This window comes from Chiloscyllium plagiosum, unplaced genomic scaffold (genome assembly GCF_037043375.1).
Source record: "Chiloscyllium plagiosum isolate Xiang-an unplaced genomic scaffold, Cpla_swu_hap1 HiC_scaffold_4, whole genome shotgun sequence".
Taxonomy (NCBI): Eukaryota; Metazoa; Chordata; class Chondrichthyes; order Orectolobiformes; family Hemiscylliidae; genus Chiloscyllium; species Chiloscyllium plagiosum.
In genome coordinates, this window is record NW_028270142.1 from 53,604,780 (window position 1) to 53,672,861 (window position 68,082).

Here is a 68,082-nt window from a genome sequence, read left to right on the forward strand (position 1 = left end):
AATAATTTCAAATTGAATCCAATGATGCCATTTTTTTTTCTGACAGCAGCTGTTGACAATTATTCTGTTGCCAAAATTTAGACCTCCTTGAGACACATTGTTTGTTCCTTCATTTGTTTCATTATCTCCCTCTTTTACATTGCCCAATGATACAATTCTTCATTTAATTTCACCTATCATCTATCCTAACACAGATATTCCCTTGTTTTCCCGCATCTTCCTTCCTTTTTAGTATTTGTACTTCATAAAACCTTTTAGATTACTCCTCTTCAACACACCACTGTGTTACAATGGGTCTGCTGCAATGCTCCAATGAGGTTCAGCACAAGCTGGAAGAACAGCATCTCATTTATCATTTGGAAACCCTGTAGCCTTCAGGTATCAATATCAAGTTCAATTATTTTTAGGGCCTCAACACCTTCATCCAAGTCCTTTACCAACAATTATACCCCTGGCCCTGTTTTCACATGTCATCATATTTTCATCTACTAATGCTCCATAAAATCAGCTTTTCTTTCAGCCCAGCTCAATATTATCCATTCCTTTTTCTGACCATCTGCTATTGTCTCCCTTTGGGCTCCATTTCCACCTATCATTTACTTGCTTATTCTTTTAACACCGCACCATTCCACACCATTTTCAACATATAAACCACCATTTCCTAGCTAAAATCAGTTCTAAAGAAAGGTAATTGGATCTGAAACGTTAACTCTTTCTTTCCACAAATGTTGCCAGAACTGTTGAGTTTCTCCAGCTATTTCTGTTTTTGTTTTAGATTGTTACTTTTCCCAGTTCTGATGAAAGATCATTAACTTGTAATGAATTACAGAAGACATTATGCTCCCTACTCCACTCAGAAAAAAAACGTCAAGACAATTGACTTCTCAACTGACTTTAATATGCTGGAGGCAGGACTTCTGCCTTTAAGGAATAGGAGGTCTTGCCAAGAGGGTTGCCTGCCACCTAGAAGTCAGAAGTTCTCAATGTACCAGTGTAGAAGCAGTGGCCACCGCAGTTATTGCACTTAGAAAATGAGGACTCAACTTTAAAAGTATTTGGATGTCAGTGAGGAGGTGGTGGCTATGGATTCAGAGGCTGAGGCAGAGAAACCTGGGACATGCTGCACCATGGGAGCCCCCCCAATGTGTTCTGGAGACCAGTTAAGGAAACCTGCAGGGCAGGTCCTTTGATTGGCCTTCTCCCATCGTACGTTAAATAGCAGTGTTCATTGTTGTGGTTCTGTTCACCGAGCTGGGAATTTGTGTTACAGACGTTTCGTCCCCTGTCTAGGTGACATCCTCAGTGCTTGGGAGCCTCCTGTGAAGCGCTTCTGTGATCCTTCCTCCGGCATTTATACTGATTTGAATCTGCCGCTTCCGGTTGTCAGTTCCAGCTATTTGCTGCAGTGGCCGGTATATTGGGTCCAGGTCAATGTGCTTGTTTGAATCAGTGGATGAGTGCCATGCTTCTAGGAATTCCCTGGCTGTTCTCTTTTTGGCTTGTCCTATAATAGTAGTGTTGTCCCAGTCAAACTCTTCGCACAAGAGGTGTTCATTGCCCACTTAAGGCCTCAACTGGCCTATTGGAAGGCAGATTGCTTAAATCAACAACAATAGCAGTGTGTAGATAGGTGGCAGGAACTCTGCCTAATGGACAAGCCACACCACTTTCAAATCTACCAACACTGGATTGTTAATGTCAACCCATAAAGCACTGTTTTCTCTGTCTGACCATCTGACAATTTTCAAGATTTTCTACTTTTATATTAAGTTAACTCTGAGTTGTCACTGCAATTTTTTTTTCATTTATTCTTCACTTTTTTCTTCTAAAAAAACTTAGCTAATAACAATAAGAACATATTTACATTGCATTACTCAGATCATTAGAATATTTTCACCAAACGTTTTCACTAACGAATGATTCAGTTTTATTTGTCTTGATAATTACCATGAAGTGCTGCAAGATGCAAAGCAGTTCTCCGCTTGTAATCCAGAACATTAATATCCGCACCATTGCTTCGTAAGCACTGAAGAGAAGTTGTTGCATCATACTTAGCTGCATAATGGAATGGGGTCTGCCATTCTCCATTAGTCCGTGCCTCAATATTTGCTAGAAATAAACAAACAGATGCTGAGAATATGTAAAAAAGATTTGTTTTCTTTTCAACCAAAGTGGAGTTGATAAAATAATCCCACATCAATCAGGCTTTTAAAGTATTGATAGCAAAAGCTACAAGTCCTTGATTGCTTTTTATCTTGTATCATTAAGCATTATGGAATTGACAAAATAGATCTAACAGAATAAAAAGCTATCGATAAAGTAATTCATTTCCCTCTGTGTTTCAACAGACTAATGGATATCTCAATTCTCAGCCAAAACTCAGGATATCAACCAGTCCTGATGAAAAGTCAAGCCTAAAATGTCATTTGTCTAGCTGCTCAGATACTGCCTGACGTGCTCAGTTTTTTTCCAGCACCACACTTTATCGAATCTGACTTCTCCAGCATCTGCAGTCCTCACTATCTCTCAGGAGTCTAAATGATGCCTATCCCAATGATGAAGTGAAAGCTTGCCATACCCTTCTCCTGTGCTAACAAAAGTTGGAGGTGCTGGGAATGAGTGCAGGAATCCTAGAACTAGGTCCCATCTATTATTTTTACCTTGAAAATATCTAGCCAAGAACCTTGAGGTTTGTTCTGCTATGCGTCTAATGCAACCAGCTAATAACAGGAATACTGGGAGCCATGAGTCAAAATGTACATAAAAATTATTAAACCTCCATAAATATATATGATTAATTTTTATAATATGACTGTGCAATACTCCATAGGTTAAGCACCTACTTAATTACATTGTTCAAGAGTGGGAATTTGTTCAAGGCTCAAGTAGGTTCCCACCCTACCTCCTGCAAAAATGCCATCCCGTATTCCCAATTTCTCCACCTCCGCCGGATCTGCTCCCAAGAGGACCAGTTCCACCACAGAACACACCAGATGGCCTCCTTCTTTAGAGACTGCAATTTCCCTTCCCCCATGGTTAAAGATGCCCTCCAACGCATCTCATCCACATTCCGCACCTCCTCCCTCAGACCCCACCCCTCCAACCATAACAAGGACAGAACGCCCCTGGTGCTCACTTTCCACCCGACCAACCTTCGCATAAACCAAATCATCCGCCAACATTTCCGCCATTTCCAAACAGACCCCACTACCAGGGATATATTTCCCTCACCACCCCTTTCCGCCTTCCGCAAAGACCGTTCCCTCTGTGACTACCTGGTCAGGTCCACGCCCCCCTACAACCCACCCTCCCATCCCCTGCCACCGCAGCAATTGCAAAACCTGCACCCACACCTCCTCCCTCACTTCTATCCAAGGCCCTAAAGGAGCCTTCCACATCCATCAAAGTTTTACCTGCACATCCACCAATATCACTTATTGTATCCGTTGCTCCCAATGCGGTCTCTCTACATTGGCGAGACTGGACTCCTCCTAGCAGAGCATTTTAGGGAACATCTCTGGGACACCCGCACCAATCAACCACTCCACCCTGTAGCCCAACATTTCAACTCCCCCTCCCACTCTGCCGAGGACATGGAGGTCCTGGGCCTCTTTCACCACCACTCCCTCACCACCAGACGCCTGGAGGAAGAACGCCTCATCTTCCGCCTCGGAACACTTCAACCCCAGGGCATCAATGTGGACTTCAACAGTTTCCCCATTTCCCTTTCCCCCACCTCACCCCAGTTCCAAACTTCCAGCTCAGCACTGTCCCCATGACTTGTCCTACCTGCCTATCATCTTTTCTATCTATCCACTCCACCCTCCACCCCCGACCTATCAGCTTCATCCTCTCCCCCACTCACCTATTGTACTCTATGTTACTTTCTCCCCACCCCCACCTTCCTCTCACTTATCTCTCCACCCTTCAGGCTCTCTGCCTGTATTCCTGATGAAGGGCTTTTGCCCGAAACATCAATTTTACTGCTCCTCGGATGCTGCCTGACCTGCTGTGTTCTTCCAGCACCACTAATCCAGAATCTGGTTTCCAGCATCTGCAGTCATTGTTTTTACCTGTATGATTACCCTCAGACTATTAGCAATCTACCCAAAAGTGATTATTCACCTCATAAAGGTCCTCTGATATTAGTATTAAATACTACCTAGATGGTAAATTTTGTAACCTCAGTCACTTCCATGCCAGAACTAAAGTGGCCATCGTAGACTTTCATGATCTATTGTTTGAGGATGTCTTCAGTTATGTTGCCTACTCTGTCAGATTTTCAAGCCGCTATCGATCTCTTCAATACTGCATGCAAGGAACTAGTGCAAGTCTATGAATACTATCAAAAGAAAAACTCAAATATCAATCCTCATCTGGTCAGCCAAACATTCAATTTCTCATATATGTTAAAGGACAGACTCCGGAATACACTGAGTACCTCCCATATCTTGGCAACCACCGCACTCAAAAGGGACCAATGGTGAGGAGAATCATCACCAGATCAGATACGCCAACTCAATCTTCCATAAACTATGGCAGCAAGCATTTGACAACTAAGTCCTTCACAAATTAAATAAGAATATTTAAAAGATATTTGGTTATGTACATGAATTGGAAAGGTTTGGAGGGATATGGGCCAAACACAGACAAATGGGACAAGTTTAGTTTGGGAACACAGTCAGTGTGGACTAGTTGGATAAAATCCAAGGGTCTGTTTCCCTGCTGTATGACTCCATGATTCTATACGTTTTAGTGTTCAGAGCAATTGTCATCAACAGTCTCTGGTACGACAATGAGACCTGGACCACTAGTAAGAGTACCAGCCTATGAGTAAGAGAACTCATAGGCTGGTATCCAAGAGAGTACACATGCTGGAAAGTCCACCTGCATCTGGTTTGGAACAGTTAAATTATTTAGCAACATCCAAACCATAACCAATCAAAATAAACGTCTGATTAAATGGTCACCCAGTTTTAATGGAGGTCAATATCAGCACAGCCATTTCAGTGATGGCAAAACAAGTCTTTAACAAAATTCATTCTAGACTCCATCCCTTAAGTTTGCATAAGACCTCAGCTAGACTGAGAACCTATACTGGGAACCTTTACAGATTAAGTGTATAACTTTGGTTCTGATTTCTAATTAGAAGCAGTTGGTCCAGTTACTTCTGATTGTAGTAAAAGGTTAGGGCCCAAACTCCAAACTTGATGGGGCAAAACTGGTTGAAAAAGATTCACCCAGATTGGCTCAACAGCTTTAGTTTAGAAAATGAGTGAAGTCCTAATTAAAAACCCAGAGGTTTTTCAGCAAGGTCCAGGGACTATCAAAGGAGCCAAGGCCACCTTGCATGTTGACCAGGAAGCAATTCCATGAATCTGGAAGGCCCGTCCAGTGCCATTTGCCGTATGGGAAAAGGGAGAGGCAGAAATAAGAAGGCTGGAATGCGAAGGAATCATTTTGCAGAAAGGGCAGCATCGGATGTATGAACTGTGAAGCCTGACGGGTTTGCCTTTGTGGGCATTTTAAACAAACAGTAAACTGCTTTTCGCAGCTGGATAAATACCCAATCCCTTGCATAGAGGATGTATACACAAAGGTGGGAGGGGGCTGTCCATCACAAATCTGAACACGAGCCATGTATGCTTGCAACTGCAGTTTGATGAGGATTCCCAGAAGTACGCTTCAAATATTACCTTTGAGGATTCATATCAATATATGAGACTTCCATCTGGGGTATCATCAGCCCTTGCAATTTTTCAGACCATGATGGAGAACATTTTATAAGATTGCCATTTATCTAGATGAAGTGCAAATAACAGGGAAGACCAATAAGGAGCACTTGGAGAACTTGGACATAGTCCTGAGTTGTTTTTCCCAGGCAGCTGTATGCCACAGAAGGAAAAATGTGTGCCAAGCACCCCAAGTGACATAAATTTATAATAATGGATAAAAAGCCCCTTGCTAGATCTATTTAAAAAGGTCAAGGCAGTGCTGCCCCTAGCTTCAGGCCAAATTAGCAGTGGGCTCTAATATTAAGTGTGCATAATTACAAATTAGAACACCATCGCGGAGGCCAAGTAGTGAATGCAGATGCATTGTGCCACCTCCCGCTGGCAGATACTTGACCAATAGTACTGCTACTGGAACAGTCCTGAATGATTTTAAATTTTCTAGGTACACTTCCATTCACATGTCTGATAATATCAGAGTTTGGATGCAGAAAGATCCAAAATTGAATCCAAAGCTGGCAAAACTGAAACAGCTGGTGGCAAAGGGGAAATCAAAGGGCTGTCACAACCAGAACTGAAACCTTTTTAGACCCGGAGAGACCAGATCATAGAAGTGGATGGCATATTATTATGGGGAGCAAAAGTGACTGTCCCCAGCAAAGTTCACTACTAGATACTGGGTGAACTCTGTTAGGGTCATCCAGGGATGTCCAAATTAAAAATGTGAGCAAGAAGTTATATTTGGTAGCCAGGGTTGGATGCAAACATAGCTGTGTTGATGGGACAGTGCCCAGAGTGCCAACAAAGACAAAAATTATTACCAGCTCCTTCACATTTGTGGAAATGACCAGGTAAATGCTGGACTCAATTATATGTCAACTACGCAAGTCCTTACATGGGCTCAATGTTCTTAGCCATTGTGGATGCCCATTCGAAGACACTAGACATGCATAGAGTTGATTCATCAAACACGTAGACGACGATAGAAAACCTGCGCATATCTTTTGCAATATCCTTTCGGACACCAGAAAGTGTTGGTCACAGGTAACGGCCATTTTTTACCAGCAGGAAATTTGAGCATTTCCTAAAGTCAATTGGCATTTGATATACAAGGACAGCTCTATACCATCCACTTTTCAATAGTCTGGCAGAAAGAGCAGTTCAAACTTTGAACGCAGGCTAAAAGAAATAGCCGACAGATTCACTCGATAACAAACTGCCCTGGTTCCCATTCAATTACAGGACCACCCCTATGCAATTCCAGGGGTAGCTCCAGCACAGTTGTAATTAGGGAGAAGACACTTCACCAGGTTAAATTTGATCTTCCCGGGCCTGGGATGGGGGGGGGGGGGGGGGAGGGTGAAATAGAATCATGAACACAAATGCATGTCACAAGACCCCACTAAGTTTATTTCAGGTGACAAAGTTTGATGTAGGAACTATGAGAATGGCCCTGCATGGGTAAGAATCTTCAAAATGGAGCAGGTTGGTGATTCAATACGGCTGTTTGAAATTCTTCATTTCTTTTCAAAATTAATTTGATAATTCAGACTCCATGTTCAGCTTCTCCATTAAACTGAGGATATATTGACAGACTTGTGATACTTTGGAATCCAATAACTTCTGCAAAATACTTGAAGTATCAATTTGCAAAACATGGCCTGTTGTCAGGAACAACCACATGTTGAATTCCTTGAGTAGCAAAAATCTCTTTCAATGTTATCATGACTGTTTCTATAATCAAATTATACACTTTCTATAATCTACCTTGAAATATAGTTGTTAATCAAATATCACTTACCGTTGAATACAAACAGATCCATTCACATGACTTGTTTACAAATTTATTTGATATGTATAGTTGTCTATGTTCTGACCAGTATGATGTCTACATTTGGCTATTGGAAATAATTTCTTCAATATAATTGAAATTATATGAAATTATTTGATATTCTGGACCACCACATTGATGACATTGCCCTAGCTTACCATTTGGTAATGCCCATCAGACCTTGATAGTTTTCTGAGTGAAGTTGGAACAACTCATCTCTCATTATAGACTGATACATCACCAAAGGTGAAGTGTTTTCTATGTTAAAAATAAAGGTTCACAATTATACCATCAGATCATTGGTCTGGCCAAACCTGGATGCAATATTAATAATCTTTGATGCACCTTTTTTTTCCTGAATATATTCCTGTTTGAGTTTATTTTGACTTGCTGGCCATTGTGCCAAATAGTCTAGGTGTATGACTCAATTTGTTCAACCAAGTCATCTGCTCATTGTTTGAGACTATCAGCAGATACTCTGAAAGGTGCATCTACTGTTACATGCAATTTATCTTCAAAATAGGTAGTTTCATAAACTTAACCTCATAAATTTCAATCAAAATCTTTGCATTCTTGGAGGCATTGATGCAAGTTCTTTCTTATCAAGCATGTATATGAAGAGTTTGTGGTCTGTTGCAATAACTATTTTCAGATCAATGGTGTAGTCTGAGAATTGCTTGCAAGCCAACGTAGCTGGGATTGCTAAGTTTTCTATAACAGTGAATCTTATCTCTGTGTCTGTTGGTGCTCAGGATGCATAATAAGCTGGCCTTGGACACTATCTGGTTGTTCCTGAAAAAGTACTACACCAAAATCTGTAGCTAAAATGTCTGCTACTAATATCGTCAGTAACAAAAAAATTGTAATGTGTCAAAATTTCTATGGAAATCGGCATTTTTCTACTGTTCTAAAATGACTTGCCTTGATAAGCAGCAGATGCTTGTGCCTTCTTTAAGAATTTTCCCAAAGGTTCAATGATGATTGTAAAATTGAGGAAGGATTTTGCCACCTGATTGACCATTCCCAGAAATGTTTGAAGGCCCTGGACCGAATTGCGGTTTGGAATTTTGTAATGGTTTTTGCCTCTTCTGAGACTGCATAATGCATTTTTATTAGTGATAAGGTGACCCAAGAAAACAAATGGATACTTTGGAGAATTTACCTTCATTTTTAAGTATCAGGCCTTCTCCCTGAAAACAAGTTAAAACTACTTTCACATGATCTTTATCTGATTTTCCATTGATTAAAGTGTCACCCATGTGGCAGACAATTTCATTAAATCCATAAGTTATATTCAGCACTGCCATTTGGGAGTTCTCCGCTGTTGATACAATGTCAAATGAAAAGCAATTAAAACAAAATCTTACAATTAGTAGCACTGATTGTTCATCTAATGGAACCTGCTAAAAGTTGTTATTCCTAATAGGTTTTGTGAATATTTTGCTCTCGGAATAACTTTGCTAAATTTTCATCTGCTGTAGAAATACGATGTATCTTGCTACCGCCTTATTGAGTTGTGTTGATCAACACAAATATTAATAGTACCATTGCGTTTGGGCACAGGGACTATCCCAGACAAAACTGGAGTGCCGCATTCTGACAGATATTATCCCATTCAGACCCATATACATGAACAGTTGAGTAGTTTCATTCTTAACAGTTTGTTTGGTAGTAAACCTCATGTTCCTTGAAGGAAAAAGAAAGAAAATGTGCCTGTGTGTTGAAGAAAAATGGAATAATTTTAAAAAGTCTTCTGAACCTTTGCTATTGCCAGAATCTCTCAATCTTGAACTGGAATGATAGCTTGATTAGGTTAAATTGAGTTTTAAAGTCATGGAAAAGATTGTGAAAAAAGATCAATTTAGTCAGTTTGATTCATCTTAATTTACAATTAAATTTTTTTGCAATCTTTTTCTTGGCTCTGCCCACATCACTCTAAGACATTGAGGTAATTGTGTGAGGCATTCTATTTTAATCTTAAAAACTGTGCATATATGGGAGTCCAGTATTCCTGCAGACTATCAATGGTAACCCTAGCTTTAAAGAGTACAAACATAAACCTGATTTTGGAGAACATGAAATTGTACGACTTATACAGTTAATGATAAGGCCTTGGGAGTGTTTTCAAACAAAAAGACCTCTTTGTGCAGGCGCATAGTTCCTTAAAAGTAGAGTCACAGACAGGACAGTGAAGAAGGCGTTTGGCATGCTTGCCATCATTGGTCAAAACATTGAGTACAGGCGCTTGAATGTTATGTTGCAGCTGTACAGGGCTTTGATGAAGCCACTTTTAGGATACTGCGTGTAATTTTGGTCTCCCTTCTATAAGCAGGATGTTGTTAAACTTGAACAGGTGCAGAAAAGATTTACAAGGATGTTTCCAGGACTGGATGGTTTGAGTTATACGGAGAGGCTGGGGATTTTTTAGTTGGAGCACGGAGGCTGAGGGGTGACCTTATAGAGGTTTATAAAATCATGAGGGGACATGTATGGGATGAATAGCCAAGGCCTTTTTCCTAAGGTGGTTAAGTCCAAAACTAGGGCATAGGTTCAAGGTGAGAGGGGAAAGATTTAAAAAGGGATCATTTTTCCAACTGAGGGATGGTATGAATATGAAATAAGCTGCTAGAGGAAGTGGTGGAGACAGGTGTAATTACAACATTTAAAAGGCATCTGGATAGATAGATGAATAGGAAGTGTTCCGTGGGATATGGGTCAAAGGTTGGCAAATGGGACTAGGTCAGATTGGGATGTCTGGTTAGTACGAGTTTGACCGAAGGATCTGTTTCTGTGCAGTACAGTTGTGTGACTCTATTATAAGAGCTGGTTGCATATTGGTGGTTTCACTTGCTTGAGTTATTTTTATTCATTTGTGGGACATTAGCATCACTGACTGGCCAGCATTTATTGCCCCTTCTTAGTTGCCCTTGAGAAGGTGGTAATGAGCTGCCTTTTTAAATGGCTGCAGTCCATGTGCTGTAGTTTGACAATGGGAGAGTTAGGTTGACAATTAGGGAGGGAATTCCAGGAGTTTGACCATATAACAGTGAAGGAATGGCAATATATTTCCAAGTCAGTGTGGTGTGTGGCTTGGAGAAGCATTTGAATTTCAAAGATTGGATCTTCAGCAGTAGTGAAATTTGCAGAATTTGGTGAACAATTATTTTCACAAGTAGCTTTTTCATTGGGCACGGATTTTAGAGATTGAGAACAAGGAAGGAGAGAGGGAGAGTAAATTTTACAGGTTTTGTTTTTATGCATCCATATTCTTTCTTCTCCCTCTGCCCTGCCAAGCAAGCAATTGAAATATCATTCATTTGAATATTGCCAAACCTATCCTCATTATCTTTCCAAGCAGTATATTCAGGAAGAATCTTTCTAGTCTCAATATAGATATGAATTGCTTGACGCTGACTTAATTTCTGGCAATTTTTATGCAGATTGGGAAATTGCAAAACTCAATTTCTGATGCATTGATGGATTTTTGCATTCACTTGTAGCTCATGGTATCATTACTTGGGCCAGCATTTGTTGCCTGTCCCTAATTACCCTTAAGAAGGTAGTGGTGAACTGCCTTGTTGTCTGTCAAGTTCATTGGGTATCTGTTCTTTTTGAATACAGTGTATAGGTGATTTTCCCTTGCTCTGCGGAGTTCCTTGGTGCTGCAATGTGTGGTGGCTCGTTGGAATAGTGTTCTGATGCAGTTTCATTTGTGGATGTTGGGGTGATTGCTTCTGCAGTTCAATATTTAGTCCGTATGTGTTGTTTTGCTGTAGACGCTGGTTTGAAGTTCCCCATTGGATGTTCACTGTACTGTGACATCTAGGAATGGCAAACTGCCAAACTGGCAAACCACACACTGCAGAACAGAGGAACTACGCAGAGGAAAATCACCTATACAGTGTATTCAAAAAGAATGGGTAGCTAATGAACTCAATACGTAGATTTCTCAGCAACAAATCCAAATGAGCAGACAAAATACGTCCAGAAACCCTAGCCACTCTCCCAACATCAAAGACAACTCAGAAATGACTGCCAGACTATTCAGACTCATTGGCATCATGGTAGCCCACAAACCCACCAACACATTAAAACAGCAGCTAATGAACTTGAAAGAGCCTATACAGACAACAAACAAAACTAATATCATTTACAAAATACCGTGCAAGGACTTTAAAAACACTATATTGGATAAACAGGCAGAAAACTAGCCACCAGGATACGTGAACATCAACTAACCACAAAACAACATGACTCTCTCTCACTAATATCCTTACATACAAATGAAGAAGGACACCACTTCAACACATCCATCCTAGGACAAGCCAAACAGAGACACACATGAGAATTCCTACAAGCATGGCATTCCAACTGGAACTCTATCAACAAACCCATTGACTTGGACCTGATTTACCAGCTCCTGAGAAAAAGAACAGGAAATGACATCACCAACCCAAAGAAACCCAAACATATAAATAGAAAGCAGGAATCATCAGCATTGCTTCGTCCGGAGGCTCACTGAAGATGTTACCTAGTATGGTGATGAAACATCCGAACATAAACCTTCCAGCTCAGCGAGCAAACCCATATCCAAGACCTCAACATGAGCTACAACTCTTCTTAAAACTGGCTAACTATGTGGTCTCCTCTACATTGGGGAACGAAGGATAGACTAGGTGACTGTTTCGTAGAACACCTACATTCTGTCATAAAAAAGACCTTGAGTTTCCATTACTTGCCATTCAACACATCACTGTTCTCTGGCCAACATCCCTGTCTCAGGCTTGCCACGTGCTCCAATCAACCTTAGCTCAAACTGGAAGAACAGCACCTCATTTTCGCTTGGGAATGCTGCAACCTTCTGGACTTAGTATTGAGTTCGACAATTGTGTAGCTTGAGCACCTTTCTCCATGCTTTCCCTCACCCCACACACCAAGCGTTGTCATTCCTGGGGCTGCTATCACACACTACACATTGTCAGCCACTAATTGTCCCCATTAGCAGCTATTAATCCCCTCAGACTGACCTTTAACCACTCTTTTATCTGTCCAACCATTTTTTATTTCTCTTTGGGCTCCATCTCCACCTACTATTTCCTCTCCACCCTCCCTCCAACCCCATCCTCCCCCCAAACCCTCCTTTTCCTAACTACCATCAGTTCTGAGGCAGGGTCACATTAATTCTGATTTCTCTCCAAAGATACAGCCAGACCTGCTGAGACTTTCTAGCAACTTCTGTTTTTGTTTCAGATTTCCAGCATCTGCAGTTCAATTGGTTTTTGAGTTTTATTGAAGCTGAACTCATCCAGGCAAGTGGAGAGTATTCCATCAAACTCTTCAGTTGTATCTTGTAGATGATGTACAGGCTTTGAGGAATCAGGAGGTGAGTTGTGAGTGAGTGAGGCCCCTTTCAGTTGTGGCTGACCATGGGTTGAGTTACTTGCTATAGAATTCCTATTCTCTGACCTGCTTTGTAGCCTCATTATTCATATAGCTTATCTATGTTAGTTTATGGTCAATGGTAACCCCCAGGATGTTGATAGTTGGGTATTCAGTAATCGTAACACATTGAATGTCAACGATCAATTGTTAGATTGTCTCTTATTAGAGATGGTCATTGCCTTGCATTTGTGTGGTGCAAATGTTACTTGCCACTTGCCAAGCCAAGCCTGGACATTGTTCAGATCTTGTTGGATTTGAACATGGAGTGCTTCAGTATTTGAGGAGTCACGAATGGTGCTGAACATTATGTAATCATCAGCAAACATTCCCACCTCTGATCTTATGATGGATGGACGGTCATTGATGAAGCAGCTGAAGATGTTTGGACCCTAGGACACTACTCTGACGAGCTCTTGTAAAAATATCCTGGAGCTGAGATGACTGAATGCCAACAGTCACAACCTTTTTCCTATGTGCCAGATTTGACTCCAACTAGAGCAAAGTTTGCCCTGATTCTCATTGATTCCAGTTTTGCCAGGGCTCCTTGATGCCACACTTGATCAAATGCTGACTTGATGTCAAGGGCTCTCACTCTGAGCTCACCTCTTGTATGACACAAATGTTAATTTGTATTTATCAGCCCAAGTCTGATGGTGTCCAGGATTTGCTAAGTATGGACATGGATGGCTTCAATATCTGAGAAATGAACACTGCAATAATCAGTGTCTGATTATTGACCTTATAATGGAGGGTTGACCATTGATGATGGGAGCCAAAGATGGCCTAGGACCAATGGTCGACCCTCTATTATAAGGTGGGATGTGGGGATGTTCCTACAGTGATGTTTTGGGACTAAGATGACTGTCCTCCAACAGTAACAATAATCTTCATTTGTGCTATTTTTGACTTCAAACAGCAGAAAGTTATTCCTGATTCCCATTGACTCTAGTTTATCTTGTGCTCCTGTGTGCCATAGATAGACAAATGCTGCCTTGATATCACTTTCATACCACCATTGGAGTTCAGTTCGTTTATGAACATTTGGAGGAGCCTGGAATGAGATGAGGAGCTGAATGGCCGTGGAGGAACACAGAATATCAATAAGCAGATTATTCCTTTGCTTGATAGCACTATTCACATTCCCTTCCATTACTTTGCCGATGATGAAGAGTAGACTCATGGTTGGTAATTAGAGGTGTTGAATTTGTTTTGCTTTTGTACGCAGGACATACTGGCATAATTTTCCATTTTGTCATGTAGAAGTCAGTGTTGTAACTGTATTGGATTAGTCAGAGATACTAGCCTCCACAAGTTCAAATCTCACTATAGAAACTGATGTAATTTAATAAAGCCCAGAATTAAAAGCTAAGATCAGTAAAAGTGATGAAGAAGCTATCATTGATTGTTATAAAAACCAAACTGGTAAACAAACATCCTTCAGAGCAGAACATCTGCCATTCTTGACTGGCCCAAATGCAACATCTGACCCACAGCAATGCAGTTGACTTTTCAATGCCCTCTGATATGGTCTTGTAAAAATGTCAGTTCAAGATGCCTATGTGCCATCAAAGAATTTTTTAAAATGAACAGAAGCAATTTCAAGAATCAGGTAGGTACTTTTTGCAGGATGAACTTCAGGTGCACATTAACCAGTATTAAAATTGCAAAGTGTAAAGCAGTAATATAGTAGGTACACCTTCATTTTCTCAGTACCTTTATAGAGAATAGGAACAGGATGAACAGGAATTCTACAATGATGCCAAGAAAACAAGGCATATTTACTGTACCAGACCACAAAAATTCCATCAATCTATTTCTACAGAACATGATGAACTTTAATACATAAAATATCTTTGCAGCTTCAGATTTACTGGTGAGGTTGTTGTATGCTTCATAGTAAGAAGTGCATGTACTGAACTTGTCTTTTCTCCATTTCATTCCAGGGATACAGGGCAGACAACAATTACATTAGTCGATTTACCATATATCATTGTATAAAGTGAGTAACTCATGACTTACTTGCCAATGCAAATTATAATAAGGTAAGATTATAACAAATTTATTTCTCACAGTAAGTTTCATCAGATCATAGAATACCAATTTGATCAAGTTCTTTGAACAAATCAACCCAAATTAGTAGTTCAAGGGGACCAAGTAAACATCAGTTTCTTAGATTTCCGAGAGTTTTAATATTTTACTACAAGAAAAACTGGGAGAAACTTAAGTTTAAGTTTCAGGGACAGGAGTAGAAATGGAATCTGAAACAAATACAGAGAATGAAGGAAGAACTTGCAAGTCTGACAGTACTGGTGTCTTTTTCAGATTTCCAGTATTTTGCTTTTATTTATGGAGAAAGAAACTGGATTTTAAAACATGGTGATAAAGCCAGAATTTAAGGCTTGTTTTAAAACAGGATAAGATGTAAAAAAATCCACATATCTCTCCTATTTCACATTATTAAGGATATCCCAAAGTGCTTTACAATTACATTGAAATGCTTTAGACAGATAAGAAATATCATTGTGTAGGACACAGAGCCAATTTTCACATTGTAAAACTTCACAAATAATAATTAGATAATGTCCAGATAATCTATTTTAGCGATATCGGTTGAGTGATAATTTTTTTAAAGATATTGGAAATCTTTCTTCAAAATATTTTCATGGGATATGTGACGATGCTGTAACTTTAAAAAGGTTACTTTGTCCTTGTTTTGTTTTGAAGAGAGGTCATAAAGGCAGGGGTATCGAAGAGTCTAGTTTAACAATGGAAGGTAGGTTGCCAATTCTCCCAGTCCAAGTTTTTCTAGTTTGTTTTAGCTGAAGCATTCACAAGATGTGTGATTCCAGAAGAGCTGCAAGCTTCAGTAAAGAATTCCTCTAACTTTCTCTCTGGATGTTGTTCCCTCCTGCCGGTAAGAATTTACCTTTCTGCCAAGGGATGTATTTATGGGTTATTACTATATAAGAACAGTTAGTTAGTAATAGTGGCTATGTCGGGTCAGTTAAGTTTTACAATAGTTAAATTGTTCTAAATTCCTCTTTTGTTCGTGTTTCAACTACAGTGTTTAATAAGTTCTGTTTTGCTGAATGCTGAGTTGTTTGACCAGTTGCATCATACCTAGGACACCTACAGCTGCCTTTAAAATAGAGTTAAAAATCATTCAACACCAGGTTATAGTCCAACAGGTCTATTTGGAAGCACTAGCTTTCGGAGCGCTGCACCTGATGAAGGAGCAACACTCCAAAAGCTAGTGCTTCCAAATAGACCTGTTGGATTATAACCTGGTGGTGTGTGATTTTTAACACCGGCTCCTCCACATCATGGCCTTTAAAATAAGAATAGTTAGGGTCTAGGTTACCTTCTTAAAATATTTTAGGGGCGTTTGGCCTGGTCCAAACCAGATATACACATTCACCTGAAAGGGCAAGCATGGGGTCGGATTTTCATGCCTCCATCTATGTCAGAATGAAAGATAGTGGAATTAAAACATGGTCCCAATTCCAGGAGTTAAATCCCCAATAGGATATTTATGGTCCTGGAATAAAGGTGTGGATAGCGAACCTGTTTGCATGAATCCTGGACTGAACTAAGTCAATTTTAGGGGTTGCCATATTAGACTTCACTCCAATAATTTCCTCGAGTTGGTAAAAGAGGTGCATCACAAAACATTCATAAAAGTAGTGAACCATGATAGAAAATCCATAATTAAACTACATTTGCCAAAGTGACTATTGATTTTGGTACAACTGATTGTTTCCAGAGGATTCCCCACCGCAAGCTTAAGTTGACTGGCCTACAATTACTGGGCTTATCCTTGCACTGTTTTATGACTAAGGATATAACATATGCAATTCTCCAGCCTTTTGGCATTATGCGAAAGAAGACTTAAAAATTGTGGCCAGTCCCTCAGCAATTTCCAATTTTACTTTCCTCAGTATCTTCAGGTATATGCATTTTAATTACAGGCAACCTATCTAATAAAGCCTCAAGTTTAAACTCCACCAGTGTCTGAATTACCACCTCCCCTTTCTCTCTGGCTTAAGTAGCATTTTCTTCCTTGGTAAAGACAGATGCAAAGTATTCATTTAGTACTTCTGTTATGCCTCTCTGAATTAATCCCACTTTTGGTCCATATTCAGCCTTATTCCTCCTTTTGTCATACACATACTCTGTAAATGCCTATAGAAGACTTTGGAATTCCCTTTTATATTGGTTGTCAGCCCTTTTTGCTTCTCTGATTTTTCACTTACAATCTGAATCTTCTATATTCTGCCTAATTCTGAACTGTGTTTTTTTCCCTGACATCTATCCTAAACACATTTTTCCCTCTTAATTTTACTCATTTCTGTCATCCAGGGATCTCTAGCTTTATTTCTGTACCTTTCCCTTTTGAGGGAGTATATGATGACTACATCCTAAGTGACTCTTCTTAAAAGTTTGTCTATTGTTCAGTAACTATTTTTCCCTCCAATCTCTTGTCTTCATATTATGTTCCTTACCTGAAGCCATAGAGATTCTTTCCTTGACCTAGCCGAGACATCCTCTTTCTCCAGCAAAAAAACATACTTCTTCATACTTTTTCCCTTTTCCTATCTTTGTAGTGTTGTGCAAAAATCCCCATCATCTAAAATACTGGACTTTCCTAATTTCTAAAATACTGAACAAAATCCTGAGCTCAGGCTGCAACAAATACACACAGAGCCAGAATGATTTCTGTCTGGGACTACTGTTCACCAATTTGCACCTCCACTCTAACAGAACAATCAACTAAACCCAAAACTCTGGACTTACACTTTGGGCTACCCAGTACAGAATACAGCTAGTATGGTGCCTCAGAGATACTGGACATTCAACTTCAATAAATATTCATTCAGAGAGATATCGGTCACTCAACCTTAATCAAAATATTTTTACACATACTTGTTAACTATTGGGAAGCCAATTGACTTCAGCAGTAACACAATGGCAAGCGCAGATTTGGCGTAAAGATAAGAAATCCACAATTAGTATAATTGTAAGCCCCGATCTCATCCAAAAGAGCTGTCTCTCCAAGAGCTATCCCCACAGCTATCTCCAAAACAGGGATCCCAAACAGCTATCCCCCTGACAACCAGCCCCACAGTTATCTCCAGAAGAAGGATCCTGAACAGCTATATCCCCAAGAGCGATCCTCTGGCTGCTGTCTCTAGGAAGCAATCCAAACAGCGATCATCAGAAGAATTCCAACAGCTAATTCCAGTGCCTACTTGAAAGAGCTATCTCTGGAAGGGAGATCTCAACAGCAATTCCAAAACCTACTGATACAGGCCTGTTCGGCATCAGGGGAATCAACAGCAACCGACCACAATCAACAAACGTAACAACAGTCAATCTCCAAAACTCACCGACCCGACTGACACCACAAGGCCTCAGACAGATCTTGAGGTGAAAATAGGTTCATAGAACTACCACAAAGTAAGAAAAACCAAGTACTTACCCAATAAATCCAAAACATTATCAACCGCATCAGTGGACTCAACCCAGACTGAAGGCCTACACCGTCCAAAGTCTTCATCAAGGCACCAGGTACGGCAAGCGGGAACAGCCACCTGTACTTCAAAATCATGTTTTTCCCCAGTGGTGAGCTTAAACTCCTGAGACTCCAAAGTTTCCAACCGAGCTAGCAGGGAAGGGAAGGTGGGTGGTGACAGTGCAAGGATCACAAGGGTAGCAAGCCTGATTAAAGATTGTGATTGAAATTACTGTTTAGCTTCTAATAGTGTTTAACCTGTTTAATTTAATAGTGTATTTAATTACTGTCCTCTGTATAGCTGCTTGTGGCTACTTCACTGTTTATTACATTTGACTTTATTTCTTGTATTTTACTTGCCTTTTGTATATAACAAATGCAAGAGATTCTTTTGCCCTGAAACACCTATCTACTGCCTTCTTCATTTCACACTCCTAAATAAGTTCAGTATCAGAACCAGGAATCTGGGGGTGATTTGAACCAGCTAAAAAATTAGCAAATTACTGAATGCAAACCAGAACTCCTTTCCCAAAAATCCTTTATCCAGAAATATCTAACAGTCAGACCTGTCCTTCTTTGATCCAAGTCACTACTATTGGTACAACATTGTATTTCTAAATGACAACTCACAGCTGTAACTCACCAATCATATTTATCACACACTGTACATTCAAATACATGCATAGTAACCTTGCTTTAGAACTTATTACTTGCTTCCTTACTCTGACCTCATCAATAAAATTACTATTTCCTGTCCTGGTCAGGATATCCTGGTTACCCAACATATAAAAATTCTGGTCCTGGGACAAAATATATTTATTTCCTAAGACTCATGAAATTTGCTTGAGGACTACTTTTCGATTTGAGCTATTTTTACATTTCAAGGCTCTTTTTACATTCTGATAAATCCTTTATTAGGTGATGTAGTCAGATAGTAACATTATCTTACATATTTGGCACCAGCCATTGCCAGTCTCACTTCTCATCCCACTCTCCACTCTGTTTCTTGACTTCCTACAGCCTCACGTCCTGCTGCTGCCAACCTGGGCAGCTCTACTTCCTTCAGCCTTGCTTCCTCAAGCCTCCAGCCCTGTTTCCTCCAGACTCAAAGACCTAATTTCCTGCAGCCTCTGGCCACTTTGTCTGGTCTACTTCATCTGATCCTATTTCTTCATCTTTACTTCCCACTGTAAGCCCACTTCTTTCGGCTCCATTTCCTTTAGCCAGATGGACTTGCTCACAGCTGCCGCTTTCCTTCTCACTGCTCTTCCAATTACAGGCTACTTGTTTCTGAAAAAAGGTTACTGGACTCAAAATGTTAATTTTATGTTCTCTCCATAGATCCAGCAATTTATTTCTCGGTGTTTCAGATTTCCAGCATCAATAGTTCTTTTTTCATTTTATATATTTCTTTCTTATGTTTGATGATAGGTTCACTACAAATGTATGAGCAACAAATGTGCGAGAGAACAAAACTGCAATTGCATGAGCTCCTCATTAATTTGGGGGGACAGCTTTTTTTCAATTGGTCACTCCATGATCTCAAATATGATTGAACATTCCTCGATGCTTGAGAGAATTTTCATGACAAATTCACCCACACCTCCATGTACTTTGAGCATTAATTCTGAGGCACCCTCAGGGAAAATTCCATCCAAAATGTTTGTTGACAGAGAATAAGTAGAGCTGCAAGGTGTGCAGACCTGAGGCTTGCTCCAGAAGAGTACTGGCCATTCTCAGAATTTGGGGAATGGCTCTGGAACATATTATTCCATTCATCGGAAATGAATCTTCTTGGTGCACAGTCTCTGGGTAGAAAGTAACATACTCTAACTGTTAACTTTCTCAGCCACTTACATCAGCATAACTTCATTGGAAGAGACACTTTAATCATCCTGTTCTTGGGAAACATCAGCACAATTCAGTCCTCAGCTATTCTCCCAGGTAAGAGGGAGGAATGTAGGAATGTGGTTCTGTCATCTGACCAAAATCCACACGCTGAACGTTTCAGGGACATGCCATGGCTTCTTTAAAAATAAATGCTTCATTTCACTGTATGACTACATCATTTTGCCACCCTCACTAACTAATCAAGTCCAGGTGGTTCCTAATAATTTGCTCTGATAAAGAGCAAAGGAAGGTTCATGAATCAGGGGTTTGGGTTTACAACTAAAAATATCCCACCATCGCTCCAGAAACTAAAATAATAACATTTCATCCCTAATCTACCTCCCAGAAACTAGATTCCAATCTTCCTCCCATTTTAAATAGAGATTCTAATGACAGCAATGTGAGAGCCTCAAAAAACATAGGCATCACCTGTACGAGTGTGTCCTGATGGCCATACGTCAGCTGGAAACTAATATTAAACCCTACTTTGCTCATTGACCCAGATGACAACATGAATGCAACTAGTGGTCACTTACACAATTTACAAGTTATTCTAATTGTGTTCCAGTATCCAAATCAGAAATGCACCTAAGGCATATCACACAATCAAAAAGCATTACCAAAACTTGGAATAATTTAAACTTAAAGTGTAGTTCTAATTTGTTAGAACTGAAGCTAAATTAAAATGTGAGTTGCATTTTTACCATTATTTGCTAACAGCAGCTCAATCATTCCAATGTAGTTCAAGGATGCAGCAACATGGAGTGGTGTTCGACCATAATGATCAGATTGGTTTACAGAAGCTCCTCTTTCTATTAAGAAGGTAGCTACATCAACATGCCAAATACGTGCAACCTAGAAAATAAATAAAAACAGAAAATTGGATATTTAGCGCCATGGATGAAAAACATCCTGCTTATTATATTAGAGTCACGTTTATTTGGTGGTAATATTAAGAGGAATCCAACTTTCAACCTTCCACATTTGCTAGATGAAGGAAACATATTTGACTTCCTCCATTAATGTATTTTTAAACACATAAAAACTGTATGGAAACTATTACACAGAAATAAGCAATTTGGCCTAACTAGTCTACACCATTGTTTATACTGCACGTGACCTTCTACTCACTCTAATAATCATTTCCCATTCTGCCACAGATATGGCATAAAAAGTCACTGGGTGGCACTTTCCCCTCCCTTGTATGATGTCACATAAGTAATGGCAAGGAAAGTGGGAAAATATTGCCTATTCGGATACAAAGTATGGTGGGAACAAAAACGATTCACGATGTCAACATTTTCCCAATTTTCTCTTCAAGCCATAAATGATGAAGCAGAATCTTGCACTGAGCAGCAACTATTTTATTTCGATGCATTTGATCTTATTAATATTTGTTTATTACCTTATTTATTTACCTTATTTATATGGCACTTCCAATTTTCTTCTTCACCAAAAAAAAACTAAATGTGCAAATTCCTGGCATGTAAATCACAGTAGATGCCTGGCAGCTGCAGCGTTGAACTCTAGTCCTTTGTGCACCTGCTTCTTCAGCTCCCTGCATGCTCCATAGCTTCCATTGCCCTCAGTCATTCATGCCACACAAAATGGCATTGGCAAACTACCAATCTCACCATGTCACCATGCCTTTTATTGATGGCACATACAATTTAGCCCTACAATACTTTACTTTGGACATCATAAACACCTACAACTTGCAGAGACACACACACACATCTCAAGCACCTGTACACAATGCATTGTATGGATCATTCACTTTGCACTTACTGGGAGGCTGCAATTCTTTGTATTCTTCACAGTGATTTTTAACAGACAGACACTGACTTCAGCACCAATCTACAAGCTGCCAGCCTTCCTGTGGCTCACCTTGCTTTCTTAATGCACAGTGGCTTTAGTGTTCAATTACAGGCTTCCAGTCTCTGGAACTTGTATTGCACTTCAGTGAAGAGGGAGAGGCAGGCAGGTTCTGGCAGTATGGAGTACTGAATAGTCAATTTATCTGACAGACAGAAGGTTAATAAGTTGAAATGTGGGACTATTACACATCAATGTCAGAAATGTAGCATGCGCCAGCACAGGAGCAGAAATACATTCGGACTATCAAGTCAGCTCTGCCACTCAATTATGATTGGTACATTTCTCAACTCCATCCTCCCACTTTCTCACCATAATCTTTGATTGCCTTGACAATCAAGAAGCTATCGATCTCCATCTTAAATATACTCAATGACCTGGCCTTCATAGTCTTCTGTGGCAATGAATTTGATAGATTCACCACTCTCCGGCTAAATAAGTTTCTCCTCATCTCTGGCAAACACACTGTGTGTACTTCAAACAGATGACCAGGCATGAAAATCAAAGGTGACAATCCTTAGTGGGGTGAAGAGGAACTCGAGTCTGTCAAGGGTCTCCTCCTGTTCCATTTCAGGAAGTTGTTCATAATCAGTCAGGCACTTGATCGATATCCTTGCAGTTGGGGGACTGGGGTCGAGAGTGTGTTGCTGGGAAAGCACAGTAGGTCAGGCAGCATCCAAGGAGCAGGAGAATCAACTTTTCGGGCAAAAGCCCTTCATCAGGAAGTTGGGGGACTGGGCCATCACAATCAGTTCTGCAGGTCAAGTGCAAGCAGTCTATGGATTACAGGTAGGTCAGTCAGGGCGCTGTTGAGACATCAGTCTGGGAGTGGGAATTTTTTTCTGCAATTACAGTACATAAAAGGAAGAATTGAGTAGCATGATGCATAAGCAGGAAAGGTGATGAACTATCTCAAGTGAGTGAGCAAAAAACAACAGAAAGCATAATGGATTAGCAGTTTGGAGAATGAAGTGAGTCATTGAATGGTTAGTATGAATGCAATACTGAGGGTTGTAATCCTGGAGCTTTGGTGAGATGTGTGTGCACTGCTAAAGTTAGCCTGAATTCTGGTTCTGTTAAGAGTAAGGTAGTAGAGAGGAGGTGGTGGCACTTACTCTTGCAGAGCACAGAAGATCAGTTACTCTTTTTGTATTCTACGGGGATACAGCACTGACCTGGGCTGCAACCGATGTCCTGGCTGGCTTTGTCTAATAGCGTGGCCTTCTCTGGTGGGTCATCTGCCACTACTCTCTACCACCTCATCTACTAACACCTCCAATGTGAGTGATCTTTCCTTTCCTCTGGGCCATGTATTTAGCAGTAACAGTCAAGCATCACAGTTGGAAGGCCAGTTGGTGGCTTGCAGAGTCTGAACCCGTAGCTGTGCTTTAAAAATGGCATAAGAGGCATGAAAGCCAGAACATCCATGAAATGGTGAGTACTTCCTCCACTTCTGCCATATGATTTCCTGAGAAAGATGCCCAAGAATCTGGTTGCATAATAAACAAAGGAAGAGTAGAAAATTGCATGAGAAAAGTGACTCCGAACCATGGCAAACTGGATATCGTGACTCTCACTCTACGAACACTTTAACCGTGCCTGTACCAGAATCCAGTTTACATTTAAGTTATGTTGTCCCTGGGCATATACTCTGGATCTGTTGGTACCACTGTGAAAATACACTGTTTGATGTTCACCATGATGTTCACTAGATCACTTTGTATCTTAATGGTCTGGTCAACAAGACATTATTTGTGAATATCTTGGCTTGTAATTTCATGAATCTTGGCCTGACACATTTCAATATGATTTCCTGGTTATCTGGAATGTTGTACTTGTCTGGATTCTAGGTGTTGCTTTTCATGATATTGGACTACTTTTTGGCCTTTGCTTTCTGCATTGGTACCTCCAATTTCCTCTGGCACTACATGCCCTGTATATATATCATTGTACTTGCATGTATGAGGCAACATTGCCCACATTGTTTACTAGACTTCTATGTATTGACTGTAGTGCTAATGGTGGCAAATTACAGATCGCTTGTAGATACTGCATACCCAGTACTTATGGGTACATACTTGTGTCCACTTAACAGTAGTGCTTCCATGCCTGTTGGTTTATGTAATTTTTAAAATTCTTTTTGTAACTCAAAATAATGCTGGATTGTGATGATAAAACTCTTTTCAGTTATCTTTCTAGATCTATGTGACAATAAATGACTGACACATAACTCGTAAAATAGATGTTATCATGAGTTCAATTATTCTATGAACTGTAAAGTCACAATCACTCGAATTGCCTCTGCATCTACTTCTAAATTTAAAAATAGTCTCAGTCAGTTGTTGGCTCAAGGACATGAGTTCCATATTGTGTTTTCAGAAGTTTAATTTCATTAATCTTTGAGTGTTGGCCATATTTCACCTAGATTCGTTACCCAAACCATACATCCACTATGGTTTGGGTAACGAATTCTCAAGATTCATCAGCCTTCAAGAAAAATAATTCCTCCTCATCTCTTTCAAATTTGACATCCCTTAGCCTAAAAATATTCTAAAATCCTGATAGTGTGAAAGGAGGCCATTCAGCCGAACAAGTCCACAATGACCTTCTGAAGTTCCCACCCAGACCCATTCCCCTACCCTATCCCTGCATCCCCCATAGCTAACCCATCTAGTCTGCACATCTCTGGACACTATGGGGCAATGTAGCACAGCCAATCCACCTAACCTGCACATCTTTGGACTGTGGGAGGAAACTGGAGCACCTGGAGGAAACACACACAGACGGGGAGAATGTGTGAACCCCACACAGTCACTCTAGGGTGGAATCGAACCAGAGTCCCTGGTATTATGAGGCAGTATTGCTAACCACTGATCCACCATGTTGTCCTCCACCTGACCTCTCAAAGGGGAAACATCTATAATTACCTTGTCAATCCTCTTTAGCACTTTATACACTTCAATTCAATCTTTTCTCATTCTTCTGAACTCTACTCAGTACAGGCTTAAACTGCTCAATCTCTCCTCATTAGCCTTTCATCTCTGGAATTAATCTAGCAAACCTTCTTTAACTGCCTCCAATGCAATGACATCCTTCTTCAAGTAAGAGGACCAACTACATGCAGTACTCTAATTGCAGTCTCACCAATGCCTTGCACAGTTGTAATAACACTTCCCTACTTTGATATTCCATTCCTTTAGCAATAAATGCCAACATTCCACCTGGTGTCCTTATAACTTGATGTACTGTGATTCATGCATGAGGACACCCAGGTCTTTTTATTCTTCCACCCAAAATGGATAAGCTCCCATTTATTCAGGTTAAACTCCGCCTATCAAATTTTGATCCACACACCCAACCTATCAATATCATTTATAAATTTATTATTTCTTTATTGTAACTTACTTTTCCATCTATTGACTGTTAGAATTTTTATTGGTATCACTTAGCTTTTTGCAAGATTTGTCACATTATCTGATAACACTACTGACACCTATTGAGACATATTAATTCCTTGAGTTGGAATGCTTTTAATGGTTGTTGGCTGACTGCTGTGTTGGCACTGTTTCACAAGGCTACTGAAATTCTGCTAGCAAAACTGTGAATTTTGCTGTGTAAATAAACTGCAAGGATGAGAGAAGGAATTAAACACTGTACAAAAAAGGCTTTTTTTTATTGTCTTCTTTCATTTCTTAGGAGCTGTACTGGATGGATTATTTTTTCCACCCCAATCTGCAATGTGGCAAGGGCAACAAACAGATCCTGTCTTATCTACAGAATGCTGCTTATACCTCCTAGTTTATGTAATTCACTGTTAATTTCTGCTCCTGCACAAAACTTGTAGCAAGTACATTTGTGCTACCAAAGCTTTTACAAATTTGAATAATCATACTGGGACCCAATGATTACTGCCTGGAGCGAGGCACCATCTCCAAGTGAAGGAACAGAATCTGTAGTATCAGTACAGAGTTGCAGAATAGCTTACAGATAATGAGTTACTTATAGTTGTTTCATTTTCATGTCAGCTTTTAAGCTGGATGTGTAAAGCTTAAGGCATAGTATACATTGCAGTGAATCTTCAAAATCTGTTCTGCTGCTGTGTAATGTTCCTCTATTCAGCAAAATTATCAATTGCATGACATGGATTGGTAAAATAATAATGCAGATTCCTTATTTGAAGATAAGACTATATACAAATAATGTTCATGGGAAAATAGAGGATAGACCATCCACCTCTGATCCTGCTTTTATGGAGTGCATAGAGGTGTAAGTAATTGGCAGCAGTTTAAGATGCATATCCTTAAAGGAACAAGTGCACCAGATTACAAAGTCTGTCATACGTCTCCAGTCTCTTCCTCCTCCTTGCACATACATCAAGCTTCCCATCAAACGTGTCAATAATATGTTTCAACCAATACACAGAGTAATGGGATATATACTTACCTAGATTTTGCAGACACTCAACATAGAAATCCAAGTATTGCTATGCTTCCCTCTTGGGTATGATTTGAAATTTTGAAAGGTGGTGGTGTAGTGTTATTGTCACGGGACTAGTAATCCAGAATTCCAGGCTATTGATCCACAGGCATAGGTTCGAATCTCAGCAGATTGTGAAACTTGAATTCAATAAAAAATCCAGGATTAAAAATCTATCTATTTCACTAATGTCTTTGAAGGAAGAAATCTGTCAGCCTTGCCTGATCTGGCCTAAATGTGATTTCAAATCTCAAGTAATATGTCTGACTCTTAAGTACCCTCTAAAATGAACTACCAAACCTGTATCAAAACCACCATAAAGTCAAAATTAAGGAATGAAACAGGATGGACCAGCCAACATCAACCCAGGTGCAGTGAACTACGTGCCATGTTGACAGTGCATTGTTTTCACTGACATCTGAAGCATTGTGCCAGTATTGGAAGAACTGCCCCACCAGACTTGTCAAGCAACAGTTTGACATCATTATATCTACAGATAATGACCCCCAACAAAAACCATTACTGTACCTGGGTATATAATGTCCCACGAGGAGGACAGACACATCAGAGATGGTGCTACAGTTTTATATAATTAGGAGAGGTAAAGTCACCTAATGGCTAGTTTGTGATACAGAGTGTCTCCAACAGCAAGTGTTCAATTCCCTCACTGATTGTGGTTACCGTGAAAGACTCTCCTTCTCAAACTCTCCCCTGGCCTGAGGCATGCTAACTTTTGAGTTAAACCACCACTAGTTTTCTCTCTCCAATGAGAGAGCTGCTCCCTATGATCGGTAAGACTATAGCATTTTTATCTTACCTTTTAATAGGACAGAATTGCCTTGGGAGTCTTCAATATTGATCCTAAGAGCATCAGGTTGAACAGAGACCAAGAAAGTTTCCTGCTGATTATGACGGCCACAGCTGTTGGTTGGTGAATCTGCGTGCTTCTACAATGAACATCATCAAAGCACAGGAGGTAGAAAGGACACAGGATGTTCTCTGAGAAAGGAGGCAAGACAGGCTCCGCAACACCACTACTGATGGAGTTACAAAGTCCTCAAGGACATAGCTGCTAGACTGGATCTACAGCAGGTGGTGAGGGAACCGATAAGAGGACCAAACTGCTTGACTTTTTCCACACCAATCTACCTGTCACAGTTGCAAATTTCCATGACAAATGCAAATTGAATTGGTCATCACATACAGTTGTGTGGAGAGGAAGTTCCATCTTCACGTGGGGTTATCCTCCATAATGTAATGTGGTTGTACCAATGTGTTAAATTGGAGTGCCATTTGTGTAGCAATTGACTACTCAGTTTCACTGCTGCCAGGGCTGCTCAGTTCCTGAACTCATTACTGTCTCGATCTAAACACTGACAAAATTGTTGAACTGAATAGGTGAGTGACAATGACACCAAGGCAGCATTTGACCATACATTGCACCAAAAAGCCCTAATAAAACTGGAATCAATGGGAATCAGATGAGAACTGTCCACTGCTTGAAGCATTGCCCAGCACTAAGGAAGATGGCTGAGGTTGTAGGAGGTCAATCATTTCAGACCAAGCCATCAATGCAGGTGTTCCTCATTGCAGTGTCCTGGGCTCAACAATGTTCAGCTGTTTCATCAATGACTCTTCCTCCAGTGTAAGGCCAGATTTGGAGATGTTCGCTGAGGATGACTCCTCAGATTTTTTTTTGTAAATAAATTCATTAGCAAATTTTTTAACTTTCCAAACATATAAAATTATTGAAAAATATAATCAATAACATGTATCAGTGTAATGAAAAGAAAACAAACACAAATTACAATACAACTACTGTCTACTAACTGTTAACCTACCCTATAATACAGAACAAATGCTTACACTGTGCAAAGCAACACCAAAAAAAGAAGAAAAGCAAAAAAAACCAAAAAAAAACACAAAATACAGAAAAGCTATGTTCGGCGCAAAGCTCCCAAACAAAGGAGTGGGAGCATTGTATATGTACCCGTATTAGCTCTGGAGACCCCTCCAGGACCCAGGGCTTGACAAATCTAACCATCCTGGTTAAACAAACGCCCTAGTTAAGATAACTGACAAATCTATATCCAAATAACTCAAGTAGGGCTACCATGTCATATAAAAATGGTCTGATGTGTGGTGCACCATGTTTGTGAAAAAGTCCAAGGGAATGTGCTACATAATTAATTTCTGCCATCCCAGCAAGTCTGGCGGGTTCTCAGACAACCAATTCATCAGAATATTCTTCCATGCACAGTATACATGAATATTAAATAGTTTCTTCCCATGCCTGTCTAAAGTTGGTAAATTCAGTAGACCTAAGAGGAGAGATATCGGGTCTATTTTGACTTCAGTCCTCAATACCCTCCCTATCTCTCCCACCACAACGCTCCAATACACATGGAGCCTGTGGCATGTCCAGAAGCAATGGGTAAGAGTACCTACACTTATTTTACATTTGGGGCACACTGAAGATGCCCCTTTTTTAAACTTCGCCAGATGGTCTGGTGCCAGATGAGCCCTGAGCAGAACTTTTAACTGCGTAGCGCATGTCCTATTACAAATTGAGATCTTTCGAGTATTCTCCCATATATTCTCCCATGTTTCAGAAGAGATTTCCACTCCTAGCTCTTGCTCCCAGACCTCACATAATCGGTTAATATCCTGCCAGGCCCTGCCACCCAGAAGGTGATGGAGGGCACTAACCGAAAGGGTGTTTGTGGAACATAGCAACAACCTCTCTGTATTGGGCTTATAGGGCTTAGAGAGAAGCGTAGTCTTCTTCTGGATGAAATCCCTAACCTGAAAAAAACAGAAAAGATCTCTGCTGGGTAACCTGTATTTGCAGCTCAATTGCGCAAAAGACATCATAACCACCCCCTCAAACAAGTCTCCCAAACTAGAAACTCCTCTCGCTGCCCATAGTTTGAACTCTGAGTCCATCATCCCTGGTCAGAACCCTGGCATGCCAACTATAGGTGTAAGTGGCGAAGTCTTGGATAAGCAACCCTCACTCTGACGCATTGCCCTCCATGCCTTGACTAATGACAATGGGGTTCTGGCAGTAGTCCATAATTGTCCTCATCTTATTCATGAATAACAGGTTAATAACAGGACACTTCACCTTGGAGGCCTCAATATCCAGCCATATTGAGTTTGGATCATTACCTATCCAATCACAGACAAGTGCAGCAGGGAACTCAATTGATGCCTCTTGATGTCTGGGAAGTCAACTCCTCCCATCCTTGAGGCAACTGCAATTTAGTAAGTTTGATGAGGGGCCGTCCACGATGCCAAACAAAGGAACCAAACTACCCCATAAGCTTCTGCAGCGTTGACCTGGGAAACATTACAGGGAGCATACCCATGGGATAAAGCAAACGAGGAAGAACATTTATCTTAATGAGAGATATTCGGCCCAGCCATGAAATTGGAAGAGCCTCCCATCTCTGGAGATCTCGCCTAATATTGTCGAGCAAGTGAGCAAAGTTAGTCCAAAATAACAGATCAAACTTGGGGGTAATAAAAATGCCTAGGTATCTGAATCCTGCCCATGACCATCAGGGCCAGGCGCTTTCCCACTCTGAAGTTGCCTACCTGCCTCCTGTATTTCCTGAACTGTCAAGGGAGCATTAAGGAGAGAGGCCTGTTCCAAGGTTACCCCTGGGAGGGTCAGGTTCTTAAAAAAAGTCTCCTTTTTAGCCCTTCTATCCTCACAACCTTCAGACCGATACAATTCAGAGTCAAAGCTCCGAAAAGCCTCATTAACCTTTGTAGCATCGTGTGTAAGGACCCCGGCACTGTCTCTGATTGCAGAAATGGATTGGGGAGCACGCTTTTTCCTAGTCAGGTACGCTAAATACTTCCCTGGCCTATCCCCATATTCAAACTGCCTTTGTCTAGCAAAAGCAAGTTCTTTCTTTGCATTTTGCGTCAGTATTGAATTCAAGGCAGCCAGGAGGGCCGTGATCCGGTATAGCTTAGTCACTGAAGGCCGCGCAAAATGTGCCGCTTCGGTGGCTTTCAACAGCGTCTCAAGTAGATACTGCTGTTCCTCTTTCTGTCATTTCCAGTTAGCAGAATACAAAATAGTTAATCCCCGAGCAAAGGACTTAGCAGTCTCCCATAGCATAGAGGGACTACTAGCCGTTTTTGAGTTGATAGTCAAGAATTCCTGAAACTCCTTCAAAAAGTATTCCACAAATTTGGAATCCTTAAGCGTCCAAACGCCAGTGCTGCAAATCTAGCCCTTCACTCTTGGCTTTAACCTCCAAATATACTGCCGCGTTATCAGAGATAGCTATATTCCCAAATTTACAACTCATAATCGAATCCAGAAGGGCCAAGGGAGCCAGAAAGAGGTCAATCCTCGTGTGACATTTATGTGGGTTTGAAAAAAAGGTGAAGTCCCTGCAGGTAGGGTGAAGACATCTCCAAATATCCACCAGCCCCAACTCCTCGCATAAATCAACTACCTGCTTGGCCTGCAAAGAAATAGTTGGAGGTCCACAACGCATCCTGTTCACCGTCGGATCCAAAAGACAATTAAAATCCCCCCTATAATAATGTGCCGTGTTCCAAAAGCACTCAACTTAGAGAAAGCACTCATCAAAAATTTGAGGGGATGTGCTGGAGAACAGTATACATTTAAAATGCCATATTCCTCCCCATGTATCAGGGCTTTCAGTATCACAAACCATCCCTGCTCACCTTTCACCTGCTCTAAAAATGTGAACGTAAGATCTTTCTGGATAAGTACCGCCATTCCCCTACTTTTAATAGTAAAGGATGAAAAGAATACCCGGTCATAACCCCCCGTTGTAATTTCAGGTGTTCCCCATCATTAAGATCAGTTTCCTGCAACAAAGCGATATCAACCCTTTCTCTCTTAAAGCTGGAAAGCATTTTTTTCCTTTTAACAGGCGAATGACTTCCCTTAATGTTCCAGGAGCACCATTTTATAAGACACTTAGCCATATCCCCTTTCACAGACCCTTGAACCCCCCGGAGGGAGAACGTTGCTTACAAAGCACCGAGCATAAGTAAATAAAGACTCATAGAGTAGAGAACTATATATACAAAAACTACTCTATCATAACTATAAACAACTATCACTACCAAAAAACTACAAAGAAAACCAACTATAAAACCTTGAATGGAAGACTCTTGCCCTTGCCCATAGGGGGCACTTACCCTACCCATCCCCTTCTTCACAGCTCCTTCAAACCTGGGCTGTGCCCCAGCCTTAGGCCAGAAAAAAAACAAGGAGATGATCCTTAAATCAACAGAAAAAAGACAAAGTCAGGATGAGCACGCCACCCATCCCTGGCTTTATGTCACTCCTACTTGTGACTAAAAGAGAAACAGAACAAACAAAAAAAAGGGGAGAGACAACAAAGAACATCCACAAAATTTCCCATCAGAAAATCCAGTTATTAAAAAAAGGAACAACTTATTCCAAGGTCTTTTCCCCCCTTTCCAAAAAGGAAATTATTAGGGAGAAAGAAAGGAATTTTAAAAAGGAAGAGAAAACGTGGGGAAAGATAGCAAAGAGAATAAACATTAACCATATTCTTCAGGCCAATCCATCTATTTTAAAGTGTCTATAAAGTTTTTAGTTTTATCCACTGAGTCAAATGTATAACCTGAGTCCTCGTGGCTGAAACAGATCACTGCGGGGTATCTCATAGAGTAGTGGGTGCCCAGGTTCCTCAGCCACTTTTTAACTTCATCAAAGGACTTCCTCTTTCGAATTACAACTGCAGAGAAATCCTGGAAAAACATAATTTTTGGCCCCTTGTACAGCAGTGCCTGCGGATATTTTCCCAGGAATCTGGAAGCTCCTATGACTTTTTGTTTGCCCTTATATGAGTGGAAGTGCACTAGGACCGAGCAGGGGAGCTGCACTGGGCCTGACCTGTGCACTCTAACCTGATCAGCCTTTTCAATCTGCAGCCTGCCGGACTCGATATGAAGACCCAAAAACCTCGGCAGCCAGCTTTCAAAGAAGCTGACTGGCTGCTCACCTTCAGGGAGCCCAACAATTTGGAGATATATCCTCCCACTTTGATTTTCAAGTTCATCGATATAGTGTTGCAAGGCTCGCACCTCTTGTTCCAGCACCTGGATCCGACTGGATGAGGATTCCATCGCAGCTTCCGAGGCCTTAGTTTGACCCTCCACCTCCTCCAGCTTCTCCCCAAGGCCCTGGATCTCTTGCTCATGCTTCTGCAGCATGGATGCGATAGGTTGGACCTGGGCACAAATCTCCCCACGAATCTCCTCAATCGCAGCCCCAACATTCAAGGTAAGTCTCTCCATCACCACAGCCAATTCCTGAGAGTCTGTCAGGTCCCCGGGAGGTTCAGGAGAGGCTGCTGCTGCTGCAGTCTCTGGTGTGGTAAGTGCTGCAGGGGAGTGTCCTCCCTGCTGCTGTTTGCTCAATCCTTTTCCCTTTGGCATCCTTCCAAATATTAACAAATATGTGTTCTGTAAGGTTTTAAACTAATAATTCCACCACATAAGTTGGCCAGGGATGGCAAAAAACACCAGTATGCCTTGGCTGTTAGGCAGAGCTGTCCACAGCAGTTCTACAGAATCCCTGCCATCTTGCCGAGTCTGACTCCTCAGATTTTAAAGCAGCTTATGTTCATGTCCAGCAAGACCTAGATAGCATCCAGGCTTGGGCTGATAAGTGGCAAATCACATTTGCGCCACATTTGCTCTAGGCAATAACCTTCTCAGATGAGAAATCTAACCGTTGCTCCGGACATTCAGTAATATTACCATTGTTGAAATCTCCCATCCTGGGCATCACCACTGACTAGATACTGAACTTGGTCAGTCACATAAATACTGTACCTACAAGAGCAGGTCAGAGAGTGAGAATTTTGAGATGAGTAACTCACACTCCCGACTGCTATGGATGTCCACCTTAAATCGTCATGATCAAATGTTTTGCACAGAGGTGACCAGTTCCAACAATACTTAAGAAGCTTGACAATATCCAGAACAAAGCAGTCCTCTTTACTGGCACTCCATTCAGCAAATAAAGCATTCACTCCCTCCACCAATGACACACAGTGGCAGCTTTATATACTACATACTAAATACATTGCAGCAATTCACTGAGGCTCCCACACCATTACCTTTTATATCTCTATCATCATGAGGGACAAGAGAAACAGATACATGGGAAAATCACTATCTGCAATGTTCCTTCATTCACTCAACACCTACCCTCTAAAGAGCATTCCCACACAGACCCATCCTGCTACCCTATCCAATCTACTGTATTTCCCATGGCTAATCCAGACTGCACATTCTCCTGACTTGGAACTATATTGTCTTCCCTTCATTATTTCAGAATCAAATTCTTGAAAGTCTCTTTCCAGGCATGCTCACTATCATCTTCTCAAGGACCATTAGGGAAGGGCTAGCAAAGCTAACCTTGCCAGTGACATCCATATCTCATGAACAAATTAAAATATTTCAAAATGTATTTTGAAAGGAATTATTACAACACATTAAAAAAATGTTAGAAATACCTCATGAAGCAATGTTTGTCCATGTTTGTCTGCAGTATCAATTTTAGCTCCCCTTCGTAATAACTTATTTACGAATTCCAGATTTACCTAGAACACAATGGATCTTGTTCAATCAAATTTCACTGCAATTTGTAATAAAATATATTAGACATTTTACAGGCTTTTAGTGTTGTAACAGCAAAGCCAAGGTGGGGAGATTCCTGGCTCCTCATCTGACGTGTTGGTGGGGAATGCTTCCTACAAAAATTGGCTGTCCTGCAACCATTTAAGAATCATTGTTGGAACATTGCCTACTCAATCCTACTTGGGTCTCCAAACTCTTTCTCTGGTCCATCAATGGCCTCATTGATGTTGCCTCCCTCTCTTATTCAGAATTAGAAACATTTATCAACTTTTCTTCCAATCTTTGTATGGTGGGCTCAGTGGTTAGCAGAGACCCAGGTTAGATTCCACCTTCGGTGACTGTGTGATGTTTTGCACATTTTTCCCGTGTCTGCGTGGGTTTCCTCTGGGTACTCCGGTTTTCTCCCACAGTCTAAAGATGTGCAGGTTAGATGGATTGGCCATGCTAAATTGCCCATTGTGTCTCAGAATTCAAGACTGGGTAAGTGTAGGGTGTCAGGAAGGGGACATGAGGCGAGACCCAGGTTGAGTGGGCAGAGGGGAGCATGCAGGTGTGGAAGTTATCAGATAGCCTGTAGCAGCAGGGAGGAGTGGATGCAGCACCTGTAGATGTTACGAATCTTATGGAGATGGGGAGGGGGTGCTTGGTGTTGAAAAGCCTATTGGCAAGATAATAAGATTAGTTTTGGACAGTTCGAGCAAAGGTCCACCGCAGTTCGAGCAAAGATAATGACCTCTTTCTGTGCTGTAAATTCCCATAATTAGATGTGGTTGATTTTGCTTTTTGACAACAGCCATGTGTGGGGTTCAGATTGCTGTTGCTATCTATGGCAGTAAGGGGTACTATGAGCAATAGCAACAACCCATCATAGAATTATCGACCCCATTGACCCCTCTGAACAGCATCCCACCCAGACCCAGCCCCCCCCAATCTATCCCAGTTACCCTGCATTTACCATGTTAAACCAACTAAACTGCACATCTCTGGGCACTACAGGACAATTTGCCAAATCCAATCCACCTATATTGCACATCTTTGGACTGTGGGAGGAAACGGGAGCATCCAGAAGAAACCCACACATACACAGGAATGGCATTCATAGGAAATAAAATGACAAAAGATTTCACGATTTAAAAGCTGCAAAGAGTGATAATAGATATAGAAAAGGTTGATTCCAAAGGAGATGTGAATTACTACATGAAAATTATGTAAATGTAATATGAATGGATCTAGAAAGAAACAAGATGAAGGCAAATGCAGTAAAACAAAAAGGAAGGAAAAAAGTCACAGAACGAAATGAAAGTAGAGGTTAGAATCTAAAATTGTTGAACTCATTGTTGAGTCCAGATGGTATTAGAGTGCTGAGTTAAAGGTAAGGGATGGAATCTTATCAGGCTTCGAACAGATGTCTCAATGATCTCACCAAAACTTACCCCCTTTGCTCAGGTTGCATGGCAAAATTCCCAGCAGGGAGCAGCAAGTTCAAAATTGATGATAATTATTGCTTACTATGAATACTACACAATGTTGAAGAGAACAACTGAAAAGGCATTCTCAATGGGCAGGCTAGATGAGCTGAGTTTGCATCTGTAACTGTTCACTGGGCATTCACAGGGGACATTGTCCACAAACTAATGATATGTTGTCCACACAGACCTTCAAGCTATCAGTTCTCTATACATCGTGCAGCATTGACTATCTGAGGTGCACCTCCATATCAGTGCCACTGCTCAGAAACTCTGAGATCATACCCCTGTGCACACAGCGAACTGAACAGTAGGTAATACTTATCTTTATATTCTAGACAAGCTATAAACTCTTTATATCAGACATAATGATCAACAAACTATATTCAAGTACTGTATTCCAGCTGTCACCCATGTGCGACATTTGCACATTTTTCTCCTGCCCCTCCCAATGTGCCACACTGAGCTCCCCTACTCTGTAGATGTGGTGAAAGAGGCCTGCTGTGTTGTGGAGACCAATGGCCCTGGAGGTTTATTTTTGGAAACCTTTGGTGCATTTGGGTCTGCACACACCAGAAATGTTGAACACCTTTTTGCCTCAGCTGAAAACTCCAATGCATGGAGTGGTCAATCCAGAAGGAAAAGGAGGGCCCAGCCACCGCCACAGTATTCGAAGTGCAGATTGCAAAAGGGTATGCGTATGACTCTTCCTCTGGCTGGTTGCCTCGTGACATTGCCCTATTTCCTTGTTAGGGTGGAGCACCTGGACTAGGTCAAGGCTCCCTGTCCCCCTTTCTGCCCTGCCTTCAGTGCTGAGGAGTACACATGCCGTCGATTCTCTAGCAGCCTGTTCATGGAGGCAAACAGGTTGTAAGTCTGGCTATAGAGAGTCAGAGTCTGGGCATTCTGACAGTAACAATAGACTGTCTGCATGGTTGTACTATCTGAACAATGACAAGCAGCAAATCGATGCAGTTGCTGCATCGTTCCAGTTTCTCAGCAATAAGGGCCAGTGAGTCCTGAATGTCTGCCTGCACTAGTGCTCTTCTCTGTATATCTGCACAAAGTCCATCTTGGCAAAGACCTCAGCTGGGGACTCAGCAGGTACCTGGCCTCCAGCAGTCCTCCAATTGCAGGTGGCCAGGAGTATTTATCGCTCACCAATGTGCAGAGATGCAGGTGTGTAAAACTTAATAGATGAATTCACAGCGCCTAGCAATATGTTGTCATTACTGATGCTGGCGTCTAAAAGTTAATGTAAACGATGATCCCTCCAATCTTTTCCTACAATAACTGGGGAGGTCAAGAAACTATCATCTGCAGGATATAGGCTGGTTAGGACAAAAGGATGAGTCTGTCTGTGAGACAGGAATGGACATTTCCAAATCCTTGCAGGAGCAGTCGCTGTCTTCTCCAAGCAATACAAAAATCTTTCCTCAGAGGAAGTGAGGACACAGGCTACATCTGGAATAGGTGGCCCAGATTCAAGTGAAACCTGGTCTACAGGTATGTAATCGCATCTCTGAACAGGTTGATTAGAAAATATCTAAGAGCTAAGTTCTGGGCCAAAAGTCCTGCACCAGAAGTCTGTCATGACATGTTTCAACAGGTTAATTAAAAACATCTTAAGAATGGAATTCTTGTAGTACATTGGTAGTGCCCCTGCTTCTGGGCCAGAATGCCTGGATTCAAGTCCTGCATGCTCCAGACATGTGCCATAACATGTCTGAAAACGTTGATTAGTTAATTTGGTGGTGGGCTTTCAAAAAAAGAATTCTATGTTCATAGTCATACTCATACGGCACAGAAACAGGCCCTTCAGTCCAACCAGTCCGTGTAAACATAATCTAAAACTAAGCTAGTCCTACCTGACTGCTCCTGGACCATATTCCTCCAAACCTTTTGTCTTCATCTACTGAGTGTCTTTTAAACACTGTAACTGAGCTCACATTCACCACATCCTCTAGAAGTTCATTCCACATGTGAAACACACTCTATGTAAAATAATTGATCCTCATGTTTTTCATGCCTCAATGTCCTTAGAGAGAAAGCATGTAATATCCACTGACACTGTCAACTCCCTCAAAGAAAAGTGGGCATCATGGGGCTTGAGTGCATTAATATCGCCTTCAATTTCATTTTAATGTATTCGCCTCTATCTCCTTCAACCCTACCCTACTTCTTTTATTATTGCACTGCTGCTGTAAGCAATGCTTACTAATGGTTTAGTAATATTAATTGGATGATTCTGTAGTGGGTTTTCAAAAATAAGAGCTGAGTTCGTGGCTCTCTTCCACTGCTATGTTCATGCTTGGGTATCCTTAGTGTTCACCAACAGCCTTGAAGCCTTTGGAAACAGATAGGTACCACGGCTTGAGTACATTAATTCTCCGTCCAAATGCATTTTAATTTATTCCCTCCTTCTCTCCGACCCTTTCCTATTTTTGTTGTTGCACTGCTGCTGATGGGCACTCATTCTTAATTGCTTGTTTAGTAGATAATTTGGGTGAATTGGTGATGGATCATCAAAATAAAAATAAAAGCTGAGCACTTGCCTTTCTTCTGTAGTTATGTTCGTGCTCTGGTGTTCATAACCCTAATCCTAACCTTAAGCCAACACCTTCGAAATGTTTAGAGAGAGGTGTGCTCTGTGGTGGCTGTAAATGCATTTCCTCTCTCTTGATGATACCATTTAGATCCAAATCCTCCTGCTTACTTTTTGTCGTTATTCTAGATACCTTCCCAATCAACCTGCAGATATATTATTATACACCTCTGGAGAAAGTGGGACTTGAAACCAAGCCTGTTGGTTCAGAGGTAGGAACACTACCAGTGCACCATTAAAATTCCTTGTCATTGTTCCACTGTCCCTGGTGGGCACTGCTTGTTAATTGTTACTGTTTAGTTGTTTTAATCAATTAATTTGGTGGTAGATCTGGCAAAAAAAGAGCTGAATTCTTGAAGAGTTTTCTGGTGCAGTTGTAGGGTCCACATCTCTGGGTCAGAAGGTTCAGGTTCAAGTGCTAGCTGCCCCAAACATGTGTCATCACATCTAAAACAGGAATTACTGGTTACTAAGGACCTTCAGAACTCAAATCTCAGATACTGTTAATATCAATCTGTTCAGGCAGGTGACGTTACATAAAAATAAAACAAAGAACTGGAGATGGTGGAAATTAGAAAAAAAAGAGACATTGTTGGCAAAACTCAGCAGCTCTGGCAGTATCTGTAGAAAGAAAGAACAGTTAACATTTCAAGTCTGGTACGTCTTCATCAGGACTGTTAGCAGTTAAGAAAGGTGGTATTTATGCAGAAGTCAAGGTTGGCGGGTTGAGGCAGGGTGCGGGGAAGAGATGAGCCAGGAGGTGGAGATGGAGCTCAGAGAGTGTGAGAGAGAAAGAGAGACATAGAGAGAGCGACAGAGAACAAGAGAGATAGAGACAGAGAGATACTATATATAGGCGAGTAAAAGTCAATCTCATATAAAAATCAACCTATTTTTGGCAAAAAAATATGGAATTTTCCATATATCTCATGTAAAAATTGTCCATTGATCTTCATAGATAACAGATCAACATTTGTGAATCAGGTATTATCTTGTACATAAATGTTATGATGAGGAAATGAATTGTTTTTGTGCTATTATGTGTTTTGATTAAAAATACACACCAACTTTCGGCTATGGATTTCTTAAGTTCAATATCTATTGAGCACTATAATTAGTATACTTTCTATATGGCTGTCGCACTCCATTCCGAGCTTCCAGCCTGCCGCCTGTCCCATTCCATTCCGTTCTGGCCCTGAGCTGCATCGATGATACCATTGCTGCTCCTAGGTAAGGCTTTTTTTCAATCGAAAGAATAATTCCTAATTCATTTTTGTTTTTATTATCTTTATCTGGTAATTACCATAACTCATTGTTTTTTTATTATTCATTCACAGATCAATTAGACTTCTGCTAATGATATGGTATGAATTTTGATGGGCATAAATTTCAGCCCCTCAAAAGTAGTATCCATGTAATAGTCGACCAATAAAGTTAACATTAAAAAGTAGTCCAAAGAATTTGACTTCTACACAAGTATGTATGGTACTGTATATGAAAGGGCTAGGTACATAAGGGCAGCAGGCCATGACAAAAGAAAGCCAGGCAGATGAGGTGAAGAAGTCAACATTTCAGGTGTAACCCTTCTTCAGGACTGTGGGTGGGTGCAAGGGAGCTTCAGATAAGAGGCAGGGGTGGGGAGAGCAGGGTGGTGAGGTAGGGATAGGTGAACACAGGTAGATGGTATGACCTGGGTGGCCGATTGGAAGGACAAATCCGGTTACGAACTGGATTCATTCCTCCCATCAACCAATCAGGTCGTACCCTCTACCTGTGTTCACCTATCCCCACCTCAGCACCCTGCCAACCCCTCCCACCCCCTATTCCACGCCCATCCCTCACCCCTGACTTTATCTGCAGCTCCACTTATACTCACTCCCAAATCCTGAAAAAGGGTTAGACCCGAAACGTTGACTTCTCCACCCTCTGATGCTGCCTAGCTTGCTGTGTCCTGCCAGAATCCAGCTTGTCTACCTTGGATTCCAGCATCTGCAGTTTTTTTGTCTCAGGACAAAAGAAAATCTGAATAAGTCATAATAAGAGCGAAGATATAGGAGAAAATGGAGTTGAAAGAGAAGTAATTCAGAGTTAGAAGAAGTTTACCCATGGAGGAAGAGTGTTTGGACAGGGTCAAGAGATCGGTTCAAAGAAGAAGCAGAGGGCCCTGAGATTATTCTGGTTGGAGGACTGACGGTAGTGAGATTTAAATGTCCATAGTGAAGAGAAAATGGTTACAGCTGTTACAAAGTCAAAAGAGTGTATGGTCACTTTAAGAGAGAGGTGCCTGTACTGAGCTGAGAGATTGTGAGAGCACATGTGTCTGTGATAAGCTGACAGGTACTGAGAGTGCTGAGAATTGATAATATGTAACAATCAGCTTGGGGTTGTGACTTTATGTTAAGGCAACTGGAATTGAGTTTAACCAATTAATTTAAATTATGCCCAGGATACCAAAAACCAATTGAATTTGTTGTATTGACAACATTAGATCAATGAGAGGTTACGATGTTGGGGATATAAATAGAAAGGTAATTTTGAAAATTGGTCAGAGCTAACTGTCCATTGAACTAGACAGCCAACTGCCGTCTGAAGAAATAAACATCTTGTTTTCAAAAGAAGGCCTTTTTTTTTAAAGGTACAAAATTTTATGCAAAGACACTTGCAGTAAAAAGTAAAAAGATGACCCAGGGAGAAGACAGCAGATTCGGAAGACTGAAAAGTACACAGTATAAGAGACTGTATGGACTTTGAGATATTAAGTTAATTTAATAATTATGTTATTGGAGCAGCATTTTAATAGAGTTAGGGTCGGATAATGATTAGTTAAGAAAAAGGTGGCTTCTTGGGTTTGTTCATAGTTTTTGCTGAGTTCACTGTTAGAGTTAGAAAAATAAATTGATTTTTTTTCTTTAAACAGTGGAAATCAGGGGTTTTCTTTCACTCACTTACTTTTAGCAGATTGCAAGATAAGGCAGGCTTTTCTGGGTGTTTTGGTTTTAATTAGCAGAGGGGTTTAACCTCTGTGTTATAACATAGCCAGGACACTAGAAGCTGTTGGGAGTGATGCAGGGAATCCAGAGTCATGGATTTAGATCAAAAGATACAAAGCAGAAAAACTGGATTTGAGATAAAATAGGTTTAATAAGGCATCTGGATAGGCACAAACATTGGAAGGATTTAGACAGAAGTGGGCCAAATGCTGGTAAATCAACTAGATCAGTTTCGGATATCTGGTTGGCATGGATGAGTTGTACCAAAGTGTCTGTTTCTGAGCTGTATAAGTGTATGACTTTCCCCCCCTAGTCCAGGAACTCCCCACATGTGATTGAGACACCACCCGCGCCCTCCACCTCCTCCAAGACTTCCGTTTCCCCTGCCCCCAATATCCAATCCCTCTACATCTCCATCCGCCATGACCAGGGCTTCCAAGCCCTCCGTTTCTTCCTCTCCCGACGTCCCCAACAGTACTCTTCCACCGACACTCTCATTCATCTGGCCAAACTGGTCCTCACCCTTAACAATTTCTCCTACGAATCCTCCCACTTCCTCCAGTCAAAAGGGGTAGCCATAGGCACACGTATGGGCCCCAGCTATGCCTGTCTGTTTGTTGGCTACGTAGAACAGTCCATCTTCCGTAATTACACTGGCACCACTCCCCACCTCTTCCTCCGCTACAATGATGACTGCATTGGTGCCACCTTGTGCTCCCGCGAAGAGGTTGAGCAATTCATCAACTTCACCAACACATTCCACCCTGACCTTAAATTTACCTGGGCCATCTCTGACACCTCCCTCCCCTTCCTGGATGTCTCCATCTCCATTAATGACAACCGACTTGATACTGACATTTTTTACAAACCCACCGACTCCCACAGCTACCTGGATTACACTTCTTCCCACTCTACCTCCTGCAAAAATGCCATCCCGTATTCCCAATACCTCCGCCTCCACCGTATCTGCTCCCAAGAGGACCAGTTCCACCACAGAACACACCAGATGGCCTACTTCTTTAGAAACCGCAATTTCCCTTCCCATGTGGTTAAAGATGCCCTAACGCATCTCGTCCACATCCCGCACCTCTGCCCTCAGACCCCACTCCTCCAACTGTAACAAAGACAGAATGCCCCTGGTGCTCACCTTCCACCCTACCAACCTTCGCATAAACCAAATCATCCGCCGACATTTCAGCCACCTCCAAACGGACCCCACTACCAGGGATATATTTCCCTCACCACCCCTTTCCCCGTTCCGCAAAGACCGTTCCCTCTGTGACTACCAGGTCAGGTCCACGCCCTCCCTCCTACAACCCACCCTCCCATCCTGGCACTTTCCCCTGCCACCACAGGAATTGCAAAACCTGTGCCCACACCACGTCCCTCACCTCCATCCAAGGCCCTAAAGGAGCCTTCCACATCCATCAAAGTTTTCCTGCACATCCACCAATATCACTTATTGTATCCGTTGCTCCTGATGTGGTCTCCTCTACATTGGGGAGATTGGACGCCTCCAAGCAGAGCGCTTTAGGGAACATCTCTGGGACACCCGCACCAATCAATCTCACTGCCCTGTGGCCCAACATTTCAACTCCCCCTCCCACTCTGCTGAGGACATGGAGGTCCTGGGCCTCCTGCACCGCCGCACCCTCACCACCAGACGCCTGGAGGAAGAACTCCTCATCTTCTGCCTTGGAACACTTCAACCCCAGGGCATCAATGTGGACTTCAACAGTTTCCTCATTTTCCCCTTCCCCCACCTCACCCCAGTTCCATACTTCCAGCTCAGCACTGTCCCCATGACTTGTCCTACCTGCCTATCATCTTTTCCACCTATCCACTCCACCCTCCGTTTCCCCCCCCCCCCCCCACCTATCACCTTCATCCCCTCCCCCACTCACCTATTGTACTCTATGCTACTTTCTCCCCACCCCCACCCTCCTCTCACTTACCTCTCCACCCTTCAGGCTCTCTGCCTCTATTCCTGATGAAGGGCTTTTGCCCGAAACGTTGATTTTACTGCTCCTTGGGTGCTGCCTGACCTGCTGTGCTTTTCCAGCACCACTCTAATCTAGACTCTGGTTTCCAGCATCTGCAGTCATTGTTTTTACCGACTTTATGATTAAGGCAGGAACACTCTCAAACAAAGATTTTACTTTCACTCTTAGAATGTAACCGTTACTGGTTGGGCCAATATTCTTTGAATGTGTTTGGGAAGATTACAGTCAGCTGGCATTAGGAGGCAGTTTCAGGATTTTACGCAGTGACATTGCAGTAAAAGAGATATATTCCCAAGTCTGAATGGTGCAAGGCTTGGATAGGAACCTGTAGTGATCCCATGTTTTGGCAACCTTAAGCTTTCTAGATGGCAGTGGTTGTAGATTTGGCAAGTATTGCCCAAGGAGACTTGGTGAATTTCTGCTTTGTGTCTTGTAGATGATGTACATTGTTCCTATTGAGGGTCATGACTGATGTTTGTGAATGTGGTGCCAATCAAGCGAACTGCTTTGTCTTTGAAGCTGCACTCATCCAGGCAAGCGGGGAATATTCCATTACACACCGAACTTGTGCCCTGGAGATGGTGAACAGGCTTTGGTGAGTCAGGAGGGGCCATAAGATTCCTAGCCTCTGACCTTCTCTTGTAGCCACAGGACATATATGATGAGCCCAGTTCTGGTTATTGGCAACTCCTTGTATGTTAATAGTGCAAGATTCAATGTTGGTGATAACATTGAATAGCGTCATAGAGTCATAGAGATGTACAGCATGGAAACAGACCCTTTGGTCCAACCCGTCCATGCCAACCAGATATCTCAACCCAATCTAGTCCCACCTGCCAGCACCTGGCCCATATCTCTCCAAACCTTCCTATTCATATACCCATCCAAATGCCTCTTAAATGTTTCAATTATACCAGCCTCCTCTGGCAGCTCATTCCATACACGTATCACCCTCTGCGTGAAAAAGTTGCCCCTTAGGTCTCTTTTATATCTTTCCCCTCTCACCCTAAACCCATGCCCTCTAGTTCTGGACTCCCCGACCCCAGGGAAAAGACTTTGCCTATTTATTCTATCCATAAATTTGTAAACCTCTATAAGGTCACCCCTCAGCCTCCAACACTGCAGGAAAAACAGCCCCAGCCTGTTCAGCCTCTCTCTGTAGCTCAGATCTTCCAACCCTGGCAACATCCTTGTAAATCTTTTCTGAACCCTTTCAAGTTTCACAACATCTTTCCAATAGGAAGGAGACCAGAATTGCACGCAATATTCCAACAGTGGCCTAACCAATGTCCTGTACAGCCGCAACATGACCTCCCAACTCCTGTACTCAATGCTCTGACCGAGAAAGGAGTCAAGAGACATTGGTTAAATTCTCTACTGTTGGAGATGGTTATGACCTGGCACTTGTGAGGCATGTATGTTACTTGCTGAAGCCTGGACATTGTCTGAATTTTGTTGTTTTTGGGCATGGACCGATTCAGTGTCTAAGGAGTCATAAATGGTGCTGAACATTGTGTAGACATCAGTAGACATATCCACGTCTGACCTTACCAATGGAGGGAAGATAACTGATGGAAACAGCTGAAAATGGGTGGACCAAGGACACTATCCTGTAGAGATGTCCTGAAGCTGAGGTGACTGATCTCCAACCACAACTATCTTACTTTGTGCCAGTTATGACTGGCAATTTTTCCATTGACTCCAATTTTGCTAGGGCTCCTTGATACTGGGTCAAATGTGAACTTGATATCAAGGGCTGTTACATTTACATCGCCTCTGTAATTCAGTGTTTTTGTCCATGTTTGGTCCTTAGAACAATGGCTTGGTGTTTGGGAGTGGGGTCATAGTGCAAGTAGAGCTGAGAGGAAGTGTCAAAGCGTTGGCATTGAGTTGTGCTAAGTACAGGCCAGTCCACCAATATCGGCATACTTGTTAGCAGGTCTAATGACAATATTATGCGTGGACCTCAAAGAAACGAGTGCAGGTTAGAATTAGGTAGAAAAGAAACTGAGGATGACCAATGTCACGGCTGGAGTTCTGAATGAAATGATCCAAGGAGGGTTACAAGCCAGAGGGAGAGGTCGAGTTGGGCATCATTTCAGAGGTAACGGAAGAGGAGCTTGAAATTCATTAAGATAGGGACATTAAGGATGAAACTGAGGCAAGAGATGAATCTTGAGGATCAGAGGGCATTAGAGGGAAGAGAAGAGGAGGAAATATCCATAGTGGTGTTGGTAACCATGAGTTCATGGAGCCTGTGATTTTCACAACTGGCATGAAGGATAAAATGTTTTCTTGTTAAAATGCTGAATGAGATGAGTGAAAGGGGAAGATCAAGAATGTGCATGTGGCAGCACATGACATTGAGAGCGCTTCTTGGGGTGTAGTGGAAACAGCAATTCAAGGAGTTTTTTTTAGATTAGATTACAGTGTGGAAACAGGCCCTTTGGCCCAACAAGTCCACACCGACCCGCCGAAGCGAAAACCACCCATACCCCTACATTTACCCCTTACCTAACACTACGGGCAATTTAGTATGGCCAATTCACCAGACCCTGCACATCTTTGGACTGTGGGAGGAAACCGGAGCACCCGGAGGAAACCCACGCAGACACGGGGAGAACGTGCAAACTCCACACAGTCAGTCGCCTGTTATGGATGTCTTGGAGATATCTATATTTGTAACAAGAAGAGCAGAGTTTAAGTTGGAATCCGTGAGGAATAAATCGAAGCCAGAGACATTTCATAATGAAGGAAATATGACTGCAGCAGTAGATTTTGTTTATATGTCAAAACACAAAGGAAATACAAAGCAAAGAAGGTGAACAAGGTCGAAGAATCAAATGGAAATTCTCAGAGTAAGGAGCAGAACTTGTTCAGGGGAAGAATTACTAAATTATCAATATATTTTATTTTGTACCTGTTTCACAACTAGTGAGAACCTAAGAGCATATGATTCTATTCCAGAGAATGGGAATGCTGCATTGTGAATTACATAAAATGTCTGATTTAATCCAACAATGTTTCAGAGTTCAAGGAACAAAGGCACACTTAAGATGCACCAAAATGTACAAATACCTGCATTTATAGCACATGGAGTATTGACAATTCTGGAAAATACCTATTCTTTCTGATGATATATTCAGTGCTAAATATGACTTTTCAACACCTTTCACCTCCAACAACCATTCACTACAATGCCAAGTTTTATAGTACCGTTGCATTTGGTTGATTTGAGTTTGCTGCAGAAATAAAATGGTAGATCAAGGTTTCACTTAGTAAGTGTACTGAATTTTCTGCTTCAGCAATCCTTTCAAAGTCATGATCAACTTCCAGAGCAGTAAGGTTTATCCATTCCAAACCTGAAAAGGTACGAGGAAGAACTCCAGAAGCTGTGAGGAAAAGAAAATATATTAAGCATACTGCTGCTTCTATAGAATAAAATATTTACAATATCTTAGATAGCAATAAGCACCACATGATTATGCATATTTACCTCATAACATAAGAAAATGAAATTTTTTTTTTTCCTTCACTTTCTTATCAGACACATTCCCTGGTGATCAAATTTATGGTTTTACAAATTATTTGCTATATACTGAGGTCTAGTCAGGTGTTAGTTAACCCTTTATTTTCTATAAATAGCTGCACAGAACAAGTGATGATAATAAACAGAAAACCAGTTTAAGTTTCAGCATCCAAGTCATTAATAAGTTAATTAAACCTGAAGATATAATATTTGTAGTATAACCAAAATAATTTCCATGGCCTATCCTTGAATTCCAATTCCACAAACACGTCAACCATAAGGTGGGAATCAAAAAACAAAACTGTTTATATACTTTCACTGTTTTCTTCCAAAATAAGAGACCGCAATTAATTTACATTTGTTTAACTCAGGGAGCTGAGGAGCAAGGAGGGAAAATAAAGAACATCAGGATGAAGAATTTACAACAATCTTCAGCCAGAACTATCTAAGTGGATGATCTTCCAGAGATCTCTAGATGCCTTCAAATGTTTGACATCATTGGGGATGAGAGGAACAGTCCATGGAGCAATGATATATCATTTAAATAAATTAATAATTAAGTCATTAAGTCTGAATTTGCAATACTGGATTGGTTTCCTGAGCTTTGTGGATGGTGCCATGACCAATATAGAGACTACACAGTAGAAACCAATTGAATCACAGAAATTGACAGTATTCAGACTTTAGATAGCGAAAGCCTTTTGACAATGAAACGGCACAGATGCTGATCAGCTTTTGTGGCATATCTGAATTTTACTCCCTCATGAAGCTCAAGTTTTCACAGCAGGCTGCAGCGAATGCTTCAATGTCCTAGAGAAAGAGAGCCTGTACTGTGAAATAATTGGGCATGTACTGCCAACAGTCATCAAAGTGTCTATCACAGTAAGGCCATCCTCTCTTCTCTGCCTCTCCCTGGAATAGTATGCTTTCTTCTTCCAGGAGAGAATTAGAGTTCTGCATGTGAAAAATGGCTTTTATAGAAGTGATGCAATTACAATATATTGCAGAGGGCAACTATGAAGAATCTCTGCAAGGTATCAGCAAGGAAGGGCTATATGACTTTTGGTTGTTCAGATGGCAATTTGAGAAATTGCTTAGAAAGAGGGGAAAGGACAAAATTGTAAGATTTGCTCGTAGGGGAAGTAATGTGTAGAGAATAATGGAGAAGTCAGAGTATGGGAATTGGCACATGAAAGTGGGATTCTATTCATGATTGATTTTCTCATGAGATCACTGAACCTCTTTGAGCATATTTTCAGGTTCAAATGACCATATTCCTGCAACTCACTTCCTCTGCCACTTCTAATCATGCCTGTTTAATTTGAGAAGCTGATCTCTTCTGTCCACAGGAAACAGCATTTGACTTTGGTCTGTTAGATTCTGTAACAGGACATTAAGGGAGTGTCAGAGGCTAGGTAGATGGGAGCATGGGTGAAGAAGCAGGGTCAGCCTTAAATCTTTTCCATTCTTGCCGTTGCTGAAGTGTCAGGGAAGAAAATGTAGAATTCAGCTGCACTAATCTCTATCAAGAAGTAGATAGAGCATAAATCATCATCAGGCTCACACTCTGCTCAGGAAACCTGGAAGTAGGAACCTGTTGCTGCACAGTTTAACAAGCACTACATAGCCACTTCTTTGACAAAAGAAGTCAGAGTAGCTTAGCGGCACGGTGTAAGACAACAATCTCTCCCTCAATGTCAGCAAAACAAATGAGCTGGTCAATGACGTCAGGAAGCAGAGTGGAGGACACACTCTTATTAATGGTGCTGAGGTTGAGATGGTCAAGAGTTTCAAGTTCACAGGAATAAATATCACCAACAATCTGTCCTGGTCCATCAACATTGACAATACAATCAAGAAAGCACACCAATGCCTCTACTTCCTGAAGACTAAGGAAATTTGGTATTTCAACAATGACTCTTGCTAATATTATAGATACACCAAAGAAAGCATCCTATCAGGATGCATCACAGCTTGGTATGTTGATTGCTCTGCTCAAGACTTCAAGAAACTAGAGTTGTGAACACAGTCTGGTCCATTATGAAAACCAGCCTTCCTTCCATTGAGTCAATCTATATTTCGCGATGGCTCAGGAAAAACAGCCAATATCCTCCAAATCCATTCCCACCCCAGTTTTACTCTCTTCCACCCTCTTGGGGCAGAATATACACAAGTTTGAAAACACATATCAAAGATTCAAGAACAGCTTCTCCCCTACTGTTATGAGACTTGTAAATGGCCTCTCATATATTAGAGTTGATTTTTCTCTGCACCTTCTTTGTAGCTGCAGCACTATATTCTGCTTTCTGTTCTAAAACCTTGATGTAGGTATGTAATGTCTGATTTTTGTCAGAAGAGTACACCAAACAATACCTTTCATTACATCTCAGTATATGTGACAAATAAAATCAAAAATGTTGCCAACATACTACCAGTACCTACCCTACTCTGCTTGTAAACAAGTCTACATCAATAAAATTCTACCTATGTCTCTATCTATAAAACCATATATTTTCATATGCCTCTTTAACACCCTTCTAAGTTTACTTCATAAGACTTCAAACACTTCAAAACACACCACCGGGTTAAGCTGTTCCTGTACCTTGTAAAATTGAACAATTTAGTTTACCCCTCAGTGTTGTTTAAAATTAATCACTTCACACTGATAGACTGACAAAACATTTTTTTTCAGAAGGTTCAGTTCATATGTACAAAACAGTGGAAGTGCAGGTTAGGTGAACTGGCCATGCTAAATTGTCCAGTGTTCAGGGATGTATAGATCAGGTGCATTAGTCAGGGGAAATGTAAGGTAATGGGTCTGGGTGGGATATTCTTCGGAGGGGTAGTGTGGACTTGTTGGGCCAAAGGGCCTGTTTCCACATTGTAGGAATTCTAACTCTAATTCAAAAATATCCCTCATCTTCCATTGGTGACCAGCCTCAGTAGATTTTTATTCCTTTAAAAAAGCCAGTCCAATCTTGTTATCTTATTATGAGTTTTTAAAATTCATTTTGTGGGATGTGGACGTCTCTGGCTGGCTAGCATTTATTGCCCATCCTTAGATGCCCTTAATGTGGTGTGAATTGTTGTCTTGAACCATTGCAGTCCACTGCTGTGGGTTGGCCACAACATCATTAAAGAGGGCTTTCTAGGACTTTGACTCAGTGACAGTGAGGGAACTGTGACATATTTCCAAGTGAGGATGATGTAGCTTGGAGGTGAACCATATACCTGCTGCCCTTATCCTTCTAAATGGAAGTGGCTGTGGGTTTGGAAGCTGCTGTCTGAGGATTTTTGGTGAATTTGTGCAGTACATCTTATAGATAGCAAACACTTCTGCTACTGAGCAGCAATGGGGGAAGAAGTGGATGTAGTGCCAATTAAGGGGACTGCTTTGTCCTGGATGGTTGCTTTGTCCTGGATGGTGTCAAGCTACTGGAGTGTTGTTGCGGATGCACTCATCCAGGCAAGTGGGAAGTATTCAATCACTCTTCTGACTTGTGCCTTGCAAATGGAGGACAGGCTTTGGGGAGTCAGGATGTGAGTTACTTGCCTCTGACCAGCTCTTGTAGCCACTGAGTTTATGTGGTGAGTCCAGTTGAGTTTCTGGTAAATGATAACCCTAGGATGTTGATAGTGGGGGAATTTAGTGATGATAACACCATTGAATGTCATAGGGCAGTGGTGAGATTGTCTCTTATTGGTGATGGTCATAGCCTGGCATTGTATGGCATGAATGTTACTTGCCAATTGTCTGCCCAAGCCTGGATATTGTCCAGATCTTGTTGCATTTCAACATGGACTGCTTCAGTGTCTGAGGAGTCACAAATGGTGCTGAATATTGTGAAATCATCATGAACATCCCCACTTTTGACCTTTATGATGGAAGGAAGGGCATTGATGAAGCAGCTGAAGATGGTTGTGCCTAGAACACTACCCTGAGCAACTCCTGCAGAGATGTCCTGGAGCTAAGATAACCAACCTCCAACAGCCACGACCATCTTCCTATGTCAGGTATGACTCTACCACAGGAGAGTTTACCCCCTGATATCCATTGGTTCCAGTTTTGCGAGGGCTCCTTGATGCCACACCATGTCGAATACAGCCTTGATATCAAAGGCTGTCATTCTTACCTCACCTCTGAAATTCAGCCTTTTGTCTATGTCTGAACCCAGGTTGTAATGAGGTCACGAGCTGAGTGGCCCTGGCAGAACCCAAACTGGGCTACTGACTAACAATCTTTTTTCCTTCACCACCAAAGGGAGTTCTCCACTGTTCTTATGTTCTTTCCAACTGATCTGCTCCAAACATTTTTAAAATCACATTTCACAACTGTCTAGCCTTCTCAAGGTCCACATTTAAACTTCGCACATGATCCTCCGTATCAGTAGACAATTATTTGCTTAAGATCCCTTTTCATATTAAATTAAGCAATACTTTGTGTGAAGAATATATTCCTTTGTATTGTTTTTCTATCTCTGAATATCCTGTGGCATTAACTAACTTAAGGCAAGATACTCCCAGATACACTAATTATGATACCTGCTCGTACATTCATTGTGGCCTCTACATTCCCACCATTCTTCATAGAATTCTTCACATTTTCATCATTTTTGTCACTTTATTTACAAGCAACTGAAGTGGCTGTTGATTTTCAAACTAGGAACACATCTGGATATTTTAAAGGAATGTTGCTACTAAGGATGTCATAACTGGGACAAATAGACGGAACAAGATATTGTGTTTCAGGCTTCTTTTACAGGAGGACCGTGAGCTCCATACAGTAGCATGGCATCACTAGGCGGCTCACTGATGAACAGCATTTCAATTTTTGGATATTGCAATGTTGGCAGAAACCCTTAAGTAGATCTTGGGTGGATGAGGGAACAAAGTAGTTGATGGACAAAGCAACCAATAGAGAGGGGAAAAGCTGATCAGCAGAGGCTGAGTAGAATTTGGTTTCATTGCAGTTTAGCCAAAAGTGGCACTAGCGCTCCTGTACTTTTCAGCTCTATGTTTGAGTACTTTTTAAAATGTTTATTGGTGGTGACACTTCAAGAATTCTTGCTTTGGTGAAATACAAAACATATTTTCTTCAATGCAGCAGAGTGCCTGAGTTAAATGACCATTGGCCCCTTGTTTGCACATTTCTATCACCTATCCAGGCACTAGTCCTGGATTTTTTTCTTGCCTTCACCAACACAATCCATGGGGTGCATTAATGAACAATAATTCAGATCTCTAATAAAGTACTCCATGCAATTGCACTACGAAAATGTTTAGAGACCTGGATTGTTTAATTCAGCAGTGATAACATTTGAAGAAATTTTGTGAAAATTGTAATATTTTTAGGATTTCACTTACCTAGAGCTGTGTTACTTTCATTCCTTTTAATATTCTCATATTGCTTTGGTTTAGACTGCATTGTATTCTTTGTTCTTAAGTCCAGAAATAATCTAACACCAACACAGAAATGAAAGTAACTATGATTGTTACTGAAATCACAATTGCTGTATTTGCACCTGAACCCCCCCTTCCCCCCCCCCCCCCCCCCCGCCCACTAAATAAATAAGCATTCTGTTCTATTACTATTGTACTGAGCTGTTGAATGTGTTTAGGAAGGTGGGAGGAGTACATTAATTGGGCAGGAAGACAAAATTCAGTTTTGTGATATCAGATTAAAGCTCTGAAATGAAGTTTCCAGAACATTTCCCAACCATGATGGGATCAACACTGAATGCAAGAGAAACTCAGCCTGTCTGACAGCACCTGTGGAGAGAAACAGAATGTTTCAAGTCTGGTATGACTCTTTGTCAGAACTGAGTTCTGAATGCTAAGGGATACAGACTGTAGTACCTATCTAAGTGAGGTAGTCCAGCCACACTGGCTGACATGAGCAAACTTGACCAGAGCAGTATGAGGATAGGAATTCAACAGCAAAGGGGCTCAAGATAGAAAGAGTTCAACATAAAAATTACAGCTAAAGGCAGGCAACTAAAGGAGTTAAACTTAAATCAGAGTAAATGTTTTGAGTCAAGTGACCCTTCCTCAGAACTTGACCTGAAACACTAACTCTGATTTATCTCCACAGATATTGCCAGGCCTGCTGAGCTTTTCCAGCAATTTGTTTTTGCTTCTGATTTACAGCATCTGTAGTTCTTTCGGTTTTTGGTTAAACTTAAATGGTGTGGTGTTGTGGATGCCAGTACGACAAGACATAGGAATACTCAGCACCAACAGGACCTGAGATCTCATTGTGGAGCAACAAGCTGTATCTGAACAGGGGAACACAGTGTTTCAGTGCCATTTTACAATGTACCATGAGAGAGTCTGAAGCTTGCTGTGACCTGTAGATGTGTGAACACCAATGCCACAAGCTTCTTTCCATGACTCAGGACACTGTTAACTACATCTGCCATCGCCTGTAGGAGAATCAGCAGTCAGATGTCTTGAGAATATACTATGCCTGTAGTGTTGAAAATCACATCAAGATTGAATTTCTTCACCACAGGCACCTTTCAAAACTTAAGTGGGACCTTTGGTGGCATCTCCCAATCAACCTCTCAACTGCATGTGTAAGATCACAGATGACATTCTCATGAAAGCATATCTGATTTTGCAGTTCGCCATGGACACACAGAGCCAAGCAAACTCAACTGCTAGATTTTCATCCATTGCTATGTCCTCTCCTGTCTATGGTGATATTGACTACATGTGGAACTCAGACTTTCTAGCAACATCCAGCTAGATTACTGAACTTGCTGGTGACCACAGGCAACAATTCCTGCTGGGGTGTACCTGCTATCAAGGGGACTGTCTGAATGCTTCTGTTTCACAACTCTAGTGCCACAGATGCTCACTTGCTAGAATCATCGCTAGAGTTGGCTTCTGAAAGACAAGGGACACTCCTAGAAAAGTTGACTAATGGTCCCAATGCATAGCCTGTATACTGATGTTAAACAGCTGTACAATGCTGTCCAACTAGGGTCATCACTCAGCAGACAATTGGTCTAGTGAACGTGGACCATAATACATTAGGACTCAGGACTCAGCACACTGTCTCCAAATATGATTCAAATACAGAACAACCTTGGTCATCCAAACATCAATTATCTGAATTTTTGATTATCCAAGCTAAGATCTCAAGGTCCAGTAAATACGTTACATCAAAGAGATGTTACCAATACTGGTGCGATAATCGCATCTTTTGTTTACATTGATTAAAAGTCAATTCAGATTATTGAAATGCTGCCGAGACCAGTCCTGGAAGCCCAGGCACTGTCTCCAAATGACTAACCTCCCTCCCTCTCTCTCGCTCTCTTTCCAAACGAAGACAGACCGAATGAATTCGCCCATATTTTCAGAGTGCTGAATATTCTCAAATAAAGAACCCACCAGCCCATTACAAAGGTTTCACATCTGAGCTTTTGAAAATAACACTCCTGCACTCACAAGAACACTAAATGTTAATTGTTATTTTTCTTTGCCAGTTTTTCAGGAATAATTAAAAAAAAACATCTGGGTCACACACACACATACACTTTACAGCAGTCCCCCAACTTTGCAACTGGCAGATGTGAAAACTGTCAGATTTTTCTGAGAAAATAGGAAGATGGGTTTTGCACAAATCTCTATCTGATTCACACCACCCCGACATAGTCAAGAAGAACAAAGAAAATTTACAGCCCAGGAACATAGACACCAAATGAGAGCTGTAAATGTTTATTTTCAAAGAATGTGGTTTGGAGCTTCTGAACAGTCAAGATTTCTGATTGTTCAAAGAATTAGAGAAAGACAGTAAATCTGAAGTATCTCTAAGCTGTTCTGATCAAAGCCATCTTTTGTGGTTGTATTCTAGTCCCAGGAAACTATTTGCTGAAATTTTCAGATGTGCAAGTTCTCAGAGTTAAAATGGAACATCAGCAACCTGATTTTGCATGCACCGGTGAGTGTGATAGCTCCTTTTATATCTTAATTGCAATCCCTAGCTGATGTGAGAGAGCAAGTACCACTGTTGTGCAACTGATTGCTCTCATTAATTGAGATATATTCCCTAGAAATAAAGCATCTGATTGGCCCCCCAATCTCATATCAGTCCTCTGCAGTGGCAAATTTAGAATGTTAACTTATATTCATAGGGGCATAAAGCATTTACTAAACATTTGCACTTGCCCTAACAATACATAAAGATTTAGTTATCCTCTTGCAGTGTTAGATATATGTTCTCTTAAACTGCCCACAGATGCTGATATTGGACCACGCTACTTTTGTCAGTAAAGATAGTTTCCTGCTGCTGTTCCACATAAATGGGACTTCGCTTTCTCCTAGACTGCTAGCTGAAATCCATCAAGGGAATCAGTGTGAAGTCACTTTCTGTATGCTGTCAGACATCTCTAGGGATGGGTGAGGTAACTAACAGATATTGAGGGATGCTCTTGGCTTGCAGAAAACAAAATGTTATCTGGATGCTGAAATAACTCCACAGAGGCCTTTACCCCGTCACCAAGTCACCCTTTATTTACATGTGCATAGTACATGACACTCAGAGCCAGTTCCTAAAGTGAATAGAACCCCTGATACTCCTGTTTATATCTGTCAGTCAAAAAGCGGCCCCAATCAGAGAACTCCTATTCAATGAGGTCTCCTTGCCTGACCTTGTTCCAATCACTACGTTCTTCTCCCTTTATTTCCTGGGACATAGTCATCTTCTGGTAGCTTCTCCTCTGATTCTGCCTCGGATACTTGCGGCATGTACTGGACCATTGCCTGCCTGTGGTACCTGGAACATCTTAGCCGAAATTCATCTTCGGGCAATAATAGTGACAAGGCTGGGACATCTGCCATCTATCTTCAGAGGTTTTTTTGATGCTAAGCTTAGGGGGAGAACCCATGGGTTCTGACAGTCTTGTTGCATGTTCTGAGGAAGCGGATTTGTTTTGCTCCTGCTCCATTTGAGAGACTGAAGCTTTCATGTGGTCCACAAGCTTGTTCAAGACCACCTCTCCTACCCGAACCTTGGTAATCATGGTACTTGACCTCGCATCGACCTCACCTTGTATCCATGCAGTGCCATTCCTGAGGCTTCGACATCAAACTTCATCCCCTGAAGTAAACTGTGTCTCGCACTTTAAGGAGTCTTGTGTGCGGTGTTGGCAGTCCTGATGCTGTTACATCCACACCCCAGATCCAGGAATATCAAGTTTAACCGGTGCAGAGTCTTCTCCCCATTAGCAATTCTGTAGCTACCCCTATATGAGAGGGGTAGTCATAGAGATAGACAGCATGGAAACAGTCCCTTCGGTACAACCCGTCCATGCCGACCAGATAACCCAACCCAATCTAGTCCCACCTGCCAGCACCCGGCCCATATCCCTCCAAACCCTTCCTATTCATATACCCATCCAAATGCCTCTTAAATGTTTCAATTGTACCAGCCTCCACCACTTCCTCTGGCAGCTCATTCCATACACGTACCACCCTCTATGTGAAAATGTTGCCCCGTAGGTCTCTTTTATATCTTTCCCCTCTCACCCTATACCTATGCCCTCTAGTTCTGGATTTCCCGATCCCAGGGAAAAGACTTTGCCTATTTACCCTATCAATGCCCCTCATAATTTTGTTAAGGGGCTAAGGTCACCCCTCAGCCTCTGACGCTCCAGCCTATAATCAAACAGAAACTGGGACAGTTTGGTATCAAGTAAAGATGTCAAGGGAAATATAGAGTATTAGAGTAGGGGAATGGGTCTGGGTGGGATACTCTTCGGAGGGTCGGTGTGGACTTGTTGGGCCAATTTCCCTGTTTCCACACTGTAGGGATTTTATGATTCGATGCAGACTGTTTCTTTAAGTTTGCGTTCAAAGTTTGGATTTATCTTTCCACTAGACCATTAAACGATGTATGGAGCTGCCATTTCATTTTAGGAACTACTCTGATTTCTTGCCAGTAAATTATGTCCCTTTGTCTGAGACCAAATTCTTCAGGACTCCGCGTATTGCAAAAGATGCTCGCAACATTTTGATCATTGACCCGTGTTTAACAAATGACGTCTATGCACATCCAAGGACTTTCATTGGGTATCCAAATGACCAAAAGCATAGAATCCATGAAAGGATCGGCATTGTCAACTTGTAACCAATTAGGTTAACCTGGCCATTCCCACAATTGTGGGGGAGTCCAAAACTAGACAGGTTTAAGGTAAGAGGGAAAAATTTTAAAAGGAACCTAGGGGACCGCTTTTTCACGTAGAAGGTGATGCATATATGGAATGAGCTGTCAGAGGAAGTGTTGGAGGCTGGTAAATTATACCATTTAAAAGGCATCCGAATAGGTATTTGAATAAGAAGCGTTTAGAGACATGTGGGCCATACGCTGGCAAAAGGGACTAGATTAATTTAAGATATCTGGTCAGAATGGACGAGTTGGACCGAAGAATCTGTTTCAGTGCTGTACATCTTTCTGACTCTAACAATAGGCTGCCAAAATTCTTGAGTTCTGTAAAGAACAAGAACTTTAAACAATTTTGTTTTATTTGTTCAGGGGATTATGAGGTTACTTCAGTCTGTGGAGATTTTAGTTGCACTCACAATATTGTGGGGAAGGGAGTTTCAGAATTTTGAGCCAACAACAGTGAACAAAACAGCAATTTTAGTTCAATGTTAGTATGATGTGTGGCTTGGAGGGAAACCTGTAGATGGTGGTGATCCCATGCATTTTCTGCCCTTATCCGTGATCGAGGTCACGGGGTTGAAATGTGCTGTTGGAGAAGGTTTGGTGATTAAGGAAGAAGAAGAAAGGAAGAAGAATAGAAAGAAATCAAGATGGGATTTGATGATTAAACCTGCATTGCCATCATAACTGCTTGGGCAGAATAATATTGTCAGAGTGAGACTTCACCATGATGTCAATACCTGGGAACTAGTTTCAGACAAAGCTATGATGCCAGTGTAATCATTGTCAGTAAATCTATGGATGGCACAGATTTTGTTCGCAAGTGAATAGGCATAGACATAGGGAGGCAGTTACAGTTGATTCATTGGAAAATTCTTGTCAGTCATAGATTTCAATTCTGTAACATTTATTACCCTGACTTCCACTCAACTTCAACTTCTCCGCTGCAAAAAATCACAAATTCCTTTATCACCTCAATTTGACTACATTGCTCTGCTTGCCAGTGTTGAAATACATGTCCCACACTAAATCAATTTTATCCAATCCCCATTCCAATTACTGAACTACACTAGATCTGTTATTTACAGATAAGGAATATTCTTATTTTGCTTTTGTATCCTGAAGAATTTCAACTGATCCTTACATTCTTCATCACCCTCTCCTAATTTCTGTGCACTCCTACTTTTACTGACACTCTACATGTCAACCCATGAACCAGTCTCCACAGTCAGCTCCTTAATCTTATCATTTCTTATGGCCTCACCATCTGAGGTTTCTGGAACTAGCAATACTATTTCCAGACACTTGCTTTCTCCCTCACGATCAACATCTTTGTGTCTGGCCTCAACCATTCCACAGTCAGCTCTAGAAGTTTATTTCAATACTGTTTAACTGATCCCTGCTCACAGTATAGATTTCTACACCAATGTACACAACCATATCTGTAATACATCCTTGAAACAAGAACTGCCAAGAACCAGTTTAACACTTGTTAATTGATCTTTATCAAAATTTCAAATACACAGACTTATGCCATAGCCCTAGATAATCTTACAAAACAAAAGCATATTAAAAATATATCTGTCTTAATTTCATTTGATCCAGAATCAGCATCTGTTTGGGGAGAGAATGCCAGTTTTCTGCTATTAATTGTGTGAAACAGTTCCTTCTTTTTTTAATGATAATGAGGTATTTTAGAGAGTCTGTGCAAGTAATCCTAATGATGTGGTAAGCAAGAATTTCCAAAGGTATTTAAAACTGCACCATTTAACAGACTTGTGAGCAAATTTATAGTTCATGGAACATAAACAACATAGATACAAAATTGTCTGAGAGTATAGGAAACAGATAGTAATGGTTAATAGAAGTATTTCAGTCTGGCAGATGGTTCATAGTGGAGCTATGCAGGGGTCAGTTCGGGCTCCTTTTCTTCTTGATGTATATTTTATTGGCCTAGACCTTGTATACCGGGCATAATTTAGAAATCTGGAGCCAAATATAAAACTTGGAAGTATGGTGAACAGTAAGGAGAATACAGCAGAAGTTCAAGGGATGTAGACAAGTTGGTGGAAGGAGGGTCAGGTAGCATATTAGATTTAATTCAGAAGAGTGTGAAGTGATTGATTTTTAGATGATTTGGATGAGAACATAGGAGGCATGGTTAGTAAGTCTGCAGAAACCATCAAATTTGGTGCTTTAATGGACAGTGAAGAAGGTTATTTAAGATGACAAAGAGATCTTGATCGAGATGGAATTTAATTTGGAAGAGTGTGAGGGAATGCATTTTCGTAATACAAGCAAGGAAGACTTACACAATTATTAGTAAGGCCCTAGGTAGTGCTACAGAACTAGACAGACCCAGGGTTCAGGTACATAATTCTTTGAAATTTATGTAGCAGGAGGACAGGGTGGTTAAGAAGGCATTTAGCAAGCTTGCCTTCATTGCTCAGACCTTTGTGTATACGGGTTGAAATGTCATGTTGATGTTGTATAGGATGTTGGTGAGGCCTCTTCTAGAGTACTGTGTGCTCTGGTAGTCCTATTGTAGGAAGGATATTATTAATTTGGAGGGTTCAGAAAAAAGTATCAGGGTGAGATATGAAGGGTTTGAAATATACAAATTGACTGGAAAGGTCAGGACTATTTTCACTGGAGGTTGAGGAGTGACCTTTATTGAGGTTTATAAAATTATGAAGGTCATAGATAAGGTGAATGACAAGGGTCTTTTCCCTAGGCGGGGCAGTTCAAAAATAGGGGACATAGTTTTAAGTTGAGAGGAAGGAAGGTTTAAAAAAGACAAAGGGCAACTTTTTTACAGGGTGGTTTTGTATGAAGTGAACTGCCAGAGAAAGAGGTGGATGCAATTACATTCTGTGATTAGTAAGAAGAACACAGAGGGATAATATAAAATTCAGGGTATAATTCTAAAGGGAATGCAGGAACAGGAGGTTAGCACTGTCACCAGACAGTACCAGGGAACTGGGCTGGATTCCACCCTCTGGTGGCTGTGCAAACTCCACACAGACATTCTTTCTGGGTCTGCATAAGTTTCCTCCATGTGCTCTGGTTTTGACCCAAAGTCCAAAAATATGCAGATTTAGGTGGATCGGCCATGGAAAATACAGGGATACAAGGATGGGGAGGGAGGGGTCTGGGTGGGGTGTCCTTTGGAGGGTCAGTGTGGACTAGATGGCCTGCTTCCACACTGTATGCACATTGTTATGAAAATATTTCATTTCATGATTCACATGTTTTGAGAACTGAATTTTCAAATGTAAGATAAATGGGCAAAGAAACTGGTCAATATCTCCAAGATAATTATGGTTGAAAGTACAGCCAAGATTTAGTTCAAAGGATTAGTGCTAAAGAGGAGCAAACAGTGAACGTAATGTGGCCCTTTCCTGAGTTTTAATGGATACAAGGTATCTACAGTTGTCGTCTTAAGGATTTTCAGTTACTTATGTGCATACCTGATCGAAGAAAGATTTGGAAGCAATGAGTAAAAAATGGCAAGCTTTTAATGTATCCACATACTTTTCAAATACAGCTTAAAATTCAACTTTATTAATTTGAATCTCTATCTGAAACATCCAATGTGTGCCACATTTCCTTTAGGATAGATTCAGGGAGGCAATCTTTTTTGTTTTGGGTTTATGAGTGTATTTTTCTCACAGAAACAGATAGCTTAGCAGATTGCAAAAAGTCAGTGGATAATCGCCCAGCAGTCTGTTCAAAGGGCATAGTAGATATTAAGAAACAATAGTTCTTTATGTCTATATTCACCAACCATGAATTGTGAATGGAGCCCAAGCTCTGAATAAAAAGCTAAACCAACGAAGAATTAAAGTCGTCCGACTGCTTGATAAAGCTGAGGAAGAAACAGCAATTGAATCCTTCATGACAGAAATAGCTCTGGATGTTTGAAACTGAAAAGACCAAAATGAATTCCTGAGAGCTCTGGACACATCTTGATTTTTTTTCCCAAGAGAAGTGAAAAAAGTCTCAAAATTCTAGAAAGTATGGGAAATTCTTGGATGGAATTAAAAAGCAGATGGAAAGTGATCTGTTAAGATTTTCAAAATTTGAAGAACTGATGTAGAATATATTATGCTAAATTAGTAATACTCACTTTAATTCCTGCAGGTTTTGATTAAAGAATTAAACTTTAGTGTAGTTGTTTCAGATATTAGCTGTAATTTCAATTATTTTGCCAAAGTTAATGCTCTGTGTCAAGATCAGAATAGTCTAAATTGTTGAAGAGAACATGACAGATTAAGAGAGGGTTAATAAAGCATATAGCATTCTAGTTTTATTAATAAGGTGTATAATGCAGAAACAAGGACAGTATATTACACAGATATAGAGCCCTGGTTTTTCTTCTATTGGATATGTGTCCAGTTTCGCAACCATTGCTGACAAGGAAGTTAGGGATATCATAAAAGCAAAGGAAAAGTATCCAAGGTTCCATGTTCTATTAAAATGAAGGGTATGTAGGTTAGATTGATCTTAAAGCAGGATAAAAGGTCAACACAATGTCGAGGGCTGAAGGGCCTGTACTGTGCTGTACTGTTCTATGTTATAAAAATGTGGTGAAGATTAGTGCAAAACCAAAGGATTGGGACACCTTTTAAAACCAGCAGAGGATAACTAAAAAAGCAATAAGGGGGAAGAAGATGAAATATGAGGGTAAGCTAGCTAGTAATATGAAAGAAGACTGCAAGACTTTAATTTTAGCTACCAAAAAGATAAGAGACACAACAGTGGACATTGGACTGCCGGAAAGTGAGACTGGAGAAGTAATATTGGAATAAAGAAATAGTGGAGTAACTGAATTGGCACCTTGCATCAGTTTTCACAGTGGAAGACATCCGCAACACACCAGAACTTCAAAAGAGTCAGGGGGCACAGGAGAGTGTAGTGGCCATCACTAAAGAGTAGGGGCTAGTGAAGCTGAAATGTCTGAAGGTGGATAGAGCACATGAACTGAATGGACTATACCCTAGAGTTATGAAGGAAATAACTAAGGAGATTGTAGAGGTATTGGTGGTAGTCTTTCAGGAATTACTGGAATCAGGAAGGGTCTCAGAGCACAGGAAAGTGGCTTATACAACCTCTCTGTTTAAGATGGGAGGGAGGCAAAAGACAGGAAACTAAATGCCAGTTAGCCTGACCTCGGTCATTGGTAAAATTTTAGAGTCCATTGTTAAGGATGAGATTGTGGTATACTTGGAATTGCATGGTAAAATAGGATGGAAGCAGCACAGTTTCATCAAGAGGAGGTCATTCATGACAAATCTATTAGAATACTTTCAGGAGGTAATGAGCAAATTCAACAAAGGAGCCGTGGACAAGATCTATTTAGATTCCAGAAAGCCTTTGACAAGGTGTTAGACAGGAGGCTGCTTAATAAATTAAGTACCCATAGTGTTAAGAGAAAGGTACTGGCAATGGATAGAGGATTGGCTGACTGGCAGAAAGCAGAGAGTGTGGTTAAAGGGGTTTTTTCTAGATGGCAGCCTGTGACTAAAATGATCAGTGTTGGGACCACAACTATTCACGTTATGCATTAACAATCAGGACCAAAGAACTGAGGGTGTTTTTGCTCATTTTGCAGATGACACAAAGATAGGTGGAGGGACAGGTAGTGTTGAGGAAGCAGAAAGGCTGCAGAAGGAATTCGATATGCTAGGTGAGTTGGCAAAGAAGTAGCAATGGAATACAATGTGGCAAAGTGTGAGATTATACATTTAGAAGGAAGAATAGAAGTATAGACTATTTCCTATATCGGGGAAGGCTTCAGAAGTGCAAAGGAACATGGGAGTCCTAGTTCAGGATTCTTTTAATGTTAACATGCAGGTTTAATTGGCAGTTAAGAAGGCTAATGCAATACCGGCATTCAAGAGGGCTAGGAAACAAAAGTAGAGATGGATTGCTGAGTCTATATAAGACTCTGATCAGACTGCATTTGGAATATTGTGAGCAGTTTTGGGCCCCGTATCTAAGCAAAGATGTGCTGGCATTGAAGAAGGGTCCAAAGGAGATTTATAAGAATGATCCTCAGGATGAGTAGTAATTGAGTTTAGAAGGATGAGGGGGGTTTCAGGTTAAACCTTATAGGATACTGAGGTCTGGATAGTCTGAATGTGGAAAAAATGTTTCCATTATTTGGAGAGACTACAACTTGGGGGCACAGCCTCAGGGTGAAGGGACGACCCTTTAGAACTGAAATGAGGAATTTCTTCAGCCAGAGGTGGTAACTCTGTGGAACTCATTGCCGCATAGGACTGTGGAAGCCAGGTCACTGAGTGTATTTAAGACAGAGATAGACAGGCTCTTGATTAGTAAGGGGATCAAGGGTTACAGGAAGAAGGCAGGAGAATGGAATGGAGAAACACATAAGCTATGATCAAATGCAGAGCAGACTCAGTGGACTGAATGGCCTAAGTCTGCTCCTATATATATGGTCTTGTAACAAAATGGACAACCTTACGCTTACCCACATTTTTTGCATCCACAGTTATCTTTCCCACATACTGAGCCTGTCTAAATCCCCTTGAAGCCTCTTTGCATTGTCCTCACATTCCCAACATCTGCAACATCTGCAAACTTGGAAATATTTAAAATGGTACATCTAAATCATTGATATATATAATGAACAGCTGGGATCCAAGGAATGATTCTTGCCATACCCCACTGGCTACAGCATGCCAACCTAAGAAAGACCATTTATTCTTTTGTTGCCTTCTGCCTGTTAACCAGACCTCAATCTAGCATATTCCAGGTGCTTCAATTTTCATTTATTTGCCACCTGTGTGGGTCTTTATCCTGTCCTGACACTAGGCTTTTTTTTGACTTAAAAACTCTGCTTAGATTAAATACTTCACCTCTTCCCTTGCTGTCACACCTGTTATGGACTAGGCCAGAACCCTCAAAACATTTTTAAGCAGGCAGCCCAGACTGTAACTTTGCTGTTTGTTTAGACAGGTGTATAACAAACAAAATGTATTTACAAAATTACAGAATAAAACACAAAGAATAGAAAACAGAATACCGGGAAACTTATCCTATCCAAACCCCAATACACACATCCCTAAGCACAAATAATAAACAATAGCACAGGCAACTTACATTTCAAAACCATAAAGGCAGAAGGACAGAGAGAAGGCTTCCAGTTTCCCCTGTGACTCTTACTCACCTCACTTCTGAACTAATTGAACTGCACAATTAGAGTGCTGGCCTTGCCCCCTTGACTGCACCAGTTTTTCAAAAGACATTTCAAGCTTTTGGTCTGAAGCACTATCTATTAGAGTAAACAACAAAGCCCCAATAAACTGTTCAAACTTCAGACATGATGGAGCCTGGCCAGTTAACCCCTCTCTGAAAAAACTCAAGGGCAAAGTAACCTTTACCGGACCAGCATTATGACACCTCCTCCCTTAAAAAAGAATGAACTATCAATATCTAAAGGTGGCTTCATTTCTCAAAATCCTGAAAAAGATTAAAAATCGGTTAGTACTTTAAACACATATGTCCATTCACTAACTATAAACATGCAAACATGCCCAATTACATTTGGATTCAGTCTGTGGTCCTCCCACCACCGAACAGCTCTATTTCCCACACGAGTCGAGACAATGCATCAGCGATCATGTTTTCTCGACCTGCTACATGCACAATGTTCAAATTGAATGGCTGTAATAACAAGCTCCATCAAAACTGTCTGGCATTTTTGCCCTTAAATTTCTCCACAAACTTCAGCGGATACGATTGTCTCAGATGCGTTGTTGGTACTATAAACACTGTAATGTTGTAGTGCCAATACCAAGTTAAAGTCTCTTTCTCAACCGTCAAATATTTCTACTGTTGAACATTCAATTTCCTGGAGAATTACCCAATAGGTCTTTCTTTCTTCTCGTCGGTTTCCTGCAGGAGCACTGAACCGACACCCAGATCACTTTGAAAGACTTTGTGTAATCAGGTATGGCTATTACCAGGGCAGTGATTACACAGTTTTCAGGCTGTCAAATGCCTTCTGACAGTCCGCTGCCTGAAAATTCTTGCATTTTTTTAGCAATTCAGTGAGTGGAACTGCCGCACTGTTAAAATTTGGCACAAATATTCAATAAAATCTACTCAATCCCAGGAACTGTAGTACAACTCTTTTTGTCAATGGTATGGGAAATTCCCCAATTACTTTTGTTTTCATATCCTTTGGGGCCATTTGACCATGTCCAATAACATGGCCCAGGAAGGCGACTTGGGCTTTGGTACATTCGCTTTTAGTTAGGTTTACCACCAAGCCTGCCTTCTGAAGTCCATCGAACAAGTCCGATAAATGTTGTAAATGTTCCTTCCACGAGTGACTAAAAATCACCAGGTCATCAATGTATACAACACAGTTGGGAAATCTGCAATGACCTTATTAATTAGTCTCTGAAATATGGCCGAAGCGTTTTCTCATATTAAATGGCATGACTTTAAACTGATACAGTCCATTTGATGTTACGAAAGCCGAAATTGCCTTTGCTCTTTCTGACAAGGGTATCTGCCAGTAGCAACTGAGCAAGTACAACTTAGAAATGTTAAGTTACTTGTCCCACATTTTCAACACAGTCTTCCAACCATGGAACTGGATGTGCATTAGTCATTGTAACTGGATGTGCATTAGTCATTGTAACTGCATTGACTTTGCGATAGTCCACATATAACTGTTTGGTACCATCTCGCTTTGGCACCATTACTATGGGTGTGCTCCAGTCAATGTGACCCAGTTCAATTATGCTTTCTTGGAGCATGCGTTCTATCTCCTTCTGAACCTGTGCCAACTTTACAGGGTTATGCTTTTAAGGATGTTGCTTAATCAGAACAGCATCTCCCATATCGACATCATGCATGATTAGGTTAGTACTTCCCAGTTTATTTCCGTGTATCTTCACATGTGATCGTAATAACTCTTTCAGGTCATTCTGATTTCTCTCAGGAAGGTAACTCAATAATTTTTTGACAATTTCCTCAGTGTCTAATTTAATTTGAGGAATGTCCAATTCAGAATCCTCTGGACTTCGTTCTTCCTTCTCTGCTGTAATCATTAACACCTTCTCCTCTTGCTTTCCTTCCCTGTCAAAATACCTTTGAACATATTCACATGACACACACTGTGAGATTTCTTCCTGTATGAAGTCCTTATCAAGTGGTTCACCTCACTCAATTTCCTTTTGATTTGGTAAGGTCCACTATACCTTGTTTTTAAAGGTTCACCTATCACTGGAAGTAACACTAATACCTTATCCCCATAGCAAAATTGCTAATTTTTTATTTCTTATCCATTTCCTGTTTCATTGCATTCTGCGATACTTTTAAATGCTGACCAACCAACTCCCCAGCTCTATTTAATTGTCCTCAAAATTTTACACATAATCCAAATGTGTGGTCTCTGAATGCTGACTTACTAATTTCTCCTTAATCAATTTTAATAGTCCTCTCACTTCATGCCCAAAAGCTAATTCAAATGGACTGAATTTGGTTGATTCATATGGTGCATCCCTGATCGCAAAAGAAACACAAAACAGAATTCCCATATCTCAATCTGGATAATCCTGACTATAAGCCCTCAATATGGTCTTTAGTGTTTGATGCCATCTTTCTCACGATCCATGTGATTTTGAATGGTACGCAGTAGATTTGAATTGTTTTATACCTAAGCTGCCCATAACTTCCTTGAATAGTTTGGATGTGAAGTTTGACCCTTGATCTGACTGTATCTTTATTGGTAGTCCATATCTAGTAAATAAAATTGAGTAAGTCCTCCACAATCTTTTTATCTGTGATATTGTATAATGGAACAGCCTTTGGAAATCTCGTTGATACATCCATTATTGTTAACAAATACAGATGTCCACTTTTTGTTTGAGGTAGGGGACCTACGCAATCAATTAAGACTCTTGTAAAAGGTTCCTCAAATGCTGGAATCGGTATTAAAGGTGCAGGTTTTATTACTGCCTGTGGTTTTCCAATTATGTGACATGTATGACACATCTGGCAAAATTCAACCACATCCTTGTGCAGTCCAGGCCAGTAAAAATGTCTTTGTATTTTAGCGTGTATTTTCCTCACTCCAAAATGATTTCCAAGTGGTAGCTCATGCGCCACTCGTAACACCTCCTTGCTATATCCCACTGACAAAATAATTTGGTGAATCTCTGCCCATTTCTCAACTGCTTGAATATGTGATGGCCTCCATTTCCTCATTAAGACATCATTTTTCAGGTAATAAAACACAGGAATGCATTCAGACTATTTCTCTGTATGTGTCTTTTGATACAACTGTTTTAAATTTTCATCCTTCTCCTGCAACTCAATGAGTTTGCAGATGTAAAGATTTGTATGATCATTTATTTGTTCCTGTTTTATCTCAAGTACCTGACTGAACACGGTCTCTGCTAAAGCCACTTCGGCTTCCTTATCTGTACCCACTGATCTCTCCTTCAACTGGTGACTCTGTGACCTTGTTACTGCACAATCAGGAAAGATTCCCAAATAAGACTCCTGCAGTGCTTCAATTGCTTGAGTCTCCACTGGCTTTTCAACTACAGTAGACAGCACACCTATTGGTGAATCAGCTATATCATTCACAAGGACAAATTGTATTCCTGGAGCTGAGAGTTTGTCCAGTACTCCTACCACAAATTCTCCACTCTTTCCTGGGCACTCTATCCTCATTTACATGGTTGAGCACTTGTCTCACCATGAATTCCTGTTACCAGTAATTTTTCTGGCAATAGTCCTTCAGGAGTACATAGTCCTTCAGCACCACAGACTGGTCTTAACATTGTAACCTCCTTACCTGCTACTCCTGGCTTATGTGAATAAACCTTACCTTTTGCAGGTAT

At 41.1% G+C, this 68,082-nt stretch overlaps 1 protein-coding gene across 1 annotated transcript; it reads right to left on the bottom strand.

The window, feature by feature from the left end:
* Window positions 1-1,927: 1,927 nt before the first annotated feature.
* On the bottom strand, window positions 1,928-33,062 carry LOC148150145 (ankyrin repeat domain-containing protein 16-like). Its single transcript, XM_087985867.1, has 3 exons — window positions 32,788-33,062; window positions 21,112-21,262; window positions 1,928-2,109 (listed from the first exon to the last, which is right to left on the bottom strand). The coding sequence occupies exons 1-3, from the start codon at window positions 32,983-32,985 to the stop codon at window positions 1,928-1,930; spliced, it is 531 nt and encodes a 176-aa protein (XP_087841993.1). The 5' UTR covers window positions 32,986-33,062.
* Between the last annotated feature and the right edge of the window lie 35,020 nt (window positions 33,063-68,082).

Bases quoted from the DNA above. Each gene is read 5' to 3' on its own strand.
- LOC148150145 (XM_087985867.1), bottom strand. From the start codon at position 32,985: ATGAGCAAGAGATCCAGGGCCTTGGGGAGAAGCTGGAGGAGGTGGAGG. The intron at 21,263-32,787 runs GTGAGCAGCCAG...TTTATTTTCTAG, and splicing joins AATTGTTGGGCTCCCTGAAG to GTTGCACGTATTTGGCATGT. The intron at 2,110-21,111 runs GTAAAAATGCAA...GTTTATTTCTAG, and splicing joins GCTGCTGTTAGCAAATAATG to CAAATATTGAGGCACGGACT.